This window comes from Orussus abietinus, unplaced genomic scaffold, assembly GCF_000612105.2.
Source record: "Orussus abietinus isolate OABI.00-Male unplaced genomic scaffold, Oabi_2.0 scaffold357, whole genome shotgun sequence".
In the NCBI taxonomy this organism is placed as follows: domain Eukaryota; kingdom Metazoa; phylum Arthropoda; class Insecta; order Hymenoptera; family Orussidae; genus Orussus; species Orussus abietinus.
Genome location: NW_019394572.1, coordinates 26,144 through 90,829, shown reverse-complemented (window position 1 = coordinate 90,829; position 64,686 = coordinate 26,144). Strand labels below are relative to the sequence as shown.

At 39.2% G+C, this 64,686-nt stretch overlaps 3 protein-coding genes across 7 annotated transcripts; 1 reads left to right on the top strand and 2 right to left on the bottom strand.

Moving 5' to 3' along the window:
* Positions 1–9,549: 9,549 nt before the first annotated feature.
* Positions 9,550–26,774, bottom strand: LOC105694404 (tRNA-splicing ligase RtcB homolog). 3 transcript variants are annotated; one of them, XM_012415041.1, is made up of 11 exons: positions 26,628–26,774; positions 20,049–20,147; positions 19,678–19,873; positions 19,134–19,264; positions 17,849–17,975; positions 17,186–17,292; positions 16,876–17,035; positions 15,309–15,484; positions 13,132–13,266; positions 11,230–11,394; positions 9,777–10,004 (listed from the first exon to the last, which is right to left on the bottom strand). In XM_012415041.1, exons 2-11 carry the CDS (start codon positions 20,142–20,144, stop codon positions 9,777–9,779), a joined length of 1,521 nt encoding a protein of 506 aa, XP_012270464.1. In that variant the 5' UTR covers positions 20,145–20,147; positions 26,628–26,774. The 3 variants fall into 3 exon arrangements, with proteins under 3 accessions (XP_012270466.1, XP_012270464.1, XP_012270465.1); XM_012415042.1 differs by having other exon boundaries at positions 26,669–26,774; XM_012415043.1 differs by lacking the exon at positions 26,628–26,774 and having other exon boundaries at positions 9,550–10,004; positions 20,049–20,144.
* A 378-nt stretch (positions 26,775–27,152) lies between these two features.
* Positions 27,153–28,353, top strand: LOC105694390 (NADH dehydrogenase [ubiquinone] 1 beta subcomplex subunit 11, mitochondrial). Its single transcript, XM_012415016.2, has one exon. It carries the CDS (start codon positions 27,239–27,241, stop codon positions 27,671–27,673), a length of 435 nt encoding a protein of 144 aa, XP_012270439.1. The 5' UTR covers positions 27,153–27,238; the 3' UTR covers positions 27,674–28,353.
* A 7,512-nt stretch (positions 28,354–35,865) lies between these two features.
* LOC105694391 (ras-related GTP-binding protein A) lies at positions 35,866–39,805 on the bottom strand. 3 transcript variants are annotated; one of them, XM_023432751.1, is made up of 7 exons: positions 39,729–39,805; positions 39,461–39,641; positions 39,269–39,368; positions 38,799–39,183; positions 38,467–38,682; positions 37,919–38,034; positions 35,866–36,542 (listed from the first exon to the last, which is right to left on the bottom strand). In XM_023432751.1, the coding sequence occupies exons 2-7, from the start codon at positions 39,470–39,472 to the stop codon at positions 36,451–36,453; spliced, it is 921 nt and encodes a 306-aa protein (XP_023288519.1). In that variant the 5' UTR covers positions 39,473–39,641; positions 39,729–39,805; the 3' UTR covers positions 35,866–36,450. The 3 variants fall into 3 exon arrangements, with proteins under 3 accessions (XP_023288519.1, XP_023288520.1, XP_023288518.1); XM_023432752.1 differs by having other exon boundaries at positions 39,461–39,523; positions 39,618–39,784; XM_023432750.1 differs by having other exon boundaries at positions 39,461–39,784.
* Positions 39,806–64,686: the final 24,881 nt, after the last annotated feature.

Below are 64,686 nucleotides of genomic sequence, written 5' to 3'. Positions count from 1 at the left end.
AAAGGGTCAGGACAATTTTACGACAATTTAGAACACTCTGGTAATCGATAAACTCGCATTTGAACGGGATAAAGGCAAAAAAAGTGTTGCATGCGCTTCTATGCTAAAACGATGGTAATACGAGGTCTCGGAGTGAAAATTTAATTGACTTGGAAATCACATATGGGGCAGGGGGTCTCTCTGCAGTTAATTAGGGCCCCAGAAAGCATGAATCCAGAGGATTTCTGGAGTTTTACTTCGCTTTCTTTATAATTATTGTACGAAAACGACAGGTGGAATATGCCATTTGGTACAATACACAATATAATTCGACCCAGCTGTCGATATAAAAACGAACGTCAGCAACGTAGGCATTTAGAAAAATCTTCTTTATCGACGTTGATCAAGTTCCTCGACGTCTTTCACTTCACCTTAACCGATCATATATATATATAGGCTCACTCTTTCATATCACCTTAACCCTCAGCCCTTGTGATGCAAGTGACAAACTCCGCGTCAAAACGCAAAATAAAGACCTTCCTATTTGGTCCCGGGTTGCAGCAAGATAGACCCGATTTACGTTGAAAAACGTATTAAAATCGGTCAATCTTTTTTCATCACCTTGGATATCATGTTTTGAAGTAATAATTGTACATCTCTGTTTCTTTTACAAGTATACTTTATACTTTTACATAAACAATTTATATAACATTTAATGTATAACATTATCATGTTTTAATGTGTGCTCATATTATGAAGTTAATCAATAAACTTCTTTCAGAACGACCCAGAACATGATGAACGTTTCATCCGTAGACTTCAACAGCAATTCTATACATTTAGCTATGATTCTGTTAATGGCACTGGAAGAATTCACGGGAAATTCGTTTATAATACCCGTGAAATTCTTGTGTCATGTACAGCGTCTGGCTAAGCAACGTCCGACATTTCCACAAGTTAACTGGAGAAAGCAAGAAGCAAGACTTTACGTATTGGGACTTCTATAAAGGAAATGGTTTGCCATTAAATGTTTAAGTATGACAAGGAATAACGTAACCTATCGAGTTTTATTGAAGATAAGATACCAACTACATTTTTTTAGTACGCCATACGATAATCCCACCCGGAACAAGTACATGTGGTATACGTATATATAAGATATTTGACATGAACATATATAAGTGTAATAGATGTGTACAAAAATATACGAAATGCGCTGGGACATGTACAAAGGTACGCGTCGTCTACAGACAGTATACATATCTTTGAACAATCAGCATGCATATAATTTACATGGACAGGTATGTATACTATATGTAAACGAGATATATGGTAGACGTATGCATGTATACTAGACGTATTTAAGGTGAAGTGAAACATCCTTCCAATCAGTCGATTCGAATACAACACTTTTTTTTAAGGGTATTAGACCAAACTGTCCGAAATTTGACACATCACTCCTGATCAGCTAAGAATTGTCCTGACACATTAAAAATTTGGATTATTCAAAAAAATGTTTTAATTCAATCCAGACCAGAACCAAAATGGCGTCAAGCTCTCATATTTCGATCAATATACAATTATCGAAGGCTCCGATATGAGAATCGAAAGGGTCAGGACAATTTTACGACGATTTAGAACACTCTGGTAATCGATAAACTCGCATTTGAACGGGATAAAGGTAAAAAAAGTGTTGTATGCGCTTCTACGCTAAAACGATGGGAATACGAGGTTTCGGAGTGAAAATTTAATTGACCTGGAAATCACAGATGGCGCAGGGGGTCCCTCCACAGTCACTTAGGGCCCCAGAAGGCATGAATTCATAGGATTTCTGGAGTTTTACTTCGATTTCTTTATAATTATTGTACGAAAACGACAGGTGGAGTATGCCATTCGGTACAATACCCAATATAATTCGACACAGCTGTTGATATAAAAACGAACGTCGGCAACGTAGGCATTTAGAAAAATCTTCTTTATCGACGTTCACGTCAGGTTCCTCGACGTGTTTCACTTCACCTTAAGATATCTGACATAGACCCAGATCGTCCTCGATCGATCCAATACAGTAGCGTTAATTTAGAATTAGATTTAGATTAATGAATAAATAATTTCTACTGCACTAATGGTGCGAGCGTACCTGCGCTCAAACCGCGCGACCCTTCGCGCCGTCATAACCTCCTCGCCAAGGGTAGAGGACCGCCATAGAACCCCTCGTGGTCATGACGCTCGTCTCCCTTTTTTCGATGTTTTAGAGGTCTCTTCTTTAAGGGCGCCCATCTATCGCTCTCCACTCACATGGAAACCATCAAGTCGCAGACTTTTCCAAACCTTCCGAGAAGGACAATTTATTTCTTTAGCACTTAAGCCTCGCTTTCTTAACACTAGGTTTACGGGACCCGTCAATTTGACGGAATTCAAACTTCGAATAGAAATACCGAAAAAACCATAGCATTCATTTAACCATATTTCTATCGTAAATTAATCATTTGATCCAATGAATTTATACACACAATTATTATTTCCTAAGCTTTCTAATTTTTAAAATCTGTATGTAGTATACCTATCTCTACGAAACTCATCAAGTTGATGGACTAACTAATTTCATGAACGATCCATATATATTGGCTTCTTTGTTCGAATAGAAATACCGAAAAAACCATAGCATTCATTTAACCATTTTTCTATCGTAAATTAATCATTTCATCCAAAGAATGTATATACACAATTATTTTTTCCTAAGCGTTCTAATTTTTAAAATCTGTATGTGGTATACCTATCTCTATGAAACCCGTCAAATTGACGAACTAATTTCATGAACGATCCATGTATATTGGCATCTTTGTAGTGAGTGGAAGGACGTTTCTCAAATCCACCCTACACCCTCAAGCAACAACCCTCCATGACGTACCAACCACATACCCACCACGACATCATACACACATATATACCTAAACCACACCACTACAGGAACACTACATGTATATACCCCACACGACGATACCCTTAACCAACCAACGAGCAGAGACACCACACACACACTGCCCGACGCACAATACAATACTACAACTACAGATTCACCACATCCACAGTACACAGACACCCGACTAATACAAAACACACTCCCATCACAATGTACACAAGGGACACAATCATACACAACGCCCCAAACATACACACTACCTTATCGATCATATAATAAACCACCAATCCACGTTATCAACACATGGAAAATTTCATATTCGAGACAAACATATGAAAACCTACACACCTTCCTCAATACAATACGACAACTACAACACCGCTACCTATTAACAGACCACCAATTACTAGACAACATGTTCATATTACTGAAAGACAACGCAAAACAGTGGTACGACATACATCACCAACTTTGGAACTCATTCGAGTACTTCGAAGAACACATACGAAATACATTCCAAGGACCAGACTATATGAACATACTGGAACAAAAAGTCCGAACGTACATACAGAACCGAAATCAACCGATTACAGAATATTTACTACAATTGCAAACCCTCGCACATCAACTCTAACCGCCCCTGCCACCCGAAAAATGATTATACACAGCATATGACAATGTCAGATTAAGATACAAAACAGGAATACACGGAAAAAATGTTACCAACCTGACACAACTACAAGATCTGAGAAATGAATGGGAATACAGCAAACTACGAGCCAGACAAATCGAATATGCACTACGCCCAACATACCAAACCACCAGATACAATACACAATATCCCACATATCCCTACGGAAACCCAACAACATACCAACTACGCCCAACATATCGAACACCAAGATAAAATACACCATACCTAACACACCATAACACCTACCCCATGATACAACAACTACAAACATACCAAAGACCACCTTTACTACCCACACCGCGAACACCAATTGTAATGCTCCCACAAGAAACTAACAATGACCAACCGACATGTCACTACTACAGAACATTGGGACATTTTATATGAGAATGCCCCGACAGGTGGCCATATAATGAACAGGGCCAGGGAAACGACAGAAGGGGAGGACGATAAGGGCTGAATACCCCCACACACACACACACACACACACACACACACACAAGACCAGCCAAACGCACAGAACATTACGCGCGCGCGCGCGCGCGCACACACACACACACACACAAATTAATAGCAGATGGTTTATAGCGATTAAAATCACGGACTGCACAATAAACAAGCATCCCACACCTATATCAACAAGACAATCGGAGAATACCTCAAAAACTTACCAACATTCCCACAAATAACCAAATCACAGTCGCCAACGGACACACAACCTCAATTGAAACCATCATACTTACGCCGATCACAATCGGTAGCCAGACATACATTACGAACGCTAGACTAGTACCGGACCTAACATACAACTGTATCGTAGGAATGGATACACTCTTAGATACAAAAATGGCGATCGACTTCAATCGACCAACACATGGTCCCTACCGGAAGAACCCCACATTCGGTACCCCATAGAAACAAACTTAACAGCTCTACCACAATCAATAAGACACTTTAAAACCTAAGAAACACTTACAAATAGAAACCAAAACACCTGTAGATAAACCCAGAACAAAACTAACAACACAACCCGTAGATAAACCCAGAACAAAACCAACAACACAACAATGGACGACAACAAACACGCAGACGGAAGTTCAGGCGAAAGTGACTCAAAGCAACATGATACACCAAAACACCGACGAAGCACACGAAAAACTAAGCACACCTGCACGCAATCGCCCAGCGCTACTACCAACCACTAACATTCCCCCCAACACTTTCCTAAATACGAACACCAAAACACAAACGCGCACACTCTCGCACCCCACACAAACCACACTAGCACAACAAAACACAACCACACCACTGACACACAGTACACCATTACACTCGAACGAATACAAACCAACACAAATAAAACACAACACACACACAAACAACAATAGTCAGACGGAATGTAATGCAATAACAGAACTGTCGAAAACACAACAAGCAAGAATACAAGCAATCGTTCTAAACATTATTCCTCACACCCAAAAACTAGGACAAACACACCTAGTACAGGACCACATCGACACACAAAAGAACAAACCGATAAAACAGCAAGCATGCAGAACATCGGAACACATTAAACAAGCAATACACACAGAGGTGGAAAAGATGTTAAAAGACGATATAAGAGAACCCTCACACAGCGAATGGTCCAGCCCCATCGTTATGATAAAAAAACCTAACAATACATACAGATTCTGCATCAACTTCAGAAAAGTAAACGCAGCTACAAAAGAAGACGCATACCCACTACCACACATGTCAGACATTTTGGACAGATTGAACGCAGCCAAATTCATCTCGAAAATTGATCTCTTATAAGCGTACTTCCAAATACCCTTACACCCAGGCAATAGAGAAACGACAGTATTCACAGCTCCAGGGAAAGGACCCTTCCACTTTAAACGAATGCCGTATGAAGTGACAAACGGCCCGGCGACATGTCAACGACTACTCGACCGACTGATTGGACCAGACATGGAACCGCATGCAATCGCATAGTTAGACATTATTTTACCACAGACACATTTAAAAATCACGTAGAATGGGTCAAACGTATTCTGACCAAAATTACACAAGCGGGACTCACCATGAACCCCGATAAATGCGAGTTCGGATGTAAAGAAGTCACATACCTGGGACACATAATAAACAAAGATGGACTCCAAACAGACCCACAAAAAACAGAACCAATACGAAACTACCCGATACCCAAGAACATCAAATACATACGCAGACTCATCGGGATGGTACCAAGGTACAGAAGATTCATCCCTAACTTTTCAGCAAAACTGGAAACGAACAACCATGGACCTGGGGCCAGGCAAAACAGACCGCATTCGAAACCATCAAAGAAGCTCTAACTACACCCCCCACACTCACATATCCTGGCTTCACACTACTCTCCTCCATCCAGACTGATGCATGGACTTGAAGCATTTCTTAGAAGATTCAAGAGAATTGTTCACTACCAAGGTGAATAACGTGCTTCGAAAGGATGGAAATGTGAATGTGAACGTCGTCTTGTCGTGTAAATTCGAGACTACGAAAGGTGACGAAATCGTTGAAGAGATTAAATTTTTCAATACTAGAAATGAAATTATTCTACCTTTGACGAACATCGACGTGTGGTTTAACGTAAACGTAACGAACAAATTGCTGACCAAGATCGAAGATTTCCTAGAAAGAGAATCGGGTTGGTCACTGTTGGAAATTATAAACTTGACGGTGACCATCAACACATACAAACCTGTACACGGTGACTTGCCGACCTTCATCGAATTACCTGAAGACATTCAACGCAAGAAAGCAGTTGTGAACATTAAGAATAGTCATCCCTTTTGCTTCCTCTGGTCGGTAAATGCAGCTCTGCGTTTAGCGACGTGTCATGTAAACTGAATCGATTCGTACCTGTATTTCAGTTCAATGTTAAATTACGAAGGTTTAAATTTTCCAATTGGTTTGAAGGACGTGATAAAGTTTGAAAAGATGAATGTTTTGAAAATTAACATTTACGATATAGAAGGCGATAAAAATAGTAGTGTGATCGTACCGATTGATCTAAGTCAGCAACATTTGGATAAAGAGACGATTCATTTACTTATGTTGGAAACAACCATTTTTTTTAAGCGATGTAGGTGACAACGTGTATTATTTTGCATGGATTCGTAATCTATGTCGGTTACTAAATTCGCAAATTTCAAAACGTGGTCACTATACCAAATTGTGGGATAGATGTCTGTGTCACTTTAGATTAGAAAGCTCTTTCGAGTAAATGTAGAGTGGAATTGCCAATTGAGAACGATACAATTTTTAAATTCTAAAATTATACGCACAAGGCACCCGTTCCATTCGTTATATATGCCGACATCGAGTGCATGTTAGAATCAGTTACGGATACGTCTAATTTACCAAATACATCGGTTTACCAGAAACATGTTCCACACAGCATCGCGTATTATTTGAAACGTAACCTCAATGACTCTAATTCCAAATTTAAAGTTTATCGTGGCAACGATTGCGTGGAATGGTTTATGAATGAATTAAAAGAATTAGCTCAGTTCGTGGAATGTTACCTGAAACGCATCGTACTGATGGAACCGCTAAATTTTAAGCAGAGAAACAAATATTACTCGGCAAAGATCTGTCATATTTGTGAAAGATCCGTTACGCCTCAGGATGTGAAGTACCGGGATCATTGCCATTTTACGGGTAAATATCGCAATAGTGCACATCAGGGCTGCAATCTGAACTGCAAGAACTCGCACACCGTTCCTAGGCGAATAACAGGTACATGGTAGATGATTTCGATTCGAGTAAAGAGGAATCGTACCTTATGTACTATGACATCAAGAATTTGTATGGTGCAGCTATGAGTCAGGTTTTGCCATTAGATTCCTTCGAGTGGGTGGAAAATTTCGAGCAATTGGATATTCATCAACTTTCCGATGACTCCATTATCTGTTACATGTTCGAAGTCGACATGGAATATCCGATCGAAGTTCGAAAACTTCATAAAGTATTACCACTGTTACGTCCCGTCCTTCTTGATGGTAAAAAGGCGGAAAAGATTGAAGAGATTACAGGGATACGGAAAAGAAAGGGAAGTTAAGATTCGGGATACCGTCAGATGGTCCTGGGACCAGCTCGTCTAATCTATTTGGACTAATTTTACTTGGGGTTCCGGTTTAGGATTGGCAAGTTGAGAAGCTGCCAGTCGAACTATATGACCGACTGACGATTCGGATTCCGAGTAGGCCAATTCGATATGGGCCAAACGAATTATAAGAAAATGGACCACTAATGTGGAAAAAGAAAATAATAAGCGGTTTGAATTCCTTAATAAAGCATTTATTATGAATAGAATAAAACAATAACGATAAAATCGTGTAAAATTAATTAAATTACAAGTATATAAGCCTAATTAGGGAAACAAAATGTAGGCGTACCTGGATTTAATATAATCCACCAATAGAAGAGACTGCTCTCTTTAGAATCGACACTTGACTTTGAGAATGGAATTGGATAATGCTGCGGACGTATTCGCATGGATTCGTTTGAACTGAACTGGAACTGAAACTGAACTGGCGCTTTTAAGACATAAGCCCTTTTAAAGGGGGTTCGTCTTTCCTTTCAGTGACCTAATCGATGGAGTGAGATTTCAAGACGTCTAAACATCGGTATCTTTAGTTTGATAATCGATCGGTTTGTCATGCTGTCTAAATTGATATCAGTACGCCGTCTTCCGATTTCCCTTTACAGTTTATAAGATCTTAGCCTAAATACGCGAGACGCTTGTGATTCAGTTCCAACGCGCGATAATAAAACTCGTTAGTACTTAGAGCCAGAGATAATCTATCTGGTGGGTTACATGGGACGTAACAGTGCCTTATAGGCGGAATTTTGGAGTATACTTACAAAGACCGGGCAAAAGCTAGAATGGTCAAGATGATCAACATCGATATTGGCAGTCGATTCTGTCACCACCACGGACTCAAGCTTCTTTCCTTCCTTCCAGGGGATGTTCTGCCGTTGATCAACCCTCGTGTTTTGTAAAAAGTTGATCCAAAAGGAAAAATTTCTATCTTGTAAGACGAAAAAGAAAAAGAAATCTCGGCGATTACCGTCAGAAATCCCACTTCTGACACCAGATTTTTCCCCGAACTGTGTTACGATCGCAGCTAAAGGTTTAGGGATCATGACGGTCGCCGAGTCAGAATGATCGCCAGGATGTGCTCTCCTTCGAGTCGAAAATAGAAATCTTTTAGAATTTTGTAGTCCCGGGGGGGTCCGCTGTTACTAAATTTTTAAATAATCGTGGCAGGGGAGAGTATTTTCTCATGGAACGCAGCTGAAGGACAGAAATCCGAATTTGCTGATGCGCGGGTAGAAAGAAAGTCGCGTTTCCGAGGTCTTGCTAAGATACATGAGATTCCGCAAACGTAACAGTACTTAACCGTTTGAGTGCCACGTGTCTTTGCTGTTTTCCCGTCCAAAAGTGCCAAGGAACGCTTTTTCGCTTGTCTTATTCCCTCTCCAAAAGTGCCAAGCGGCGCGATAGCGCTTGTCTTATTCCCCGATTAAAAATGCCAAGGAGCNGTGACCTTCGCGGGTGTTATCTCCCTGTACGACGCACCACTGTAATGGCTCACTCGCTCACCGTTTGAATTAAATAATCGTCTTCATAGGCATTGTTTCACACTTCTTTTGTCTTCACATCGATTTTCTTCCTTTATTCCGATATTGTCTTCATGGAATTGTCCGTCACACATGACAGTGCTGTATTGGTTATACGTAGTTCGCGTCAGCTCTGCCGTCCAGGGAAATAGCTTCGCGCAGAATTCAGCCGTACCTAAAAGGTTAATAATGCACTTCTTTGGTTCTTTTATTTGATGCTGAGCCAGCCAGCCGCATTGCGATGATCGCCGAAGGAAGATTTCGTTCAAAAGAAAGAGAATGATGGGACATTAACATTAGTATATTTGAAATTTCGCACTTATATCTTAGCAGATTGCATACATTCTATTCTCCTTTAGAAGTTACAATCACCATCCATCGGTAAACAATTTTAGTGTAATATAACTCCAATCATAAGTTGTAATTGATGATACCTTCAGATCAGTTTTGTTAGAAACGTTAATTATAAAACATGTATGACAAAGATAATAGTGTATTTCCTGTGCGGTATCAGCCTTTGATCACTGCAATTGGTCGTAATTTTATGCACTTCTGTGATATTCCAGCGGCATGACACGTATTTACGACATCAGTTACATTTTTGTAGGACTCTGGAGCTTCTTCCATTACCAACTTGGGGGAGGCTACTCTTATTGAAATGCCCATTTTTTCTAATTTATTCAAGACAGCTACATAATCCAAATTTCGTCGTGATTTGGCTCTGGACAATGCTCGACCCTGTTAAATACGTTAAGATATACTTTGTTAATGATTCATGTATTTCAACTATTCATTGCAAGTATATACATAATATGACAAGAAAAATACAAGGCCATCGACGTAAATCCGGTATATTTTGGCCAGTAAAACAACAATGACGCACAACAAAAATTTGTCTGTGTAGCAGTTCTCTGTAAGATCATTGACCAAAGAAAAAAATTTCAAATTTACAAATTAAACAAGAAATTTAAGACTGTCAATTAAGGAGATGTTACTTCTTAGCGGGCAAGTCATAGCAAATGATCAGATCGAAAAGGAAGAGATGGAACCAAGGAACTAAAAAAGAAGATCAAACAAAACCTTGAGCGGAGTGTGAATGAGTTGCTAAAAGAAAATGGCGTACCGAGGTCAACAGTCAGTCTGGTAGTGCACAAGAACATACAGTACAATTTGTAGGATCTCAGGAACCAGCAATTATTGACTGAAAAGAACACGATGGACAGGAAAATCAAGAGTCAGGCTCAGCTGACGGCTCGGAATGACATCAAGTACGACAACGGCGGCTTTCCGCATTAAGGTGAAGTGAAACACGTCGAGGAATTTGATCGACGTCGGTAAAGATGATTTTTCTAAATGCCTACGTTGCCGACGTTCGTTTTTATATTGACAGCTGTGCCGAATTATATTGGATATTGCACCAAATGGCATGCTCCACCTGTCGTTTTCGTACAATAATTATAAAGAAATCGAAGTAAAACTTCAGAAATCCTCTGCATTCATGCTTTCTGGGGCCCTAATTGACTGCAGAGGGACCCCCGGCGCCATCTGTGATTTCCAGGTCAATTAAATTTTCACTCCGAGACCTCGTATTCCCATCGTTTTGGCATAGAAGCGCATACAAAACTTTTTTTTGCCTCTATCCCGTTCAAATGCGAGTTTATCGATTACCAAAGCGTTCTAAATTGTCATAAAATTGTCCTGACCCTTTTGATTCTTGCTTATGCGAAGATAACCGGTCGAATTTTACGATTTTACTAGGATTTGGAAAAAGGCTCATAAAAACCAAACGAAAAGCAATATTTACATAATTCAAAAAGCAGGGTATTAAAGACAAAATAGAGAATAAAACAATGTGAAAGTGCGTTAGAGTAATAAAGAATTTTATGTTAAACAGAAATAGAAATTGAGCGCCCTTTATTGTGACAAAAACCACGTCGCACACTCAACGCAGTACAATACTTACAGCTCCGTGACACGTTGTACCAAACGTTTGTTGCATGCCTTGTTCGGTGCCGGTAAGCACATAACTACAGGTTCCCATTGTACCTCCAATTAGAACCGGTTGTCCAGTCAACTGATAATCCACAGGTATAAGCGGATGATGTGGAGGGAAAGCCCGCGTTGATCCCTAATTAACATAACAAATACGAAATGATAAACACTAATGAATTCTCTCATTTTCCGAAACACTATTACTACATACGGTGATGGGGTATCTACGTAAGGTCAGATGAGGTCAAAATAGAATAATACTTTATTTACTCAATAATTTGTGTTTCAATCATTTTCATTTCCAGAAAATTTATGGAATTAATTATGTCCGAAACCCTTGCGTATCTCGTGTACCTGATTGCGCCGATAATACCCTGAATTGCTGCCCGTCTTGCGCTTATTTTCTTTCTTTTATTCTTGCCTAGAGCGAGTCTAACCAATAATCGCAGAAACCCCTAAGTTATCTTGCGTAATTCATAAACCGCCGGATAATTTACTGCCGAATATTTTCTTCGGAAATTTAGTTCGTATCTAATTCGCCCCGTTTAGTTTTATCTCGTGTTGATATTTACGTGCGAGCGATCCCTTAAACTTTTTCGCGATAATTTAATTGGTTGAGAAACTTTTGTAACGCCGTCCGGCTAACTTAATATTCCCGTCACGTAGTAGAGCCCAAAATTAGAATCTCAAGTATTTTCGCGTATTATCTTTCTGATTTTCCGGCAGCCTGAGAGCTGTCTTTTCTCCTTCGTACATATCGCCGCGCGCTCTGTTCCTTCGAGAGAGAGGGCAGCTCCGTCGCCCGGGCCGGTGTCGAATTATGGGTCCGCCCGTGGTCTTTTCTTTTAAAGTTCTAGTTAGATTCTCTTTACATGGATTAAATGGGTTGTTAATTTAATTCTGCGTCTGGCTTTAATTCTCGAATGGACCCTACCCTCTCCGCGGTCGCTTGGGAGTACTGAGCTAGCTCGGTCAACATTCGTCGTCGGCGACGCTATATCTCGCCTCGTACTGCTGTCTTCCGTTATATCTTCACGTGCCTGAGACTTTCGGTTTAATTTCGCGTTGATGTAGTTGAACCGACCACTCGGGCCATACGCTGGTACGAATCCGTGGGTAGGTTGGGAGGCTCGTCGCTGGTGCGAGCCGCGACGGATTTGACTCGTGCAGTTCGGGCCTCGGATTGGCCCTTTGGAGGGCCTGGAGCCCAACATTTTTGCTGTCGTTTTGAGCGGGTACGAGACGGAGATACTTTCCAGACATCATTTATTTGTGATTTCATCAGAGTGTAGGAAGATTAATTGCTAGGATTTAGTTTTGGGAGTTATAAAGTAAAAATAACGTCACAAGGTCTCAGGGTAGGGAAATTTTAGGGGGAATTTTCACTTTCATTATATAGATTATACATAATAGACAATATTTTTGCTAGGATTTAGTTTTGGGAGTTATAAAGTAAAAATACCGTCACAAGGTCTCAGGGTAGGGAAATTTTAGGAGGAATTTTCACTTTCATTATATAGATTATACATAATAGACAATATTCAGGAGCGTATAAAAGCATAAAAGATCTTCATATGCCTTTAGCATATGAAACATGTGCGACGGGTACCTAGGTACCCTGCTATTGAACAACGGAACAATTTTTTATCAATCATGTAAGGGCTAAGCATTAAACACATCCAAAATCAATTCATTTTTACAATAAATATGAAAAAATATACATTCTTATATAATTGAAAAAGGATTTTGAAAATTGTTAATCACATTATTAATTTAAGAAATTATATTCGAAACATAAAGAAATACGTGACAAATTCTTGTGACGAACTTTTAAAATACCTCCATTCCAGTAGCACATATAATAAATACTTACTTTTCTATGCACTAAAAGTGTTTGTTGTTTGTTATCCACCATGTGCTCTTCCACTTTTGCGATGTTATGAGAAACATCGTATATCACGTGCATATCCAAGTCATCTGGTGTCATATGAAATTGTTTTGCAAAAGCCTGGAATAAAAAATTATAGAATTACTACACAAATAATAAGAATTGCACAAATACTGTTTGATCCTGTCAAATAATTTATGAACTATAATTCTCCATCCGTGAAATTGGAGAGAATGAAAATTTGGAACACTAATCGATCAAAGCTGAATTCTAGTGTTACGTCTGGGTGGGTGGAATTAAATGAAGAGTTCGGTGATGAGATATTTCATTATTTGTTCGTTCAAACCACCTTAAGGTGTAGTGAAACACGTTGAGGAACTTGATCGACGTCGATAAAGAAGATTTTTTTAAATGACTACGTTGCCGGCGTTCGTTTTTATATGGACAGCTGTATCGAATTATATTGGGTATCGTACCAAATGGCATACTCCACCTATCGTTTTCGTACAATAATTATCAAGAAATCGATGTAAAACTCCAGAAATCCTCTGGATTCATGCTTTCTGGGGCCTAAATTGACTGCAGCGGGACACCCTGCGCCATCTGTGATTTCCAGGTCAATTAAATGTTCACTCCGAAACCTCGTATTACCATCGTTCTAGCATAGAACCGCATACAACACTTTTTTTGCCTTTATCCCGTTCAAATGCGAGTTTATCGATTATCAGAGTGTTCTAAATTGTCGTAAAATTGTCCTGACCCTTTCGATTCTCATATCAGAGCCTTCGATAATTGTATATTGATCGAAATATGAGAGCTCGACGCCATTTTGGTTCTGGTCTGGGCTGAGTTAAAAAATTTTTTTGAAAAATCCAAATTTTGAATGTGTCAGGACAATTCTTAGATGATCAGGAGTGATGCGTCAAAGTTTCGGACAGTTTGGTCCCCTTAATACCCTTAAAAAAAAGTGTTGTATTCGAATCGACTGATTTGAAGGGTGTTTCACTTCACCTTAAGGCGCTACAACTTGACCTGGAATTATTAGGGATCCCTTGGTACGTACGCCCGGGTATTGTCGTGGTCCTTAGTAGTTGGAATGGTTGCGAAAGAGTCGTCATGCAACGATTAGTTAGTAATGTTGCCGAATGATCCTTGCCTTCTCCTTAGATTCAGGAAGATTTGGGGATTCAGAGGGGTAGCTGGACCAAGCCCCGCGCCCTCTTGTTTTTAGGAGATAGAAAAGATTAGGGTGCGGAAGGGAAACTGAACCAAGTTCCGCGCCTTCTTGCAACCGAAACTGGGATGCAAAAAATAAGTTGAACCAAGCCCCGCGCCTTCATACGATAGATACTGGGATGCAGAATGGAAACTGAACCAAGCCCCGCGCCTTCTTGTGATGAAAATAGTAAGGAAGGATTCAGCTGGTGGAGCTTAGGTACAATAAGGTTAGAGTTAGTGTTAGTTGGATCTTAACCTAATGCTAATAAGTAGGAAAGAAATAAGATTGTATTTACTACAAATTATTCTGCTTTAATAATTTAAAAAAAAAGGGACCAGATTGAAAAGAAAGAGAATGAGAGAGGGACAGGGAGAGGGCGAGCGACAGCGGGAGGGACAGCGAGAGCGAGAGAGAGAGAGAGAGATGAAGGAAAAGATACCTTTATACTTATAAAGAAGTCTGTTGCGACGAATTTGGCGTTCGCAACAGACTTATTGAGTTAACCGCGGATGTAGAGTTTAGGAATCAATGAAACACTAATACCATAGAAACTACTGACAAGGAAGGTACCTGAGGTGTCCCCCTCCGATTTGTCATATGTCACAGTACATTTGGGTTCACGTATGTTGTATGTTCAAGACTTTCTGCTTCCTCAAACGGAAGACAAATATTAAAAAGTATATCGAAACAAATAAGAAAATTAGAAACTAAATTCGCGAAACAATATTTTATTTGCCGAGCACCCGAGGTATATCTCTAGCATATGAACATTTTGGTGCATTTTGGTCCGTTAGACATTCACACAGGAACACCCGAGTTATGATATTGATATTTCAGTTAATCAAATGGCAATAACTGTCTGACCAAATAGTTGTCTGAGCCAGTCATCAATTTCCATTAATTATTACGTAATTTAAGAAAGCATTCAGTATACATTACTTACCTGACGACATAAGAACGTCATCGAACTCCGATTTACCCAAGCAAAATTTGCAGCTGCAGCCATTGCTTTCAAATAATCTTGCCCCTCCTTTGATTTAATATGAGCACATGCAAGCTGTCTATCATTCGTTTCGATGTTGTCTCGCTTCATGGCTTTTTCCATTTGTACCAATGCATCTTTAATCGTAAGCAACAATTTCAGTTAGAGTCTATGTGAAATAACGCACAGCAAAATTGGCAATGAGAAGTTTATCCACACTAGGTTTACGGGACCCGTCAATTTGACGGAATTCAAACTTGGAAAAGAAATACCGAAAAAACCATAGCATTAATTTTAACCATTTCTGTATCGTAAATTAATCATTTCATCCAAAAAATTTCTACACACAATTATTTTTTCCTAAGCCATCTAATTATTAAAATCTGTATGTAGTATACCTATCTCTACGAAACCCGTCAAATTGACGGACTAGCTAATTTCATAAACAATCCATATATATTTGCTTCGTTGCAGTGAGTGTAAGGCGAAGATGAGAGTGAAAGTTTGCATTGAAAGTGGAAAGATAAAAGGATCTTCGGAGAGTGAAGAGGAAAAGTTCTTGAAAGGGTGCCGTAGCAAGAAAAGGATGCACATTCTTTCTAGTTCTGATTCCGAGGATGAGAGAACGAGCATTCCAATCATTTCCGTGATAATTTTTAAAAAAGGACTTTTTACCTATTAATAATTCATTTAAACGTAAAGCCTAGTGTTGTTTAATTCATACTTAATTTGAATAAATCGATTTTTTAAAGAAAATGCGTGTTTTCGTTTACCCGTCAATTTGACGGATGCTCGTAGAAACAGGTATGTATAAAACGTCCGTAAACCTAGTGTTAAGGTGAAGTGAAACACGTCGAGGAACTTGATCGACGCCGATAAAGAAGATTTTTCTAAATGCCTACGTTGCCGACGTTCTTTTATATATTGACAGCTGTGTCGAATTATATTGGGTATTGTACCAAATGGCATACTCCACCTGTCGTTTTCGTACAATAATTATAAAGAAATCGAAGTAAAACTCCAGAAATCCTCTGGATTCATGCTTTCTGGGGCCCTAATTGACTGCAGAGGGACTCCCTGCGCCATCTGTGATTTCCAGGTCAATTAAATTTTCCTTCCAAGACCTCATATTCCCATCGTTTTAGCATAGAAGCGCATACAACACTTTTTTTGCCTTTATCCCGTTCAAATGCGAGTTTATCGATTACCAGAGTGTTGTAAATTGTCGTAAAATTGTCCTGACTCTCTCGATTCTCATATCAGAGCGCTCGATAATTGTATATTGATCGAAATATGAATTCTCGGCGCCATTTTGGTTCTGGTCTGAGCTGAGTTAAAGTTTTTTTAAAAAATCCAAATTTTGAATGTGTCAGGACAACTCTTAGATGATCATGAGTGATGTGTCAATGTTTCGGACAGTTTGGTCTAATACCCTTAAAAAAAAGTGTTGTATTCGAATCGACTGATTTGAAGGGGGTTTCACTTCACCTTAAAGTACTAGCAGACAAACAACCCATTAACGATGTACCTGTTGCTACTTGGTGACCAAATCCTCGGCTTCCTGAATGAATCATAACACAAATTTGGCCTCTTTCTTCAATTCCCATTTTACTGGCTGCTCGAGTATTGTAGATTTCATCAACCACTTGAATTTCTGCATAGTGATTACCGGCACCCAATGTTCCAAGCTGAAAGTAATATCTACTAAGTTGTCGGAAAAGTCATGACGTATTCTTTCTATGACATCTGTTACGAAAACGCGTCATGACTTTTCCAACAACCCAATATTTTGTACATATACAATTGACGAAAAATGTATGGAACATTCTTGTATCTACCTGAGGCAGCCCACGTTTTTTTGCTCGTACGGACACTTTCGATGGATCAGCATTAAGCATTCTACCGTACTCTTCGCAATGTTCTTTATCTTCCGCCCAAATATACCCTTATAAAAAAGCAAAAGAGAACAAAATATTAATAAATGCTAAGGTCTTTTTAGTACGGACACTCTGTCTCATGTAGCGAAACGTACAAGCTTTCTATAAATACGTATAATAAATGCTGTCAAATATATTAGCAGTTAGTCATATTGCAGTTTCCTACGTTTGGAACAAATGTTTTTGTGTTTTTAAAAAGCAATACCTTCGTAATACCACAAATCAGGGCTAACGAAAATTATTTCTCAGTTATAGTTGAAATTTACGACGTCACATTCAATACGCATTTTTTAAACGTCAAGTCTACACCAATATAACAGTTCCTTATATTCTGATCAATACATCTGAAAAAAAATGTCGAAACAAAGCTAATTTAAGCTACATATTCATTAAAGGGTTATCTTTAACATTTTTTACATTACTGCAAAATTTCAAATGACTTTTCTTTTTAATTCATAGTAATCGGAAGAAATAAATATTATTCGCACGCAAATTAATATTGATAAAAATATTACACCACGCAAAACCTTTTAGAATTTCAATACTATACACAAATTTTCTTACCTTCGCGAAGTGACCAATCCATGCCCATCTCAAGTGCTTCTTCCATATCACGCGCATTCATTGGAATGATACCTTTAGAGCCTACACCAACCGGTATATGATCGAACATGCTTTGGGCGAGTGGTTCCTGAGAAAAGAAATATAGAGAAAGAAATAAAAACATTCAGAATTAGCAGTTCTACCCATCCGAAACAAGAGTAATTTTTAATTGTACACAAGCGTAACGTGATGTGATAGCGGCTTTTAAGGTGAAGTGAAACATCCTTCAAATCAGTCGATTCGAATGCAACACTTTTTTTTAAGGGTATTAGACCAAACTGTCCGAAACTTTGACACATCACTCCTGATCAGCTAAGAATTGTCCTGACACATTAAAAATTTGGATTTTTCAAAAAAATTTGTTAACTCAGTCCAGACCAGAACCAAAATGGTGTCGAGCTCTCATATTTCGATCAATATACAATTATCGAAGGCTCTGATATGAGAATCGAAAGGGTCAGGACAATTTTACGACAATTTAGAACACTCTGGTAATCGATAAACTCGCATTTGAACGGGATAAAGGCAAAAAAAGTGTTCTATGCGCTTCTATGCTAAAACGATGGTAATACGAGGTCTCGGAGTGAAAATTTAATTGACCTGGAAATCACAGATGGTGCAGGGGGTCCCTCCGCAGTCAATTAGGGCCCCAGAAGGCATGAATCCAGAGGATTTCTGGAGTTTTACTTCGATTTCTTTATAATTATTGTACGAAAACGACAGGTGGAATATGCCATTTGGTACAATACACGATATAATTCGACCCAGCTGTCGATATAAAAACGAACATCGGCAACGTAGGCATTTAGACAAATTTTCATTATCGACGTTGATCAAGTTCCTCGACGTGTTTCACTTCACCTTAATATGTCAAATTGTATATAAATTATTTCCTCAACTCGCACTCAACACTAGGTTTACGGGACCCGTCAATTTGACGGAATTCAAACTTCGAGGAGAAATACCGAAAAAACCATAGCATTAATTTAACCATTTTTCAATCGTGAATTAATCATTTCATCCAAAGAATTTATATACACAATTATTTTTTCCTAAGCCTTCAAATTTTTAAAATCTGTATGTGATATACCTATCTCTACGAAATCCGTCAAATCCCCGTCGCAAAGTGTTGTTTCGTATATGAGTAGTTTTAGCAATAATCGTACGCGTTACAACATGCACAAAAAGGTCATTATTAGTTTACGAAAACAAAAATCATTTAACTTCATAGTAATGTTTTACTCACCTTAACAGGAAGGACATCTTTTTCAAACAGGTTCGTTCGGAGAAGACGAACACCGCAATTTATATCAAATCCAACACCTCCAGGCGATACTATTGACTGTGGATCATTCATATCAAACGCAGCCATATTACCTGTAAAACGAGCAATCTTTAAATAATTTCACATCACCACTGAGACGTAATAGGTCTGTATATTCATTTTCAAAATTCAAAATTTCGTTCAAAATGTCGCCATTTTAGGATTTTTAGATAATCCTGGTTCATGTAGTCTCATGTAGTTTAAGAATTATCTCTATTTCGGACTTATACAATCGCCAATTTGACGGTTACCGTACTTTTATTTAGACATTACAGCAAATGACGTATACTTGTAACTTTGTTAATATGGCGGCTCTTCAATTCGGCGGATTTCTTTCCGATAGTAAGCATACGCGATCCCGTATCCAGTGTATTCATATCAGTGCCTAAAGCACTCACAACTTTTGAATCGCGCATATCCCTTTATACGAGTGTAATTTTAACTGACGATTAATAAATCATATTACCAATGGCAAAACCATATCCGGAATGCACATCGGGCAGTCCTACAGATTTTCCTACTATTCCTGGTAATGCAGCAACATTGGCAATTTGTTTAACTCCAGGAAGAAAACCACCAACAGCTCCTGGCCGACAAGCATTGCGTAGTTCATCCAACATTAATCGCTCCAATGGAGCATTCACGTAGAACACGCCTTCTACCTTGACACATAAAAAATAACATCATTGCCCAAATAATTGCATCTAAATACTATTTGGAATAAAAATGACATTAACACATGATTACAGAAGTATGCATTATTTCATAGCACATAGTAGTGATTATCCAACTTCGTAACCTATAAATCGACTATACATCCTAATACAAATAACTTACCTTCATATTAGGTTGAAATCCTTTTTTAATTTTCCAACAATAATCATTCATCTTCTCCAGATATTTCAGTTCTTCTTGGTACTGTCGAACAACCATATTCTGAAAGAGAACAATACCAAGTATTATTTTACAGCCTTAAGATTAAGGCATTCTTAAAAACATAATCAAGGCTTTAACATAATTCATTTACACATAATTCGCATAGAGAGCAGTTGAGTAAAGCCAGAACAGATAAATGTAAACCCAACACACAGACCCAAAAAACAGAGTGTACCACTTCACATGCGCGCAACTTAAAAGTTGAGGATATCAATAGCCTATAGTAAAGAAAACATTGTTTCATATATATAATAGTTTGCATGCCCATAAAAATTCCAAGCTTACAGAATTTCATCGCCGCTCATGTATTTTGAAACAGCGCCTAATGTTCGGCAATTTAATTAGCCATTTCTTAATGTTATGCTTGTGATTACTATTGTTACGTGGGAAGATTTGGGTAGAGAATACCTGAATTTCGCGCGTAATGAGTATTTTAATCTTGCGAGGAGATTGATTCGAGCGACTAGATCAACTCCTCTGGTGGGATTTAGGTAAGTGAGGGGTGAAAAGGGGTTTGAATGAATGGCGATGTGGGCTAGTGTGCTATGAAGGTTGTATCTATTCGTCCGTGAGGTTTAGTTTATAATCAGCTGAGAGAGGCATCCGAGGAGCCTTGACCTAACTTTCGGTGGGTTATTATACTTCCGCGTCGTGGCGGTTCGGGTATCGCGATAGCACGCTTTAGTGACGGTAAGTTACTGAACGCCGGAGTGCTAACGCGGGAATTCTTTGCTGTTAGAATGGCGGTCTACGTGTGACTCTAATCTATCTCGCGATGCTGAGATTTCGAGCTCAGCTGTTATAATGGTCGCGCCGGTATTGGTTACCCCTCGGCAGGGGCCCAAAAGGGCACAACGGGAGGGACACCCGAGGTGCCTTCACCGAATTTTCTCTGGGTTATTATACTTCCGTGTCGCAGCGGTTCGGGTATCGCGATAGCGCGCTTTAGTGGCGGTAAGTTACTGAACGCCGGAGTGCTGACGCGGGAATTCTTTGCTGTTAGAATGGCGGTCTACGTGTGACTCTAATCTACCTCGCGATGCTGAGATTTCGAGCTCAGCTGTTTGAAGGAAGTTAATGATATCTTATTCTATCCGGTTAACCGGAGCAAGGCATGGAAATCGCGATAATGGTTAGAATTCGGTTTGTTCGGAGATGAGGGGTTAAGAAGTAAACTAGAATGGAATCAAGATGAGTCGAGTTTGCGAAGGATCCTTTACCTAGCTTGAGGAGCGGCCGAATTCGGTGACACTCTCCTTTGATCGACCCAGCCGGATGACTGCGCATGGACACCTTCGTCTCGTGGCGTGCCCTAGGGCTGGAGGTCTGCTAGAAGCCTCCCGTCCAACAGAAGTTGCAATGTCGCCCTCTGTTCCTGACTCGGTGCGCTGGGATCGCTGGAGTACCAGGTGGCACTACTGCGGCTCGCAGGATAGATGGTCTTCGACAGGGAGTCTGAGTGTCGGTCTCTGACTGGCTAGGAACGGCGTCCCGAGGACCAGGAGCTCCACTCGAGGGTGTCGACAGACGTCGACATTGACTTGACTTGAAGAGACTAACTGGTAACTAACTGAATGACATGCCGACCCGAGCTGAAGGCTGGTTTTATTAGCAAGGTGTTCCAATTGATGGGAGATCCTAGGGCCCAGGTGAGAGTGGCGCTTCTGGGTCGTGCTGACGCGTTGTGTAGTCATCAGGTTGTTCGCCCCGGGTCGATCGATGACTTTTGGAGTCGTCTTGGCCGATGAACTTGTGTCAGGTGATTTAGTGTTGGATCCTTTCGCAAGAGTTTCCTAATCGCGTTTCCGTACTCGGATTTCCATGACTAGCTTTCGGTGATCGGAAAATGGGTTTTTCCTTAGGTTAGGGTACGGAGGGTGCCTACGTAACATTACATATCCCTACGTTTATCTTATAAAGAAGATGCTCAGGAAGCGTGGAAATAGGCGTTTTGTGAAACGATTAGGTTTTGATGATTCGTATAACAATTGGATTTGTAAAAGGTATGAAAATAAAGGGTTGGCAGGTTTACACATTTGCTGGTTTATTTCATCCTTTCTCTACCCCCACGGAAAAGTATCAATTAACCCGATACAACGATTCTTTTATCGTCCTGCCAACTTATGTAAGTTGTCCATGCTTTATTCGGACACGTAATTTTATGGCTCATATTTGTATTTAAAATACAAATAAATAATTTAATTTCATCTGTTTTTGCGAAAGTGGCTATTTCGAGTTATGCGTATTGTTTAACTTTTTCGAGACTTGATTCTGTTGATAGAACAAGTTTCATTCTGATCGATTCTTGTCTAATATTCTCATTTCTCTGGAAGTATTTAATTTCAAATGGAAATAGATTCAAAATCTATTTAAAATAGGAAATCCAAAATAGTTTATTGTTCTTATTCCAAATGCGAAATAGAAAATGGTATTTTGCGTTTTTGATACCTATTTCGAATGAACTCAATTCAGAAAATTTACTGAGATTTGCATGTATAAAATAACTCGGATAAAGAAAGTCTTACTTATATTTACGGGTGCTCATTCATATGCTCATTTAGTGATTTACAGGTGTTCATTTATTCGCTTCTATGTCCGAAAGTTGATGCGTCGTAAATTTTCCTACGGCATTTCACAGTATGTACATTTAGAAACTATTTTTTTAAGCTAAGATAACATTCTAACTTCGGTTCAGTGGATGGAACAATTGAATCGCTAAGAAACTTGTTAATTTTTAATAAAACATGTTTCAATATATTCTTTAAGAAATTCTGTAAATAAGCATTTAACAAAAACTACGTTAAGTGGGTCAGGGACAGTTCACAATAATATTTAAATCATTTTCATTCATTGTTTTTGTTTATAAACATTTTCTTTAAAAAATCTATTCTGCCCCTTGGGCGATTTGAATTCCGCGCTGCTCCCGCCGCAAGTCGCCGTGCGGCCGGAGAGGGCAGTAGGTCTGCGAGGAAACCATCGATGAATACCAGTGTACATATCGCCAGGGGGTCGACACTCCTTATGGGAGAGGTGTAACGCTGAAGTTAGTTCACCTACTCCAAGCAAAGACTGCGCTGGTGTCGTGACTTTTCAGTCTAATAGAAAGAGAAGAACAGAGAAAAAATGTTCTAACCAATAGCAAGAGACTCCAGGAGGCGCAACGTAGATGCGCATAAAAATAGTCGGGACAAGTGAACCAAAGTGAACCTAACCTCGATTAGTGGCAATATTTTTACAAGTTTCGATTACCTCGGGTATTAAATCGCGAACGTGAGTTTGCGAGTAAAAGTGTAAATCAAGAACAGTTTGTAGTTTCTTACTATAATAATTGTAATAATTAAATGGCTTAAATGCGATCTATAGATCGCATTTAATCCATGAAAGTAATCATCACAAAAATTAAATTTGTATAGAATTTGTATATTTATACATTCATAACAATTAATATTTTTATCTTAATAAATATGTTACTTTTTAACTAATGTTTAACGTAATTATTTCAGTTCTTACAGTGATTTAAAACAGGCGTTGCGCCACTGACACTTTTGTTGCTTCTTTTATGTTTAATATACTGTTTTCTTACATTTGTGTGTCAGTTTAAGCAACGTCTGTTTTGATCATTGCAAGTACTTTTTAAATCCCGAAAATATCCCTTCGTTTAATAAATGAATTTGAATAGCCCGCCAAATATTTTAGTTCGCGAAGAAGGTTTACTCCAACCGAAGATGGCGGTAGTGCATAAAGCGTTACACCCCAATACATGGCAGTGTCGACCCCCTGCATATCGCCGCGCGGAGGTTCAAACGGATTAGACATGTCAAAATTCCAACACGATTATCTTCCCCTAGACCCACAGATTGAACAAGCTCTGAAGCCAATTTATACGGACCTAAGTAGAAGTGATTTACTAGACAGGTGCAAGGGTGGAAATACCCAAAATAATAATGAAAGCTAGCATGGCTTGCTTTGGCACTTTGCTCCAAAGCACCTCCACACCGGCTTAAAAACCATCAAATTTGCCAATTTTCTTGCCGTTGGCATTTTTAATGATGGTTTTAAATCTATTTTTAAAATTTTCCAAATAATAGGAGTTACTACTGGTCCCATTGCAAAGGAACATGCCGACGAGAGAGATGAAAACAGAATTTACCAAGCGGAGTTACATCAGGCGGCTTGAAAAGAGAGTCGGACAACTCGGAAAAAAGCTGCAGCGGCCCAGCAGGTACTTTTTGAGGAAGAGGAGGGTCCATTACATGGGCCCGGAATAGCAGATTAACTTTTAGTATGGTAAATATCGCTTTATCACAAAGAAACCAGTAGTTTTAACTTTATACACGTCCTTCTCAAAACGGTATTTTTTAAATTTGCTGCAGCTCTAACTTGAATACAAATTATTGATTCGACTCGAAACTTTTATCACCGTGTTCAGTGCATGTTTTGTCATACCATGAACTAGGATGTTTTTGATTGGATAAGAAATGTTAATTTGGCATTAAAAAACCATGATTTTTTCGGCAAAATTCCAATTTTTTTCAAAACTACGCGATTTTGTCAGATTTTGATATTTTTTAAAAATCCTAGTTCATGGTACGGAAAATACCTTCTAATTTAACAGCGTTTTTCGTTATTTTTTCATTTTAGGCATTCACGCGGCGGCAATCACTGCAGCAGTGGAGCAACTTTTTCTTTGGAGCCCTGGGAGATAGCGCACAAGTCGCTTGTTTTTTATTATTTTTGTACCAAACAATTATTGTACATATTTGATTTGTAACTAAATACATCCCTGAAGTTTTAAAACATCGCATGTAATATTTCTTAAAAAAAAAAAAAAATGCCCGAAAGTCGCCTATTTTTAGGGCGGTTACACAGGTATAGCCCCTTAAGGTGAAGTGAAACACGTCGAGGAACTTGATCAACGTTGATAAAGATTTTTCTAAATGCCTACGTTGCCGACGTTCGTTTTTATATTGACAGCTGTATCGAATTATATTGGGTATTGTACCAAATGGCATACTCCACCTGTCGTTTTCGTACAATAATTATAAAGAAATCGAAGTAAAATTCCAGCAATCCTCTGGATTCATGCTTTCTGGGGCCCTAATTGATTGCAGAGGGACACCCTGCGCCATCTGTGATTTCCAGGTCAATTAAATTTCACTCCGAGAACTCGTATTACGATCCTTTTAGCATAGAAGCGCATACAACATTTTTTTTACCATTATCTCGTTCAAATGCGAGTTTATCGATTACCAGAGTGTTCTAAATTGTTGTAAAATTGTCCTGACCCTTTTATTTCTCATATCACAGCTTTCGATAATTGTATATTAATCGAAATATGAGAGCTCGACGCCATTTTGGTTCTGGTCGGGGCTAAGTTAAACATTTTTGTCCAAAAATCCAAATTTTGAATATGTCAGGACAATTCTTAGATGATCAGAAGTGACGTGTCAAAGTTTCGGACAGTTTGGTCTAATGCCCTTAAAAAAAGTGTTGTATTCGAATCGACTGATTTGAAGGGGGTTTCACTTCACCTTAAGGCCGCAATGATGTAGAAACCAAAATATTTATTTCTTTAGTCAAATTTTGAACGGAATATCCACAAAAAATAGTCTACTTCGGATAAGAATATCTTCATTATAGTTCTATGATGACCAATCACCTCAATAATATATCATAATAGTTAATAATAGTTTCCGCTCAAAACAGATACAGGGTGTATCAGAACTCGCAGTTAAGGTTCATACAGTGCTATCCTTGTTAAAAAAAGTCAAAAAGTCCTAAACTATTTTTTTTCCTACACATAAATTTCCTGTAATGACAAAGTCAAGCATAGCCAATCAATCGTGTTCCTGAATGGACAACATAGTGGAGAAGACGCCAGTAGGAGTACATTCGACCGTCTGCGGCATAGTAGCCTTACCTACGTACTTTCCACAATGTCTACTATTCGGGAATGCAATTGATCGGCCATGCTTCACTTAATTATTACAGGAAATTTATGCACTGTAGGAAAAAATAATATAGGACTTTTCGACTCCTTTTGCAACAAGGATAGCGCTATATCGACTGTGACTACCAGTTCCGTTACACCCTGTAAAGTAATATGTCACATTTAAAACTAATCAATTTAACCTTACTATCGCTCATACAAAAATACTTTCTCAAAATCATTTGTCGAAATGAACTGGTAACACCTCACAAGACGTATTTAGGGAAGAAGTTAATCATTAACAAGAAACGGAACGATATTGTCATACACCACCTCTGAGATTTTGTTTCAACATTGATTAATGCAAAAACAATAAATAAATAATTAATATTATGAGAATTACGAATGAAAAGGTGAAAGATGTTACCGACACACGATATATATCTTATAAAAACGTAATTAGTTACCAATAAATTGAACAGAGTTCGACAAATTGCATACTACTACGAAACTATTCTAATCGTGAAAATACACAAAGATGTTATACATACTGTAATCAAAATAACGTTCGTTCCCAGCGAACGTTACTTACGTCCAGTACCGGTATCTTTTTTGAACTTCGGCCCTTCGCGAAAGGTTCAGCACCATTGGTTTTTACTGAAGTCCTGTTCAATGACTACGTCTCCATCGTACACTAAACTCCATCGATGGTTTCCTCCTGGTCCGCACTGCCCTCTCCGGCCACGCAGCATACTAGCGGCGGGAGCAGCGCGGAATTCGAANACATTGATCGAAATATGAGAGCTCGACGCCATTTTGGTTCTGGTCTGGACTGAGTTAAAAAATTTTTTTGAAAAATCCAAAGTTTTAATGTGTCAGGACAATTCTTAGCTGATCAGGAGTGATGTGTCAAAGTTTCGGACAGTTTGGTCTAATACCCTTAAAAAAAAGTGTTGTATACGAATCGACTGATTTGAAGGGGGTTTCACTTCACCTTAATGTTACCGAGAATTTTCGAACTCTAGGGAAGTTATTCATGCTCGCCAGTGTACTAGACTTCACGGGCTTACACTTGGCAACACTGGCCCGTCCCCTAGTCTCTAATTTCATAACCTTTGCAGCAGTTTGTTGTAGAAGGTGAACCTCTAATCTTTAGAAAAGAATGGCAGCTCTTTTGGCTCGATTGCGGAATTCGTGTATTTTTAAAGGAGGTTCAAGCATCATTCGTTATGAGACAAAGGAACGTCATCCTCTTAGTACCTCTCTTCGTAAGGTTGGAAGCTCATCAGAGTCAACTTCGACGGAAAAGAAAAGTTGGGTGAGCTATGGCTTCAATCGCAAGGATGAATTCGCTGATCGTGTGGGCATGCACATGACATTCTTTTGTGCGATAACGATGGTTTTCATCGTCGGAGGGACGATAATCGCCTATTGGCCGGATCCAAAATTACGTGACTGGGCGATCAGAGAAGCGCATTTACAACTTCGTCGGAGAGAGGAACTTGGTTTGCCACTGATCGATGCCAATTTGGTGGACCCTTCCAAATTTGAACTGCCAACTGACGAAGAGCTGGGTGATATTGAGATAATCATATAAATTTGTAATCCTGAAGTCACGCAATCAGCTGGTAGTAGTAATGTATTTCTTATGTTCAAAGTACTGCAGTGATAAAGATGAACTACTACATGTGCATTATGTACTGTTATAAAAAAACATTTATAAATATGTTTTCAACTTAAATGTAAGTCATCTTATTCATATTATATGACTCCAGTAACATTCTTTTGTATAAACAAGTCAAACATTTAATTGGTGTCGTTTATTAAATTGTCCAAAGAATTATTGTTGGTTTTGCTGTTTTTAAATAAAGAAGTTTTTCTTCTGTGTCTGTTATATATTATTTTAAAGTACAGATATTGTGATACATGTAGGATTTTATTATCTTATAAGAATACAAGGAGATTAATATAAATTAAATGGTGAAATAAACAGAGATAACGGTGCCACGGCTTGTCTGTTTCTCTGTATCTGTACACATTGTTTTGTTGATTGCCCCAGGCAATGCATTTCAGGAAAGACATCCACAAAAGTGTTACTGGGTGTCTACCAATTCCTACATTCAGCCATTCTTGTGTTTTCATTCTCGAAGACTTTTCAGGATATATCTTTACATAATCGGTGACCATCGTCGTAATTTTAGAACCTTTACTCTCCGTTACTGTAATAACTTTGTATCTACTGTTATCTTGAATACACGATATTCGATATGGTCCTAAGATTTTTTCCACAGCTTCATACCAGTACCAAACTGTACGCTTAATGACTACTGAATTACTTTTATGATAAATTATAGGTCTTACATTTTGTTATCATAGGCCATCTTATTCTCTGTCCGAATTGCTTGAATATTTTTTTTACCTAATTCACGCAATTCCAATCGCTCTTTGTTAAACAGCTGAGGTACTTCTTCATCGATAACAAATAGTATATGAAGGTCTTCATGTTGTGTTATTTTTATTCCAAATATTAATTCAAACAGTGTCATTTTAATTCTATGCTGAAAGGAACTATTAATACATTATTTGCATGGGTTAGTCGATGGTTAATTTAACTAATGCAAGTATGATTATTCTGTTACTTCTTTCAACTTAGTTATTTCCTCAAGGAATGCCTGTGGTTGTACAAATTAATTGAAACCCTTCGATCGCACAATATTCCTGGAAATCATTCAAGGTGATTGCTTTATCACAAATAACGCGTCACGGATTTCCAAAAATTTACTTATAATTTCTTTAGATGTAATTGTTTTCAATGGGTACAACCACACAAACTTTGAAAATGGGTCCATTACTACAAATAAATACTTGTACTGTTTAGAAGTGATGCTCAATGATCTAAATGATGCATGATGCACCCACTTCCGATTGAAGTGACAAGGGCACAAAATTTATAAGGAACATAACATACAATCACCAAATAGTTACGTTACAGCATGAGACCTCCTTTCCTAATAATCAAATAAGTATGCTTTTACTATATACTATGTACATGCCTATATACTATGCCTTTTTCTGCTTTTTACGTTCGTTAACGGTGAATCTATTTTCCAGAATTCAGAGATTACCATAACAGAATTCCTATAATTTATTCCACATAATTTCACATCCCGCGATTGCAGTCGTTTAGGAATTTCATTTATTAATTACAATTAAAAAATACATTTTATTTAACAACATATTACAGAATAGTATATGGGCGATAGGTACGGCAAAAGTACTTGCGAGCTCTGTAAAGTACATGGGTAGAGTATCTTTATAATTAATTTTATATATTATTGCATTGATTCGAGTAGCCAAAGATTTGACTACAATGAGACATGATCTTATCGTATGATATCAAATTCCTTTACCCATAAAGCATTTACTTCTTAAACCGGCTCAATTGAAGGATTTTTTTAAAAGGATTCCTTGGAATTCGAGAAAGATCCGTGAATGCGAATATAACACTGAAGTCTATCCGTTACATTTACATTTTCACAACTATAAATGAAGGTAACGAACAGTAGCGTTTCACCCAATTAGAAGATGGTTCTTAAATGCATTGGCTTAGATAGTAATGCGTACGAAAATATACGCCTTTGGCCTAGTCAAGGAAGGGTGAACACATTTTTCTGAATTACAATCATACCAACGAGAAACAATTACTTGAAGTACGAGTGGGTTCTGTCAACGGTGGGTAAATATAAAATCTCTTTTAACGGTGTATTCGATGAGACACTCTGACAGGAAATTATCAGTTTTACTATATATGGAAATACGGTGTTGAGAATGAAAATATTGTTGCTAGAATATCGGTAGATAGTAAATTAAGAAAAATAAGTCTAACCTCTCATCTTATGTACATTTAAAGTACACGTTAAATGAAATACATGTTGAAAACTATTAAATTATGGCAAACCCCGGGGCAAATAATAATATTTGACCTTAAAAATTCTCCAATACATTTGAGATATTTAAGTAAATAACTAAACCCCACGTACATCCAAATTAGTTTTAGAAAAGGGTAAATAAATTTCAGAACGGCAAGTTATGTTACTTCCACTTTTAAATGGATAAACTTGAGATTCATTATAAACCTGAAGTTTATTTTAAGTTTGTATTTCCCGTTAACAAGGAATTTTATCCATCTGAATATATCAATGGAACATACGTTTTGTATATTGAGCAGATATTTAAGCTATCGTCACAATACATTCAAGAAACTGTAGATGTTAGAATTTAATAAAGAATTCCGTATTTTAATCGAGAAAGCAAACAGTAACAAAGTAACATCAAAAGTGGAAATGACTTTAATCGGAACTCTTGTTGCACATTTAAAAGTCGGAATAGTAGCTTTGCTTGCTTTCGTTTACATCCACATGCATTCCTTTAACTATTTTCAGGTGGAAAACCTGTTTGTTTTAGAAAAAAGAAACGAGAGAAATGAAACAAAAGGAATACTGGAAGAAAGCCAATTAATATTTGCGATCTGTTTTATGGCGCAAAGAAGTAAGTGGCCATTGGAGTATAAAGCATCCTGCATTCTGCTGGCCAAAGACTAGACTTTAGTTTGAGAGCTGCTTGTTTTCCTTTGTGGCCTGATCGGAATGCACAGAAATAGCCTTTGATTCCCCTTGTTCGAAGCTTACAAGGGAGAAATTGCAGAAGGCACAGCTTTTGCCCATCGAATTTTGCTGACAGAGCACATTCTACTTAAGGAATTCGGTAACGAATACGCTATTTTTCTTTATCTCCGATACACCAGTATTTTCCGCACCTTTACACCACTATTGCTGCTTAGCAGAGTACCCCGATTGGGAGATTGAAAGAGCTTTGTCGACACCTTCTGTGTGAAAGTTGCAAGTCACAAATTGGATGATTTTTACGTTACGAATGATTTTGTCAATGCCCGACAACTTAATTCACATTATTTGTACTTTTATTGTTATATGTATAATAGAAATGTAAAACTAGAAGAGAACTTTTAACATATTATTTTCAATGGCTTCTAGTTTTTCATTTCACTTTTTGCTCTGATTTAAATACACAGAAAAACCTGGGCACTCTGCTGTTTAACCGGTAGCTTAGTTTACACCGGGCTCTCATTTTCATTTCACTCCAAAGTGAAACAGGATCGATGAGGAATAACGTTGATACAACCACCGTTACTTCAATGCGGAATGAAATGGAAATGAATTTAGTGTTGCCAACTAATAAACAAGAAAAAAGAGGTTATTTTGTGTCGATTCGAACAATCTATCATACATGTAAGTATATTAACACATTTTTTTTCCTCAAAACCGTTATTGTTTTCTTAAAATTCAATTGCTGGTTTCAAGTTGAGATTTGAGGTTATATATCTACAATTGCAATGATAGCAGCACTGTATTGCTTAGTCACTTCGTTATATCGTTTCCAGTTCGGTCTTATGTCATTCTCGTTGACTCATCGATTCATTTTAGATCAAACAGAAAACGGAATGAAATAGGAATGAAAGCCATGACAAAGATAAAAGTCCAGAAGAATGCAAACGTTTGATGCCTGATAAAGAGTGTATTAGCCAACAGATGGCAGCGCTATCGTAATCAGTGTTGCCAACGCATGAAGTAGAGAACTCGCTAGATGGCTTATTAAATACCGTCAGAATATCGCTAGATAATAAAAGGCACTAAATTGTTACATGGAAAGCAAATGATGAACAACTAAGGTTTCTTTATATATTATTTAAGTTCATATAATAAACTTGAAATAACATTGAATAAGGAACATTCAAAGAATAACATTTAAAAAATGAACATTACCCTATCATGACATAATGATACAGAAGATGCAAAAAATTAAAAACTGAAATCTGTACCCATGATCTCTTCATTTCCGGCATCACTGCCATTATAGGTATATGTTTAATTGGTCTTTATTTTATTTAATACATCTTCAGTTACGTCAAAGTCGTAACACCATTTATTTACTCTTTTCAAACCAGAACGTATGGCGAGAAGTGCGTTAACCGTTTTTAATTTCAATCGATTACGTAATTTTATTTGTATCAGATTCATTTGGCTGAATAAGCATTCAATGACTACATCTCCATACTCGTCAATCCGGGATTTATCGGGTCCAATAAATAGCGTGTCTTCATCGCATTAATAATTATCCAGATTTGATCCTGAGCGTCTCGATCAATACTTAAGGTGAAGTGAAACATCCTTCAAATCAGTCGATTCGAATACAACACTTTTTTTTAAGGGTATTAGACCAAACTGTCCGAAACTTTGACACATCACTCCTGATCAGCTAAGAATTGTCCTGACACATTCAAAATTTGGATTTTTCAACAAAATTTATTAACTCAATCCAGACCAGAACCAAAATGGCGTCGAGCTCTCATATTTCGATCAATATACAATTATTGAAGGCTCTGATATGAGAATCGAAAGGGTCAGGACAATTTTACGGCAATTTAGAACACTCTGGTAATCGATAAACTCGCATTTGAACGGGATAAAGGCAAAAAAAGTGTTGTATGCGCTTCTATACCAAAACGGTGGTAATACGAGGTCTCGGAGTGAAGATTTAATTGACCTGGAAATCACAGATGGCGCAGGGGGTCCCTCTGCAGTCAATTAGGGCCCCAGAAAGCATGAATCCAGAGGATTTCTGGAGTTTTACTTCGATTTCTTTATAATTACAGTACGAAAATGACAGATGGAGTATGCCATTTGGCACAATACCCAATATAATTCGACCTAGCTGTCAATATAGAAACAAACGTCGGCAACGTAGGCATTTAGAAAAATCTTTATCGACGCTGATCAAGTTCCTCGACGTGTTTCACTTCACCTTAAGTTCGAATTGAATGGGTTTGCACCAGGGTTGGGTAATTTCACGATTTTCGAGGTTTTTGACGTATATGACGTAAATCAAGTAGTTCACCGAAGAAAACGTATCAAATATGACGGACAAGAAAGACGTAGGGCATGCGGTATCCGCTAGTTTATAAACATCCATCTTGTCCATTTGTTTCATCCCATAATTTACTTTTTGGTCTTCCACCTTTATACATTTTGATACAAATATTGGTTACGAATCTTACGACTTCAAATAGCCGTTACCAGCCGTTTTAAACAAACGTCAAATGCACATATATGCATACATTTCAAATTTCTAAGGCTGATTTCGAAGATGCGCGGATTTGTGGATGCATAAAGCACAATCCCCTTAATAGGCAATGAGAATCTCTCTTAGAGGTAAATAGGTGGACTCTCATTGGCTATTGACGATATTGCGTATGCGCTCTGCACGTTTAGTTTGGGGTAATATACTTCGTGCCTGCGTAGAAAACTAGGGACGTGTTATTAAAGTTCTAAATGCAGTAAGTTACGTCAGAAACGAAGAGAAATTCCCGGTAATTTATCGGTAATTTCTCCAAAGCCTTTTTTATCGAGAAATTATGAGAATTTGAATTTTTCAACAGAGCGAACGAGAGGTTTCGATTAGCTATAGAGAAACATCGTAGAGGGGAATTTCCGTTGTACGTTCTCCGTAACCGATCAAAACCTCCCATTCGCTTCGTCGCAGAATGAAATATCAGTTCGTTTGAAACAAATGGCATGGAATTTTCCGTGAAGTTGTACATACGTGAATATTTTTAGCTGGAATTAAATACGACCCTATAATCAATATTTTCTAATAGTAATTATTACTCTTTAGCTTGAACTTTGAAGTTGATTGGAAAAAAAAAGTTATTTAAACGAAGAAACCCAAAGTATAAATAACAAAATTAATGTTCTCTTAAATTCTCAATGTTCCCGGTAACTTACGGTATGTTTCACAGTTACCTTCTCCAATTTAATGTTACCGAGAATTTTCGAACTCTACGTATTATACGTTGTAATATACGCGTAGAAAACCACGTATATTACTTGACGTATTATACTTACCCAACCCTGGTTTAGACCCGATAAATCCCGGATTTCTGGTACAATGGAGACGTAGTCATTGTCAGCATTAGAATGCGGCAATGTAAGCGCGGAAATAGCCAATTTTTCCCCTAGATTTGTTCGAAATAGCTAGAATCGCCACCAGCCGCCAAATTGTAATTTCGTCCCACTAAACAGGACTTAAAAAAAGCCAAATCTAACAGAAAATACGCTAAATTGGCAACAGTGATCGTAATCATCCCTCCATCTCTCTTAATCTTATGGAGATATACAGTAGACTCCCGTATAACGCGAGTTCTTACAACGCGAATTCCTATTACGTGCCAAAGATACTGCGACTACTGTTTTCATGTAGCGCGATTCTTTGTACAAAGCGGCATATAACGAAACATACTATGCGCATTATAAGAGAAAAATTACGGTACAGCAAAATTACGGTTTCCTATAACGCGCTAGACACATTGCGACTACTGTTTTCATATAACGCGATTCTTTGGACAACGCGCCTAAAAACGTAATACATTATGTGCGTTATACGATAAAAATTCCGGTAAAGCACGATTTCTTACAACGCGAATTCATATAGTGCGTAACGTATTAGCCACGCTATATGGGAGTCTACTGTATAGAGGATTACCTGCGTTCTTTATCTCACATACAGTACCGGCCTTTCTTCCTCCCATATGTGAGATACCGTTGGCTAACACGTGCAATCTCTTTTTTATCCTTACTCTTGGTTTGCCGTCCAATTTCCAGAGTATCAAGCGCCAACATAGGAATTAGACCACTGATCTATACAGGGTGTAATAGTAATAGTGGACACGGTTTATACAGCGCTATCCCTGTTGAAAAGGGAGTCGTAAAGTCCTGTACAATTTTTCTTTTCTACAGTGCATAATTTTTTTGTAATAAGTAATTGAAGCACAGCCAATCAATCGCGTCCCCCAACGGAACGTATAGCGGATAGGACTAAAAAGTAGAAATAGATCCTATTCTCGATAGAAAAAAATAGTACAGGACATTTCGACTTCTTTTTTAACAAGGATAGCGCTGTATATATCGTATTCACCATTCCTGTTACACTCTGCATACTAACTGGATAGCTGATATCCTACAAACTGGCGCGACGTTTTGAAGCGACGACAGAGGCCTCTGGTTATGGACATGTCAACTAATATCGTAATATTTGCGCATGCGTCAAAACAACGCGTCATAACCGTTTTGTTTTAGTCGAAGCTTTCTTACGATATGCCCAACGCATCATTTTTCCTCGTAAATTGTGTCTTTTGCCATTCATACTTTAAACGTTTACCTTCGCGAACTGACAACGCGTTCAACATTTCTTATTGCTGCGATCGACGGATTGACGGTTCAAAGCTTTTGCCCATGAATCCACGATACCTATTTAGTATCACTACCCATGTGTAGTGGCGCTGGGGTGCCTTGAATTCGTCGAACTGCTTTCCGTATAGAACAAGTAGGTATCAGCTATCCAGGAAGTATATAGATCAGTGATCTGGACTTATATATGGACCCTTTGAATTCATTGACCACGGTCAAAGAATTCAGAAGTCTCCATAGAAGCCCAGAAGGATACGGACGTTCGATGCTCGATAAATAGTATGTTAGCCAACGGATGGCGGCACTGTAATCATCTCTCCATCTCTCTTAACCTTATGGCGATATATAGCGATTGCATTCTTTCTTTATCTTACACCCAATACTCGCCTTTCTATATGCGTCTCTCTTCCTCCCGTACGTGAGATATCGTTGGCTAACACGTGCGATCTCTTTTTTACCCCCACTTCTGGTTTGTTAGCCAACTTTTAGAGCATCAAACGCTAACATAAGATCTGGGCTTCTATGGGACTTCTGAATTCTTTGCCACGGTGTAAATTAAGCCAACGTGCGTTCATAAAACATGGTCGTACTTGAGATCAACGTGCAGGAGTGCAACCACCGGAATCTCGAGTATCGCTCAGTCTCCAAGAGCGAATCTAGATCGGACGCTTCGGACCGTCGTCTCCTTCCTTGAGATCTTTGGACAGGGGAATCCGCTTTTTGTGCACCTGACATACCTCCTTCCCGGAACCGTCTCCGATGCAGTCCCAGAATCGGGACACTCAAACGCTTTCCGCAGCCGTCCGAGTTGGCAGCACAATTGTCACGGATGCTCGTACTTAGGACTACGTACTTCCGGGGACGCGAGGCACGCGCCTCCGAGAAGATCTAGTCTCTTCCTCGTCGTGTATGCGAAGGTTAACGGTTACGACCAATTGGTCCGACCCCACGATCGGGGTGTTCGACACTCCTTTTGTAGACCGGCGTTCTTGCACATCTAGCAACGGTTGGCAGATTGGACCCGGGTGACGACGCGCCTGGGTCGTGCTGACTTCTATCTGCTCAACGCCGAGCTCTGACTGGCTCGTTCCAGTTTCTCAAAGTGTTTCCGGGCGTTACGGATGTTGATCAGAGTGGCTGCCGATGCTGAAATTATATCCTTTGTGTCAGAATTACAGTAACGCAAAGCTTATCGTTTCTATTCGTATACATGTATACGGTCCACATTATGCCGGTTTCATAACAGTTATAAGTACTGGTGTAAGGTAATATGAAAGAGTTCACACACACACACACACACGCGCGCCCAAAACTCTGAAATATACGAGCAGTTCATGAAAATATTCTCCCAACTGAGTGTACCGATTCGTTTCAAATTTTACCATGTTACTATGAAGGCCCTAAGGTAGGTCCAAGAACTCATGAAATGTCATTTTTTATAACATTTTTATGCCATGCATTAGACCCAACATGGCGTGGTCCTTGCACGTTTTCGATGTTTTACGCTTCTTGGAAGCTTAGAATCCAAAATGAAGAGTTTCAGGACCTAGCTTGAACAATTTAGGGTACCGTAGAAATGCAATATTACGTAGTTAGATAGAAAAATGTGGAAAATACTTTCACCAACGATTGCAAGAGCTGAAGAACACCAAGGCTGGCTTGGCTCGTGGCTAATACGTGTTTTTTAGAGCAAAAATTTAATTGCAGCTAAACGTCACAGGTGGCGACGTTGGTCCGTCAAAATATAAACAGTGATGAATTTACGGAACTTCGACAGTTTTACATTCATTTCTTTTTATCATTCCGTTACTAAAATGACATATGGAACACTTCAGTACGTATAATTCTCAACGTAGACTGTAAAAGACTTCAACATAAATATAAATGTTGGTAATGGGACACCAATGCTGGCTTCGCTCGTGGCTAATACGTGTTTTTTAGAGCAAAAATTTAATTGCAGCTAAACGTCACAGGTGGCGATGTTGGTCCGTCAAAATATAAACAGTGATGAATTTACGGAACTTCGACAGTTTTACATTCATTTCTTTTTATCATTCCTTTACTAAAATGACATATGGAACACTTCAGTACGCATAATTCTCAACGTAGACGGTAAAAGACTAACATAAATATAAATGTTCGTAATGGGTCACGCCAGATTATGTTATCAGTTGAGTATTCAAAACGGCATTACCACCAAAAAGGATATAGATGACTTATTTTATCAACGTCGATTAAATTTCTCAGCACCTTTCATATCATCTTAAAATCTCAAAAAAAAAATAAATAAATTGAAGTTTCATGTGTGTCAGGACCTTTGTTAAGGTCTCCAGTAACAACGACGTGAAATGGCCTTCATACAACACTTAATTCCAGTAGTTAGAAAGCCAGTGTGAGATTAACATGCGTAAATGTAGTCCTGGACATAATGTAGCTTTCAGACAAGTTAGGTTAATTTTTCTATTTCTGTATGATTCAAAATATCTGCTTCCGAGGTCAATAATAGCATAAACACTACTTACGAATCGCAGGATCCGACATGACGACCATGACATAAGTGTTTGACGTAAAGACATCGATGAAAGCTGCAAAATTTGTATTTCGGACCTCCATACTTTGGAACTGAGCCGCTAGTTTGCTGATATAAAAAAAGATGTATATTATTCTTAAAGTGTAAGCTTTTCAAAACAGTAGTGCTTTTAAGGTGACATAAAAGTTGCAACTAAGGAGTCTCGGTTATGAAATTTTGCTACGAATTGGGTATACTAAATAACTTGAAAATTTACCACTTAACTAGGGAGGCCATAAAGAAGGTATGACAACCTTGAAATTTCATTATTTATAATTTAAAAAATGTTATAAACAAATTTAAGAAATGAAATTTCATACGTATCATGATCTTCCTTAGGACATCCAAGTTCATGTGAGCAAGTTCGATTTGGTACTCCTAATTTTAAGAAGCTTCATAAATTGATCCCTTAGATGTTCCTTCCGCATCACCTTAATGGATATTATTAACAAAATTTATGAGATAAATAGTTAACGTGGCTGCAACGAGCGTAGCACTTACCTACAACTTAGCTTGAACTGTTTAATTATATTTGAAACCTTCTCGAAGCGATGCACATCTCTATGGAATCGCCTCTGACAGTGGCTAATTACCAGAAAAGTGGCACGTTCAAATAACAAAACTTCATCCGCATCAATGATATTTGCAAACTGATTCAAACTTTGTTCAAGCTCTTTTACATTTGGAATCAACATGTACACGATTGATGACCATGCTCTGAAATATATAAATAGTAAAATGGATAATGGAAACTCTGTTACTTTACTAGAATATTTCCTCTTTCTTATTCAAAAGTTTATTATTTTTATTTAACAGCACTTGCATATAAGTACCTGTATAAAGTTTCATCCCATATGCTAGTTCTAAAGCAAGTGCATTCCAATGGCCGACTCAGTCTTTTAAGATCTTCTTCTCTCTCTCTGAATATCAAATCTCTCTGGTCCTCTTGTACCAAATCCATTTTGTGGACAAGGCAAAAGATTTTAGCATCGGGGCTATTTTGCAAAATTGCTTCAAGGCAGCTTTGATAGTAATGCATGTCCTTGTCCAGTTCTCTCGACTCGACGTCGAAGACATAAATGAGCACCTCGCAGTTTCTAAAAATGTTATCACGCTGCGATGCAAAGTAGTTCTCCATAAAGGCCTCCTGTCCACCGCAGTCCCAAAGATTGAGCACCAAATTACCGAGGAAACGTACATGGCTGTGTTCAACGTCAACTGACAAACGAAAAAGATTATTCAAGCACCGTGCGTTGTGCTGCGCCAAACTAATAAAGATAAAAACAAAAAGTATGCCGCTTACTTGTAGCTCCTAAACGCCGAGTGTCACGAGCAATGTAGTTAGCAAATATGATGCTGCGCATACTCGTTTTCCCGGAGCCACTCTTGCCCATTAGCAAAACCTGTAACCAAAGTTCATAATGAAGTAACCAAGCCCCATCTGACGAACAAAGAACTGAGTTCCATAAAATGGTTCCTCGTATCATAATCGTACCTTCTTCTTCATCTTGAAAGGATTTCTTGCAGCCAATTCGCGTTTACGCTGAATTTTAAACACCTGTAACGCTTAATATTATTCTTGTTGCCTTATATCCAGTGCACTTCGAGAATGGTTGGCCAGACTTAGAGGTTATTACGAATATCGTAAGTACCGTGCAAGCCCTACGACGATTTATCTGATACGGAACGTAACGACGTATTAATCACGGGGTAAAGTGTAAAGATACATTTCTTTTTTTCGAACAACTTCGACATTGGCTTACGCAAACTTGACGTAGACTGGGACATTGACGTTCAACAGCTTTTGCAATCAAGATGAATCAAGAATACTCCCAATTCCACCCCTAGTGTACTCCGGTATGTTCAAAAACGCCCTAGAAAGGTTAAATTCGTAACTTTAGGCCGCTAAAATCCATTTTAGGTTACGACAATGAACATATTTCACATTGATTAACGTTGTGGCGCCACATGTACGTTGACTACATTTACACGGGCTATCTTACGCTGGTTTTATTGAATTATATAGTAAACTGGAACGCTCGTCAGCGTGTTCGGCTTAGAGTTCTAAATCCAGTAAGTTACGTCAGAAACGAAGAGAAATTCCCGGTAACTTATCGGTAATTTCTCCAAAGCCTTTTTTATCGAGAAATTATGAGAATTTGAATTTTTCAACGGAGCGACGAGAGGTTTCGATTAGCTATAGAGAAACATGGTAGAGGGGAATTTCCGTTGTACGTTCTCTGTAGCCAATCAAAACCTCCCATTCGCTTCGTCGCAGAATGAAATATCAGTTCGTTTGAAACAAATCGCATGGAATTTTCCGTGAAGTTGTATATACGTGAATATTTTTAGCTGCAGGTAAATACAACCCTATAATCAATATTTTCTAATAGTAATTATTACTCTTTAGCTTGAACTTTGAAGTTGATTGAAAAAAAAAAGTTATTTAAACGAAGAAACCTAAAGTATAAATAACAAAATTAACGTTCTCTTAAATTCTCAATGTTCCCGGTAACTTACGGTATGTTTCACAGTTACCTTCTCCAATTTAATGTTACTGAGAATTTTCGAACTCTGCTCAGGGGGTCGGCACTGCCATGTATTGGGGTGTAACGCTTTATGCACTACCGCCATCTTCGATTGGAGTAAACCTTCTTCGCGAACTAAATTATTTGGCGGGCTATTCAAATTCATTTATTAAACGAAAGGATATTTTCGGGATTTAAAAAGTACTTGCAATGATTAAAACAGGCGATGCTTAAACTGACACACACAAATGTAAGAAAACAGTATATTAAACATAAAAGAAGCAACAAAAGTGTCAGTGGTGCAACGCCTGTTTTAAATCACTGTAAGAACTGAAATAATTACATTTAACATTAGTTAAAAAGTCACATATTTATTAAGATAAAAATATTANCAACACTTTTTTTGCCTTTATCCCGTTCAAATGCGAGTTTATAGATTACCAGAGTGTTCTCAATTGTCGTAAAATTGTCCTGACCTTTTCATTTCTCATATATCCATGACTTCCTTCTTTGAGGTCTGATTGCCTTTGATTTCAGTTGACAAACAACAACGCGATTCGGGAATAAGTGACGTTTTGCTGTAAAATTATGACAATGAACATTTATTCTCTGTTCTTCTCTTTCTATTAGACTGAAAAGTCACGACACCAGAGCAGTCTTTGCTTGGAGTAGGTGAACTAACTTCAGCGTTACACCTCTCCCATAAGGAGTGTCGACCCCCTGGTATCCTTTTAGCGGACACGCGTTCCCATTAGAGTTCGAAAATTCTCGGTAACATTAAATTGGAGAAGGTAACTGTGAAACATACCGTAAGTTACCGGGTACATTGAGAATTTAAGAGAACGTTAATTTTGTTATTTATACTTTATGTTTCTTCGTTTAAATAACTTTTTTTTTCAATCAACTTCAAAGTTCAAGCTAAAGAGTAATAATTATTATTAGAAAATATTGATTATAGGGTCGTATTTACCAGCTAAAAATATTCACGTATGTACAACTTCACAGAAAATTCCATGCCATTTGTTTCAAACGAACTGATATTTCATTCTGCGACGAAGCGAATGGGAGGTTTTGATCGGTTACAGAGAACGTACAACGGAAATTCCCCTCTACGATGTTTCTCTATAGCTAATCGAAACCTCTCTTTCGCTCTGTTGAAAAATTCAAATTCTCATAATTTCTCGATAAAAAAGGCCTTGGAGAAATTACCGATAAATTACCGGGAATTTCTCTTCGTTTCTGACGTAACTTACTGGATTTAGAACTCTAGTTCCCATAAGAGAACCTGTGCAGCTCCTCTCCATGTTCCTTATTCTGAATACAAGTGAAAAAAGTCCATTTCGTAACAATTACGATGTATTGTTTTTTGCAACGTACATTAAATATTTCTGTTTGGAATTATTCTTATTTACCGAAGTTTCAGATATTCAGTTGAATTACTTCCTCCCAGCAACTTGGAATTCTAAAACACGGATATAAGCATTTACAGGTAGTATGCTATTCAGTTCATCGGGTTACCTCGATTATGAAATCATAAGAAATCATTAAAACCCTGAAAGACCGTATCGTTACGGGCAATCGAATGCGAAGCAAAGGTAATATCAAACTGTTTATTATTAGCAGGCTCTTCGGGTCTCTTTCATCTTTGCCGCCAAATGCGCACCTGTCGTCCGGTAACGCAACGGAAGCCACGTTTCCGCACCGTCTTTAATGCATACCAGGAATATTGCGTGTCCTGGTTACTGTGATCGTATATGGAAATGGCCAACGGATTTGATTATCATTCACATAACTGATAAATTATATGTTTGATGAAACTTGCGTCTTGACTAAACTAAAAAAATTAGTTTTGACTAACTAAAAAATTCCAACAATTAAAAATCTGTAAGTTTCTGTCAATGTACCCTAGTAGCAGAAAATATTCACCCTATATTTTCTATATATTTAATGAATATCGTACATTTTGTAAATGTTTATCAGATGTTTGAAATATTTACAAACATTTACTCTAGAATATTATTTTTATATTTGTATAACAATAGCTCCATGTCTTTTTGCCATATTCTTCTTATAGATATACAAAACCTTTCGTTTCATTTTAATTTAAGTATTTTTTAAATACAATCTGCCGATTGCATTATCAACGTTTTAAATATATTGGAAATCAAAATCACACGTTTTGCTTCCATAATGAAATACCGGTCCAGACCAGAACCAAAATGGCGTCGAGCTTTCATATTTTGATCAATATACAATTATCGAAGGCTCCGATATTAGAATCGAAAGGGTCAGGACAATTTGACGACAATTTAGAACACTCTGGTAATCGATAAACTCGCATTTGAACGGGATAAAGGCGAAAAAAGTGTTGTATGCGCTTCTATGCTAAAACGATGGGAATACGAGATCTCGGAGTGAAAAATTAATTAACCTGGAAATCACAGAAGGCGCAGGGGGTCCCTCCGTAGTCAATTAGGGCCCCAGAAGGCATGAATCCAGAGGATTTCTGGAGTTTTACTTCGATTTATTTATATTAATTGTACGAAACCGACAGGGGGAGTATGCCATTTGGTACAATATCTAATATAATTCGACCCAGCTGTCAATATAAAAACGAACGTCGGCAACGTAGGCATTTAGAAAAATCTTTTTTATCGACGTCGATTAAGTTCCTCGACGTGTTTCACTTCACCTTAAATTCGTAAATTAGTATGTAAAGAAAAGAAAAATAGGCGTTTTTTTATTTTTCAACGTACCGGGAATGACTTCATATCTCGGAACTAACGAAATCGGTGAGGTACACCTGGAAGACTTTCCTTGTGAGAACCACTGCAGGGGGATCATTACATTATGGTATAGGTCCGTTCAGAGGTGGGTTGGCAGAGCCGCCAAGCGAACCGAATCTCTCCTTCACGGCTTAAAAAGGGCAGTCGATGCCGCCGCTCGCAATACCGCGTGTCCTTGTCTCTCTTGTGCCGCTCTTTCGCTCTCTCTTTCCCTTTCTTCAGGGTCCCGCGTCTTCCTCGCCCCTTCGTCCGCTCTCCGTCGCTCCGACTGACTCGCCCTGTTCCCCTCTTCGTCGAGCCCTCGTCGGTCCTTGCTTTCGCTCTTACTTCGCGGAATGGACGGACGAGAGGCAACGCCGTCCCCTCTTTTTCTCCTCTTTTCGCTATTCGCTTCCTCTTTTTCTCCAAACTCGCTCCCTTTCGTCTTTCTTTCGCAGGAGTGCGAGGCTTCGGAAACGTCGGAATACGAGAGACGAGAATCGCGCCCCGGATGACGAATGATCAAAAAATGCGCCAGACCCCGCGGATATTCCCTGTGAAATCAGTAATAATCATTTCCTTCTTTATGGACCGATTGCCTTTGGTTTCTGATCACAAACGTGGATGAGATTCGGGAACGAGTGACGTTTGGCTGTAAAATTATGACAATATTTTGGGGATTTCAAACGATTTCTACAGATTTCTACTTACAATTCTCAGATTTACACGTAATTTCCAGCGTTACGATCCATGACTTCCTTCTTTGAGGTCTGATTGCCTTTGATTTCAGTTGACAAACAACAACGCGATTTGGGAACAAGTGACGTTTGGCTGTAAAATTATGACCATGTTTCGGTGATTTAAAATGACTTCCCGCGGTTTCTGTTTGCGATTCTCAGGCTCACACGTAATTTCCGGCATTACAATCCGTGACTTCCTGCTTTGAGGTCTGATTCTCTTTGATTTCAGATCATAAACAACAATGCGATTTGGGAACAAGTGACGTTTGGCTGTAAAATTATGAAAACAATATTTTGGTGATTTCCAACGATTTCCAGAGATTTCTGATTGCGATTCTCAGACTTACACGTAATTTCCGGCATTACAATCCATGATTTCCTGCTTTGAGGTCCGATTGCCTCTGATTTCAGTTGACAAACAACAACGCGATTTGGGAACAAGTGACGATTGGCTATGAAATGATGACAATATTTTTATGATTTCCAAAGATTTCCAGAGATTTCTGCTTACAATTCTCAGATTTACGAGTAATTTCCAGCGTTACGATCCATGACTTCCTTCTTTGAGGTCTGATTGCCTTTGATTTCAGATCATAAACGACAACGCGATTCGAGAACAAGTGACGTTTGGCTGTAAAATTATGACAATATTTTAGTGATTTCCAACGATTTCCGGAGATTTCTGATTGCGATTCTCAGACTCACACGTAATTTCCGGCATTACAATCCATGATTTCCTGCTTTGAGGTCTGATTGCCTCTGATTTCAGTTGACAAACAACAACGCGATTTGGGAACAAGTGACGTTCGGCTGTAAAATTATGACAATGTTCCAGTGATTTCAAACGATTTCCCGCGGTTTCTGCTTGGGATTTCCAGATGTACACGTGATTTCCAGCATTAGAATTCATGACTTCCTTCTTTGAGGATTAAGGTGAAGTGAAACACGTCGAGGAACTTGATCAACGTCGATAAAGAAGATTTTTCTAAATGTCTACGTTGCTGATGTTCGTTTTTCTATTGACGGCTGTACCGAATTATATTGGGTATTGTACCAAATGGCATACTCCACCTGTCGTTTTCGTACAATAAATATCAAGAAATCGAAGTAAGACTCCAATTGTCGTAAAATTGTCCTGACCTTTTCATTTCTCATATCAGAGCCTTCGATAATTGTATCTTGATCGAAATATGAGAGCTCGACGCCATTTTGGTTCTGGTCTGGACTGAGTTAAAAAATGTTGTCGAAAAACCAAATTTGGAATGTGTGAGGACAATTCTTAGATGATCAGGAGTGATGTGTCAAAGTTTCGGACAGTTTGGTCTAATACCCTTAAAAAAAAGTGTTGTATTCAAATCGACTGATTTGAAGGGGGTTTCACTTCGCCTTAACAATGCAGTCATGAGTTAGAGGATAAGAAAAATGATACTTGAGGTCTAGGGTAAGATTGTACGTTTCCCCTTTTCATCGGGATAATCATAACTGTATAGAGCTGCTGTCCTTATATTTACAAGTGATTGCCATTACAGTTATCGTAATTGTGGTAACGATAAAGCTTTATTGTTCTGCTTGTAAGACCGCAACAAACGAACGAGTCGACTAACATTCCGTGTCGATGGTCGAATCACTGACCGGGCCGAAAACTACGCTCGGGTCGACCGCACGGATAATGCTAATTAATTAGGGCCGGTCGTTAAGCTCGATTACGGGCGCGGCGAGATTAATGAATCTCATTACGTCCGATCGGTGCTCGGAAGCAATATGTCCGAGGGCGTGACGGGGGCAATGCATCCGCATCGTAAAGAAGAGATGGGCGGAAGACTTCGTTGGGTAGTTTCTAAAGTGTTGCGTGTCGGATTAAGGTGAAGTGAAACACGTCGAGGAACTTGATCGACGTCGGTAAAGAAGATTTTCCTAAATGCTTACGTTGCCGACGTTCGTTTTTATATTGACAGCTGCGTCGAATTATATTGGGTATTGTACCAAATGGCATACTCCACCTGTCGTTTTCGTACAATAAATATCAAGAAATCGAAGTAAAACTCTAGAAATCCTCTGGATTCATGCTCTCTGGGGCCCTAATTGACTGCCGAGGGACCCCCTGCGCCATCTGTGATTTCCAGGTCAACTAAATTTTCTCTCCGAGACCTCGTATTCCCATCGTTTTAGCATAGAAGCGCATATAACACTTTTTTTGCCTTTATCCCGTTCAAATGCGAGTTTATCGATTACCAGAGTGTTCTAAATTGTCGTAAAATTGCCCTGATCCTTTCGTTTCTCATATCGGAGCCTTCGATAATTGTATATTGATCGAAATATGAGAGCTCGACGCCATTTTGGTTCTGGACTGGGCTGAGTTAAAAAATTGTTTTGAAAAATCCAAGTTTTCAATGTATCAGGACAATTCTTAGATGATCATGAGTCATGTATCAAAGTTTTGGACAGTTTTGTCCAATACCCTTAAAAAAAGTGTTGTATTCAAATCGACTGATTTGAAGGGTGTTTCACTTGACCTTAAGGCCCGGTTCCACAACTTAAGTTAACCGAAGTTTAACTGGTTTATACGCGGTTTAAACCTGCTCTAAGCCACTTAAACTCCGGTTAAATAGAGTTGTGGAACCGGGTCTAAGGGATATAGTAAGGACCATTTTTGGTCCTCCTTATTTTAATAAGGCACAGATACGGCTTGTCTTCCGGGCCCATAAAGGTACTGCTTTTAAGGCACCAACGAGCAAGGTGCGACATCCCTTATCGGGATCCTGAGAGGCTTCCTGATAAAGGCCCTTTTTAAAATAGGGAATAATGACCGAGACTTTTCAGGAGCCATTAAATCATTTTTGCACAGGTTGGCATGACGCGGTCTAGGGGATTCAGTGCCTACCCTACCCTTTGAAAACTTCGACACATAAACCAATCTTCATGGACTCATTCGAAGTTGGATCGAGCGCGAAAGGGAAACCAAATAGGATTAGATAGAGCCAGGTTTGGGGAGATGTAATACGCAATGTAATGTACGTGGTTTTTTACGTGTATATTACGACATTTAATAGTTTGCATTTAAATGGGTCCACTTTGGCTTTCGTTTTAACGGAAGTGACGCAAACGTCGCTGTTTGTTTAGCGAGGACATATACCCCGAGGGTGCACTTTCTCTACACTTTCCACCCTCGATCCCAAGCGAGGGCAAGAAGGGTAGCCCGCGAATTTGGCGGCAAATTTCAAAATTGAAAAGACCAACAAACGGGAAAATACAAAATTTATGCTAACGTCTCAACGAAATATAAACAGAAGTAATTATTAATGCATCTTCTTCATGTATAGAACGAGTTAGCGTTTCAGTTTTGTACGTTACGTTTGAAACAATTTACAATAATTATGAATTACTACGTAACCGCGGTTGGAATAAACTAAACTATAATTTTTCACTATTATAGGTAAATTGTTTTTCACTCTTCTGCAATCATATTCTGACCCTTATACAGATAACCTCAAAATCGCGTACCGCTCTACTAAATCGGTCATCTTGAACTTTTGTGGGGTTTCTGGCATTGGGAACGTCGACGAAAGTGTATCTACCCTTCTGCACTTTTCAAGAGAAGTGTAGTTTTTAGCTCTTAGTTTTTCACTCTTCTGCAATCATATTCTGACCCTTATTGATTCTCAGCACCTGAAATTCGTGAAAGGAATTTTCATCTTCAACAATTACAAGATAACAAAACGAATTGTAAGATTTGAAGAAAACGAAGATAGCCCAAGAATTAACAACTATACTTTTCAAGAAAAGTCTAGTTTTTCACTCTTAGTTTTTCACTCTTCTGCAATCATATTCTGACCCTTATTAATTCTCAGTACCTGAAATTCGTGAAAGGAGTTTTCATCTTCAACAATTACAAGGTAACAAAACGAATTGTAGGATTTGAAGAAGACGAAGACAGCCCAAGAAGGAAGACTGGAAGAAGCATTACATTTTCGTATTCATCATCGTCCGATACAGATAACCTCAAAATCGCGTACCGCTCTACTAAATCGGTCATCTTGAACTTTCGTGAGGTTTCTGGCGTTCGGGACGTCGGCGAAAGTGTATCTACCCTTCTGCACTTTTCAAAAAAAGTGTAGTACCCTCGTTACCCTCGAGTGTAGAAAGTGCAGTCAACGCGAACAAACCTATTGTGACCCGATGGCACCTTCCGCTGTATCTAACGTTCTTTGCGAAAGAATCGGAAGTGTCGGAACACGTCCAGGTAACTTGGTCCTCGTATGGGTTTCCTTTTAATTTGTAATCTAATCGTTCGGTCATTGTACCCTGGGCACGTTGTGCTCCCGTCCGGTGGAGTGCGGTGTGTGGACCAATAAAACGGCGAGCCGACAACGGAAAGCGATAAATCTTCCTTGTGCCGGCTATTCTTCATAAGCACCGGCCGCCTTCAGGCACGCATGCGCATACCCATCAGGCATCAACGGATATGCCCGACTCGTATTCCTTATAAAGGACGCGCTCCCGGACATGTAATTAAAGTAACATTAGCGCCGCCATGTGTTACCGCACGAACGCGGCATCGCATGCGAGCCTGCGAACCGCGCCATCAACGACCACGGTTTAATGCTTTTCCATGACTTTTCTGCCTAGGAGGCCGTAAATGCTACCTCGGACGGAAATTTAGCATTCCAGGGACCGATCGGTTGCATTGTTTTTCAAGAAAATAAAAGCCAAGAAGGGGCGATGCAAAGGATCTAACTTGGCCTTAAGGGAATCTTGCCAGATGCGCGCACTCAGAAAAATCTAGTTAACATATTACCTCCCGCCATTATTTCTAGCAAGAAACATTCCCAAGTGTCCGCCCCCGATCTTATTGATTTTCATATATGAGCCGCTCAGTGCACACATCGACTAACTCCACTTTTTGAAAAATCTTAAATTTAGGGGTCAAAGCACTTGGTATAGTCATAACTTTTTATATTTATAATATGTTTCCTGATTAATAGAGATTAACACCATTAAACGGCAAAATTTTTTTGGGCATTGAATAATAAGTAATTTATTTCAGAAGCCATTTTGATTAACTCCATACTCTAATGTAAATCGTAGACGAATACCTGGCAGTATGGTATTATTGGATTATCTGTTGCGGCCGTACATTGACGCTTTTTTTTTTAAACAGCCGAAGATGCTTTCCCCCTTTCAACAATATGAGTAATAAAATCGCATCAGCAAACGGATAGAAAGAAACGCAATGCAGACGGTAGTTAGTATAACGGTGATCTCTCACGCTGAATGTTACCGTATACTTCATCCATATTACACGGACTACATATTTTTTGGTCTTTTCAACGTTACTTCCTGATTGTTTTTTAAGGACTAAATATTATACCGTTATAATCAAGATGAGTGAAACTAATAACAATGTGGATGTGGAAAGCAGGGATGATTCTTCAATACGATTTATCAGCAGAAAGTCTGGGGCAAGAAGACGTTTATCGTGTTCAACACTTATTTTGCCTTTATCCCGTTCAAATGTGAGTTTATCGATTACCAGAGTGTTCTAAATTGCCGTAAAATTGTCCTGACCCTTTCGATTCTCATATCAGAGCCTCGATAATAGTATATCGATCGAAATATGAGAGCTCGACGCCATTTTGGTTCTGGTCTGGGCTGAGTTAAACAATTTTTTTGAAAAATCCAAATTTTCAATGTGTCAGGACAATTCTTAGATAATCACGAGTCATGTATCAAAGTTTCGGACAGTTTGGTCCAATACCCTTAAAAAAAAGTGTTGTATTCAAATCGACTGATTTGAAGGGTGTTTCACTTCACCTTAATGTTTACATTTATTCGCTAAAATGAGGAAGCCCAGTTTTTCGGGTCATCCGCAACTCGCCATGTTTGATATGGTGAAGTGGGACATTACATTTGATTTTGTGACGTCTTCTTTGTACAAAGTGGCGAAATAGTAAACGTCATATTTAATGATTGATGGCAATGTGAGACGCGTTACAATTCTCGATATAATCGCCGCTCCCTTTTCGAGGGGCGTTTCGTTCGCGTCATTTTACGTCCGCTATATACGTGGTTGAGAACTGCGTGCAATTGCACTTCATTGCACATTTAATCGTTCCGAGGTTGTAAGCACCCGTAAATATGTCGCGCCGCGTGTATACGAAGAATGACATGCGTATCGTCGTCAGTGAGGCGGATTACATTAGTCCAGCAAAAGCAAGATCTGCGTCTACACATTAAACATCAATCATTAAACATGACGTTTACTATTTCGCCACTTTGTATAAAGAAGACGTCACAAAATCAAATGTAATGTCCCACTTCACCATATCAAACATGGCGAGTTGCGGATGACCCGAAACACTAGGCTTCCTCATTTTAGCGAATAAATGTAAACATTAAGGTGATGTGAAACCCCCTTCAAATCAGTCGATTCGAATACAACACTTTTTTTAAAGGGTATCGGACCAACCTGTCCGAAACTTTGATACATGACTCATGATCATCTAAAAATTGTCCTGACACATTCGAAATTTGGGTTTTTGGGAAAAATTCTTTAACTCAGTCCAGACCAGAACCAAAATGGCGTCGAGCTCTCATATTTCGATCGATATACAATTATCGAAGGCTCTGATATGAGAATCGAAAGGGTCAGGACAATTTTACGACAATTTAGAACACTCTGGTAATCGATAAACTCGCATTTGAACGGGATAAAGGCAAAAAAAGTGTTGTATGCGCTTCTATGCCAAAACAATGGCAATACGAAGTCTCGGAGTGAAAATTTAATTGACCTGGAAATCACAGATGGCGCAGGGGGTCCCTCTGCAGTCAATTAGGGCCCCAGAAGGCATGAATTCAGAGGATTTCTGGCGTTTTACTTCGATTTCTTGATATTTATTGTACGAAAGCGACAGGTGGAGTGTGCCATTTGGTACAATATCGAATATAATTCAACCCAGCTGTCAATATAAAAACGAACGTCGGCAACGTAGGCACTTAGAAAAATCTTCTTTATCGACATCGATCAAGTTCCTCGACGTGTTTCATTTCACCTTAATATATTATAATGTACATTAGTATATAATATATATCGCTTTCACATCGCCTTAATACCCTTTGTCGCAAAATGTTCCGGCGCGGGAAAAAAATGAAATTCCAGGATATAATGAAATTGAATGCGGCACGACCGGTGTTTTGCCTTCCCGCCGATCACGAACCTTCGAAGGGAGGACGAGTATATAATATATATCACTTTCATTTCGCCATAGTATATAATATATATCACTTTCATTTCGCCTTAATACCCTTTGTCGCAAAATGTTCCGCGGGAAAAAAATGAAATTCCAGGATATAATGAAATTGAATGCGGCACGACCGGTGTTTTGCCTTCCCGCCGATCACGAACCTTCGAAGGGAGGACGAGTATATAATATATATCACTTTCATTTCGCCATAGTATATAATATATATCACTTTCATTTCGCCTTAAAACCCTTTGTCGCAAAATGTTCCGCGGGAAAAAAAATGAAATTCCAGTATATAATGAAATTGAATGCGGCACGACCGGTGTTTTGCCTTCCCGCCGATCACGAACCTTCGAAGGGAGGACGAGCGAAGAGAGAGCGAAGCATAAGGCGCGTTTCATCTCGGCGTATAGTGTCGAGGAAAATGGCGGAGTTTAGTATAAAATGGTACGGCATAGAGGCCCGTAGGGTCACACCTCCGAGATACGTGAGCAGCAGACCCGTCATTATGCTACAAAAACGAGCGAGGGGATTCTCTGGATGAATAAGAGACCATAGTGCCACGCACGGACCCGTGGTCTTTATCTTTACATTATACACATATATAGATCGTGCCGGGCCGGGGATTCGTCACTTTGGGCTCGTCTAACCTGGAGAGCGGCTCGGAAATGAAACCTGCCGTCTATTTATCTGAACGAAGTCGAAGAAATCCGAGCAGAGGTCGCCTACGGGAAACCTAACCTAACACTACGGGTCCACGTGAGAGTTTCGGTCCAGCTTTTACTCTCGGAAGTGAAACTCAGGGCGGCGCGTGTCAGCCGTCAATTCTTCGACAAGCCCATGTAGCATAAAATAATAGTAATTATGTACTATATTGATAAACTATGCTTCATACAGTAATTAAGGTGAAATAAAACACCCTTCAAATCAGGCGATTTGAATACAACACTTTTTTTTAAGGGTATTGGACCAAACTGTCCGAAACTTTGATACATGACTCCTGATCATCTAAGAATTGTCCTGACACTTGCAAAATTTGGATTTGCGAAACAAATTTTTTAACCCTTTCGTTACCTTGGGCGAGATATCTCGCGACCCAATACTGGCCGATCAACGCTTTTGACGAGATATCTCGCGATCCGGTAGTAGCGGATTAACGCTTTTGACGATAATCTAGCTTTCTAGCACCAATATTTTGACATTCTAGATGAATATATTTTATAACTAATTCTATTCGTATAGCTAAAATGAAGAAATAAATACAGTTTTTATTAATTTAATGAAATTATTTTTATTTACTTTCTACGTGGCAGAACACAAAATAATTTGTCTAGAATGTCGAAATATTAGTGCTAGGAAGCTAGATTATCGTCAAAAGGGTCAATCTGCTACTACCGGATCGCGAGATATCTCGTCAAAAGCGTTAATCGGCTACTACCGGGTCGCGAGATATCTCGTCCAAGGTAATGAAAGGGTTAACAGCCCAGACCAGAATTAAAATGGCATCGAGCTCTCATATTTCGATCAATATACAATTATCGAAGGCTCCGATATGAGAATCGAAAGGGTCAGGACAATTTTCCGACAATTTAGAACACTCTGGTAATCGATAAACTCGCATTTGAACGGGATAAAGGCAAAAAAAGTGTTGTATGCGCTTCTATGCCAAAATGATGGGAATACGAAGTCTCGGAGTAAAGATTTAATTGACCTGGAAATCACAGATGGCGCAGGGGGTCCCTCTGCAGTCAATTAGGGCCCCAGAAAGCATGAATCCAAAGGATTTCTGGAGTTTTACTTCGATTTCTTTATAATTACTGTACGAAAACGACAGGTGGAGTATGCCATTTGGTACAATACTCAATATAATTCCACCCAGCTGTAAATATAGAAACGAATGTTGGCAACGTAAGCATTTGGCAAAATCTTCTTTATTGACGTCGATCAAGTTCCTCGGCCTCACCTTAAGGTGAAGTGAAAACACCCTTCAAATCAGTCGATTTGAATACAACACTTTTTTTAAGGGTATTAGACCAAACTGTCCGAAACTTTGACATATCACTCCTGCTCATCTAAGAATTGTCCTGACACATTTAAAATTTGAATTTTTTTTTTAAATTCTTTATCTCAGCCCAGACCAGAACCAAAATGGCGTCGCGCTTACATATTTCGATCAATATACAATTATTGAAGGCTCTGAAATGAGAATCGAAAGGGTCAGGACAATTTTACGGCAATTTAGAACACTCTGGTAATCGATAAACTCGCATTTGAACGGGATAAGGGCAAAGAAAGTGTTGTATGCGCTTCTATGCCAAAACGATGGTAAAACGAGGTCTCGGAGTGAAGATTTAATTGACCTGGAAATCATAGATGGCGCAGGGAGTCCCTCTGTAGTCAATTAGGGCCCCAGAAAGCATGAATTCAGAGGATTTCTGGAGTTTTACTTCGATTTCTTTATAATACTGTACGAAAACGACAGGTGGAGTATGTCATTTGGTACAATACCCAATATAATTCGACACGGCTGTCAATATAGAAACGAACGTCGGCAACGTAGGCATTTAGAAAAATCTTCTTTATCGATGTCGATCAAATTCCTCGACGTGTTTCACTTCACCTTAGGGCATCCATATTCACGTGGTAAACATTTAAACGATTGGGTACACCCAGTTCGGAGAAAAATGTCATACACCATATTGACCCCTCTGATATTACTTTCATATCATCGTAATTGTTGTTGGAGCAACGCAAATTTCACGGGTTTCAGATTACCTATTCAGAGTTCGAAAATTTCACGTCAATCGCCTTTGGTGCAATTAACCATAAATATTTCCCTATCACGCCCATATAAAGGCCGCACCGAAATTAATTTCCAATAACTTTACTTAATTGCCGCCTGTGATCGAATCGATCTTCTACCTCGCAATTAGTGGGGGACGAATCGGGCGAATTAATTAATCGGCTTTTCATTCGCGGGGCTCTTTTATTTCTTCCGAGCTTCTCTCGGCCTTTTTTCCATCTCCCTTCATCTTCCTTTCCTTTCTGTTTTTCTGCATCTCGGTATTTCGAATTCGCAAGTGGTACGTCTTGAACCGTCTATTTCCATTAGCGGAAGGCTTGACGATTTCGCTCACATTACTCTTTTTTTTCTAGACCTCTCGTTGATTTTTTACTACATACGTTTGAATTTCCATTAGCGGAAGGCTTGACGATTTCGCTCACTTTACTCTTTTTTTCCAGACCTCTCGTTGATGGATATTACTTTTTTTAACCGGTTTTCACTGTTAAAAGAAGTTACTATAAATTTATGGTATAATAGAAGTTATATTCAGATGCAGTGTACTAAATTTGTAGTACATTCGTAATTCATTTATCCCGTAGTCAATCCGTACTTAATGTACCCTCCTTTTCATTTTACCAACTAGTTGTTCAATAAAAATATTTGAAAAAATGTCACGAAATTCGACACTTGCCGAGAAAATCAAATTTATATAGCAAACTAATTTAAATCGTCGTGACAGATTTGTAATTTCGGCATGACTGTGTATATAGTAGATTCGTTAAGGTGAAGTGAAACACCCTTCAAATCAGTCGATTCGAATACAACACTTGTTTTAAGGGCATTAGACCAAACTGTCCGAAACTTTGACACATCACTCCTGATTGTCTAAGAATTGGCCTGACACATTCAAAATTTGGATTTTTTAACAAAATTTTTTAACTCAATCCAGACCAGAACCAAAATGGGGTCGAGCTCTTATATTTCGATCAATATACAATTATCGAAGGCTCTGATATGAGAATCTAAAGGGTCAGGACAATTTTACGACAATTTAGAACACTTTGGTAATTGATAAACTTGCATTTGAACGGGATAAAGGCAAAAAAGTGTTGTATGCGCTTCTATGCCAAAACGATGGGAATACGAGGTCTCGGAGTGAAAATTTAATTGACCTGGAAATCACAGATGGCGCAGGGGGTCCCTCTGCAGTCAATTAGGACCCCAGAAAGCATGAATCCAGAGGATTTCTACAGTTTTACTTCGATTTCTTCATATTTATTGTACGAAGACGACAGGTGGAGTATGCCATTTAGTACAATATCCAATATAATTCGAAACAGCTGTCAATATAAAAACGAACGTCGGCAACGTAAGCATTCAGGAAAATCTTCTTTATCGACGTCGATCAAGTTCCTCGACGTGTTTCACTTCACCTTAACCACGCCTTTTCAACTTTGAATAAATAATTTATAACATTTGTTACAATTGCCCCGTGTTACATTTGACCTCGGTCTCCCCTATAATCTTTGGGGGAAAGACATAATTTTCCGTCAGAATAATGACTCTTAGCGTGGCCATATTTGGCGCATCTACCTCACTAAAAATGTAGGAAATATCCAAAGATTTCGAACGGTGCACTCGTGCAAATCTAAGTGCATCCTCTCCCGGCGGGCGATTTTTGATTACCCATCTGGTGCACACGATATCCAGTTACCCGCACGAGACGATTCGTTCCCGTTTCTCCCTCTTTCTTTCTCTGACAGGAACTTCGATCCTCTCCTTCTCGCTCTCTCTTCCCGGTACTCGAGGCCCTTCGTATTTCGTGGGCTACACCCTTTGTGCGGACTCGATTATGCCGAGAACACAATGAGGGGCGCATTCGTTCGAGACCGGGCATGCAGGGTGGATATCGCATTAATGGCAAGTGGGTTCTAATAAATTCTATTGGCTCTCCGGAACCGGCAAAGCCTCCCTTTTCTCTCTCTCTCGCTCTTCCTCGAACCCTGGACGCGTGTCCTTGGGATCTTTACGCCACGTACCCCTTCGGGGATCGTTCCCACCTCCGAAGAATCTCCCTTCCGAATTAAGGTGAAGTAAAACCCCCTTCAAATCAGTCGATTCGAGTACAACACTTTTTTTTAAGGGTATTGAACCAAACTCTCCGAAAGTTTGACACATGACTCGTGATCATCTAAGAATTGTCCTGACACATTTAAAATTTGGATTTTTCAAAAAAATTCAACTAAACAGAAGAGACCAGCATTGATCAATAGAAAAGGTGTAGTGTTTCACCAAGATAACGCGAGACCTCGTACAAGTTTCTTAACTCGCCAAAAGCTTCTACAGCTTGGATGGGATATACTGCCACACCCACCATATTCTCCAGATCTGGCACCTTCGGATTATTACTTGTTCCGGTTTCTACAAAATTTTTTAGAAGGTAAAACCTTTACTTCAAATGAGGAGGTCAAAAATCACCTGGATCAGTTTTTTGACAGCAAAAACCAAACATTTTATGAGCGTGGAATCATGCTACTGCCAGAAAGATGGCAAAAGGTATTGGACCACAATGGACAATATATAATTCAATAAAATATTTATTCGCTATAAAAAAATCGTCTTTCATTTTCATAAAAAAAAAACGAAATTACTTTCCGAACAACCCAATACATAGCATGTGTTTTAGAAACCAGAAATCGTAATCTTTACGATCATTTGAGTCATTTGTATCTCATATCGATCTTTATAAGCTAAATCTTTATCGGAATCTGAACGGCGTCTTAGGTGTTCGGCCACTGGTATACTTACCTTATTTATAAGATTTAGAAACACACATTTATTTCAAATAGCTTAACAAAAAAATTATGTTGTGATTTACCGCGTAAAAAACAGACTCGCGGAGATAAAGTGCAGCGTAAATTGAGGGAGGGGGGGGTAATTGGTAATATTGTGCCCAACGTTACCCCAATATATTAGGGAGTCCCATAAGTTCCTTCCGCACCGTGTATTCATTTCGTATAAAAAAGGGAAGAAACTTATGGGGCACCCTAATATTACCAATATTCGCTGCTATAGTCTTGCTTCTTTGTGCAATCTCCTCCTAGTATCTCTCTCCGATTTATGGTCACTCCGTTCCTACAAGCTCTATGATTTTACTACAACCCGATATACACTGGGAGACATCAATGCCCTCCCATCCTGCACAGGCGATGCTGTATCTGCAGGGGAGGCATTCATGTCCGCCATTGTACTAAAAGTGTAAGTTCTATGATTTTACTACAACCCGATGTACACTGGGAGACATCAATGCCCTCCCATCTTGCACAGGCGATGCCGTATCTGCAGGGGAGGCATTCATATCCGCCATTGTACTAAAAGTGTACGAATTTTATAGATATCTTTACCGGCTTCGGTGAAGAGGGGAGGCCCAAGTGGACGAAGGCGGCGATGCTTACGAAAAGTGCGGCTGGCCGTAGAGGAAAAAAAAAAAAGACGCATAATTAGCACTTGCACACATTCGAGGGAAAATGAGACGGCTCGGCGGGCCTCATCAAAGAGTGCCGAGTCCCAACCTGTCCCACCAGTTTCTTTATTCCACGCTCCGAAGGGGCCCGGTAGGCGTGACCGTGTGTGCGTGTGCACACAAATGTATGCGGGGCTCATTGGGGCCCACTAAGGCCCACTAGGGCCCTCCAGGGCCCACCAGGGCTCACAGGGCCCCTTTGGCTGGCACCCATCCGTCCGTCGTCCTTTGGCCGGTCCCGAGGCGTAACGGGCAGGACCCAAAAGGCCCAAAAGGCCCAAAAAGCATCAGAAATATGGGACCCTCGTGGAAACCCCGAAATCGTATCAGAGCGAATGCCGCTTCGTTCTTCCATTCTACTTGTTTACTCCTCCGCGAATTAATGTTAAAATCAGAGGCCCAAAATAACGGTTATTTTAAACACTTAAAAGTATATACTGCGTATGTTTACGTTTTATTTTAATTTGAGTAAGGTAATTTGCGGTATTAATTAAGGGTACCTGAAAGTGGCATTCGAGGGGGCGATCGTTCGTGAAACATATCTTCGAATTGAATGTGTACCGAATCGTTTCAGACTTTACTACGTGAATATGGAGGCTATAAGGAAGATCCAGACAACCATGAAATTTCATTTTTAATAAGAAATTCTTTAAATACCTATAAACAAACTTTTTAACAATTCAAATTTCATGGGTGTTAGGGCGTTCCTTATGGCCTCCGTATTCACGTTGTAAACTTTAAATCGATTCGATACACTTAGTTCAGAGAAAAGATTCATAAACGAGACCTCTATGTCGCCACTTTCACATCACCTTAATATTTAAAAAATTCATTGTGTAAATATTATTTTTGATTTAGATGGAAACCAGTCATCGATGAATCTCGAGGAAATTGCTCAAAGGATGAAATAATTAAGAAACATTAATTGTTAGTTGTTCCGATTAAGAACAACCATTATGACTTCAACTGTCATTTCGGTTATCGATAACCATTATCGATTACGAAAAATGTATTTGGAGTTTTCCCCTTAGGATTTTATGTAAGACCTAAATTGGAATGTCACTTCTTTTTTGTAAGACTGAGCTAAAATGTTCAAGTTTACTTGACGAAGAATCAATAATGACCCAAGAAAGTCTTGACTTCCAGCCATGGTCCAGTTTGGCATTAACAAAGAAGGACCAGAAAGAAATAACGCTGCATGAGTTACCGTCTTCTGACTAGGGTGTAACTTACAATTAGTTTCAACGTGAAAATCTCTGAAGAAATGATTAAGTATCTAATTAAACCTTGATTAAGGTGATGCAAAAGTGGCGTCAAAGAGATGCAATTATGAAACTTTTTTTCTGAAAATTCTCTCGGAAATCGGTGAAAACAATTTCCTTCCTGAAGGTGATATGAAAAGTGTCATTCTACGTATATAAAACATAAAAATACGTATGAAGCTTTTCTTCAAACTGGATGCACCGAATCATTTGAAACTTCAGCACGTGATTATGAAGTTCCTAAAGAAGGCCGTGGTACTCGTGAAAATTCATTTTCGATAAAAAACATTTTGTATTTATACCAGACTAGAACTAAGAATGTATATTTTTTTTTTTTAATGAAATTTCACGAGCACCATGTTCTTTCATAGGGCCTCCATAATCACCTGCTGAAGTTTCAAATGATTTGATGTACTTAATGTGGAGAAAAGTTATATAAATATTTTTATATATAGAATGACCCTTTCGCAATACGTTAAGTTTTAAATTATTCTGAGTACCCAGTTTGAAGAAAAGTTTAATAAATACTTTCACGTTTTATATACGTAGAATGAACCTTTTATATCACCTTAAGGTGAAGTGAAAGAGGTCGAGGGACTGGATCGACGTCGATAAAGAAACTTTTTCTAAATGCCTACGTTGCCGACGTTCGTTTTTCTATTGAGAGCTGGGTCGAATTATATTGGGTATTGTACCAAATGGCATACTCCACCTGTCGTTTTCGTACAATAATTACAAAGAAATCGAAGTAAAACTCCAGAAATCCTCTGGATTCATGCTTTCTGGAGCCCTAATTGACTGCAGAGGGACCCCCTGCGCCATCTGTGATTTCCAGGTCAATTAAATTTTCCCTCCGAGACCTCGTATTACCATCGTTTTAGCATGGAAGCGCATACAACACTTTTTTTACCTTTATCTCGTTCAAATACGAGTTTCTCGATTACCAGAGTGTTCTAAATTACCGTAAAATTGTCCTGACCCTTTCGATTCTCATATCAGAGCCTTGGATAATTGTATATCGATCGAACTACAAGAGCTCGACGCCATTTTGGTTCTGGTGTGGACTGAGTTAAAAGATTTTTTAAAAAGATCCAAATTTTGAATGTGCCAGGACAATTCTTAGATGATCAGGAGTCATGTGTCAAAGTTTCGGACAGTTTGGTCTAATACCCTTAAAAAAAAGTGTTGTATTCGAATCGACTGATTTGAAGGGGCACTTCACGTTAAACTCGCGAATGATGACGTATAAAGAAATACCTGTCTCTTATTTCTCGACGTAGCACAACATATGTCAGAACCACTCAAATCGACGACGTAGCCTTGAGATACTTTCCTCGTCGGCGTAAACGTCCCATCGATGATCGGCAAGTCGCGGTTCGAGTCATCTTCCCTGATTACGAATTCGTCGGGTGCTCTCGGGCCCGAGGAAGAGGAAGCCGCGGGGAGCAAGAAGGCGCAAGAAGGCGCAAAAAGACGCAAAAGGAAGAGGCCGCCGAGTCCTGTTTCCATTTCAACGAAGCGGCATGGCAGCTGGACGTATCATTGTTGCCGGCGGCCACTTCAGAGGGTCAGGGATGCGAGTCCCGCAGGAAGCCGGGGAGGGAAGACGAGACGAGGAGATCCAGGACCGGTCAGCGCCGCTCAAAAACTCGTCCGAGTCCTGCGCGGCTTCCAGGCCGGGATTTTCATCGGGGCAGACATCAAAAAACTCTCTTCGGACCCTCGTCCTTGCGCCGTCCCTGGTCCGGCTTTTTTCGAGTCCTGGAGCGAGGCACCCTGGGCTCCTTTGATGCAGAAAAATCCTCGAAATGGGAATTTTAACCAGTTAAGGTGAAGTGAAACACCCTTCAAATCAGTCGATTCGAATACAACACTTTTTTTTAAGGGTATTAGACCACACCGTCCGAAACTTTGAAACATCACGCCTGATCATCTAAGAATTGTCCTGGCACATTCAAAATTTGGATCTTTTTAAAAAATCTTTTAACTCAGTCCACACCAGAACCAAAATGGCGTCGAGCTCTTATAGTTCGATCGATATACAATTATCGGAGGCTCTGATATGAGAATCGAAAGGGTCAGGACAATTTTACGACAATTTAGAACACTCTGGTAATCGATTAACTCGTATTTGAACGGGATAAAGGCAAAACATGTGTTGTATGCGCTTCTATGCCAAAACGATGGGAATACGAGGTCCCGGAGGGAAGATTTAATTGACCTGGAAATCACAGATGGCGCAGGGGGTCCCTCTGCGGTCAATTAGGGCCCCAGAAGGCATGAATCCAGAGGATTTCTGGAGTTTTACTTTGATTTCTTTATAATTATTGTACGAAAACGATAGGTGGAGTATGCCATTTGGTACAATATCCAATATAATTCGACACAGCTGTCAATATAAAAACGAACGACGGCAACGTAGACATTTAGAAAAATCTTCTTTATCGACGTTGATCAAGTTCCTCGACGTGTTTCATTTCACATTAATGGTAAAAATTTTCGTTTCTGCCTGACGTCGCGTATTGCGAGTCGACTATGCAGCATTCCGCGCGTTTCCTCCGCGAGCCAAATCCGCGCCGGCGAGAGAGATCTCTTTATGGGAGCTGGAGGATGTTAGGAAGGTACCGACCGTACACGCGGATCTACCTGCCAAGGTTTCAAATACCTCGGCCTGGGGATCAAAGAGAATTCCTGGGGATCGGAATCTGGAACTAATTGCGGCTCATCCGCGTCGCTTTCTGGGATATGCGCGAAGGCAGGCTCCGAATTTCAAATCGAGGAACTTCCGTTTTTTAGAGGCATCTCCTCGCATCGCGGCCTTCTCGACGTCGTTGTTTGTTGGCGATTCGTGGACGTTGACGAAACGCCGCAAATTAAGGTGAAGTGAAACCCCCTTCAAATCAGTCGATTCGAATACAACACTTTTTTTTAAGGGTATCAGATCAAACTGTCCGAAACTTTGACACATCACTCCTGATCATCTAAGAATTGTCCTGACACATTCAAAATTTGGATTTTTGGAAAAAATTTGTTAACTCAGCCCAGACCAGAACCAAAATGACGTCGAGCTCTCATATTTCGATCGATATACTATTATCGAATGCTCTGATATGAGAATCGAAAGGGTCAGGACAATTTTACGGCAATTGAGAACACTCTGGTAGTTGATAATCTCGCATTTGAACGGGATAAAGGCAAAAAAAGTAATGTATGCGCTTTGATGTTAAAACGATGGGAATACAAGGTCTCGCAGGGAAAATTTAATTGACCTGGAAATCATAGATGGTACAGGGAGTTCCTCTGCAGTTAATTAGGGCCCCAGAAAGCACGAATCCAGAGGATTTCTAGAGTTTTATTTCGATTTCTTGATAATTATTATACGAAAACGACAGGTGGAGTATGCCATTTGGTACAATACCCAATATAATTCGACCCAGCTGTCAATATAAAAACGAACGTCGGCAACGTAGGTATTTAGAAAAATCGTCTTTATTGACGTCGATCAAGTTCCTCGACGTATTTAACATCACCTTAATCAGCGTAACGTAGCAAAAATAACATAGGAAGGGTTACACTTCACCATTTAGTCAACTACAAGGAACGAGATGTTCCAACATTGTGCATAGTTGTAAATATTCATTAAAAAATGTACCGTCGACATAAGAAATTCGATTTTTATGATTACGTATGTTATACTTATGTTTCTGTCCGGTTTCTCATACATTTCTACCGACATCTTTCACTTTACCTTAACTGAAGCTCTTGTTTCTCTCTGGGACGAGAACCCTCGATCGCTCGGTTCTTTCTCTGTCATGATCCAGGTACCCTTCTCGATCTCTCGGATTCCGCAACGGAACACCTAGAAATCGCCCCAGTTTCGCCCTCGGTGCCCAGAGGCCCGTGAGTGCACCTACCACGAACCGCCTCCCGTAATGTGTTACATCCCGGTGTGGTTACGTCGAATGGTCCTTATCGCACAACACGGTGGAGTCTTAAGGTGAAGTGAAACCCCCTTCAAATCTGTCGATTCGACCCAGCTGTCAATATAAAAACGAACGTTGGCAACGTAGGCATTTAGAAAAATCTTCTTTATCGACGTTTATCAAGTTCCTCGACGTCTTTCACTTCACCTTAACTGAGTTTCTTGTTTCTCTCTGGGACGAGAACCCTCGATCGCTCGGTTTATTCTTTGTCATGATCCAGGTACCCTTCTCGATCTCTCGGATTCCGGAACGGAACACCTAGAAATCGCCCCAGTTTCGCCCTCGGTGCCCAGAGGCCCGTGAGTGCACCTACCTCGAACCGCCTCCCGTAATGTGTTACATCCCGATGTGGTTACGTCGAATGGGCCTTATCGCGCAACACGGCGGGGTCTTAAGATCGGCGCATGAAGCCGCTCGCGTTTAAAGTCCTTGGGTTTGTTTCGCGGTGAAATTGCGAGCAAAAAGTCTGGATCTCCGGCCGTCGGCCCGTCCGGTCCGCGCTCCCAGGGAGCGGCACATGCGAGGCTAATTACAATCCCCTTTGATGAGCCGCCACCCACCCCGCGTGCAGTTGCAGCTGCAGTCGGGGCATAACGCGTGCTGCCGAGTTAAGGTCGACTTACACGCGTCCGATCCGCATCGGTTCGGGATCCGTTCCGTTAAGGTGAAGTGAAACACCCTTCAAATCAGTCGATACGAACACAACACTTTTTTTTTATATGACAACTTAATAGATATTACTTTCAGCTTGGAACATTGGGTGCTGGTAATCACTATGCAGAAATTCAAGTGGTTGATGAAATCTACAATACTCGAGCAGCCAGTAAAATGGGAATTGAAGAAAGAGGCCAAATTTGTGTTATGATTCATTCAGGAAGCCGAGGATTTGGTCACCAAGTAGCAACAGGTACATCGTTAATGGGTTGTTTGTCTGCTAGTACTTTAAGGTGAAGTGAAACCCCCTTCAAATCAGTCGATTCGAAAACAACACTTTTTTTTAAGGGCATTAGACCAAACTGTCCGAAACTTTGACATATCACTCCTGATCATCTAAGAATTGTCCTGACACATTCAAAATTTGGATTTTTTAAAGAAACTTTTTAACTCAGCTTAGACCAGAACCAAAATGGCGTCGAGCTTTCATATTTCGATCGATATACAATTATTGAAGACTCTGATATGAAAAACGAAAGGATCAGGACAATTTTACGACAATTTAGAACACTCTAGTAATCGATAAACTCGCATTTGAACGGGATAAAGGCAAAAAAAGTGTTGTATGCGCTTCTATGCTAAGTTCGCTCAACGAAAACGTTTTTTGAAATATGTCTAAATGGAGTCAATTTGAAATTTAACCAATCTTTTCTCTGCGTGTATCTTTAATAGCACAGAATAATTTCTAAATATTTTTTTGTAACCTTTGATAAGTATTTCAAACGACAGATTTTATAAGACGGCTCGTAGATTTCATTTAAAGATATCTAAAATATTTACTGAAAATCTCAATGACATTTAATTTTAATAATGTATAAAGATATATCGAAATTATCTTTGTTAATTTGTAACCATATCATAAAAATACATTTCTTACTTTACGATTATTATCGGACACTTCATTTGATATCGAAAAACACGAAAAATTCTTACAATATTTTCGTTTAGCTATTACATTGCGGTAGCAAAACGTGTGATGTTGATTTTAAATATTTTTCAAATATTTATAACGTATTCGGTAGATAATATTTAAAAAATACTTATATTAAAATGAAACGAAATGTTTTGTATATCTATTAGAAAAATGTTATGTAAACACATAGAGCTAATATTATACAAATATTATTAAGGTAATATTCTAAAGTAAACGTTATGTAAATATTTCAAATGTCTGCTAAAT

What these genes read in the sequence shown, in the direction of transcription:
- LOC105694404 (XM_012415041.1), bottom strand. Translation starts at nt 20,144, where the DNA reads ATGGTTGTTCGACAGTACCAAGAAGAACTGAAATATCTGGAGAAGATG. An exon ending in GATTTCAACCTAATATGAAG is followed by an intron (nt 19,874 to 20,048) that starts GTAAGTTATTTG and finishes TTATGTGTCAAG; the next exon opens with GTAGAAGGCGTGTTCTACGT. An exon ending in CACTTTTAGTGCATAGAAAA is followed by an intron (nt 11,395 to 13,131) that starts GTAAGTATTTAT and finishes TATGTTAATTAG; the next exon opens with GGATCAACGCGGGCTTTCCC.
- LOC105694390 (XM_012415016.2), top strand. Translation starts at nt 27,239, where the DNA reads ATGGCAGCTCTTTTGGCTCGATTGCGGAATTCGTGTATTTTTAAAGGA.
- LOC105694391 (XM_023432751.1), bottom strand. An exon ending in TGGGATGAAACTTTATACAG is followed by an intron (nt 38,683 to 38,798) that starts GTACTTATATGC and finishes TATATATTTCAG; the next exon opens with AGCATGGTCATCAATCGTGT. An exon ending in CATGTCGGATCCTGCGATTC is followed by an intron (nt 36,543 to 37,918) that starts GTAAGTAGTGTT and finishes ATATAATTTCAG; the next exon opens with CATCGGCAGCCACTCTGATC.